Consider the following 72089-nt stretch of genomic DNA (forward strand, 5'->3'; position numbering starts at 1 on the left):
CTAGGCATGCTTTAAGTGCCCAAGTCAAATAGGATGACATGTAACAACAAAGGGAGAACATTTTTCATTCTAGATGCTACATCAACAACAAGGTATGTATCATGATCATTGATGGGGGAAGTTGTACTAATGTAGCTAGCACTACTTTAGTTGAAAATTTGAATTTACCTACCTTGAAATACCCTAGACCATATAAGTTACAGTAGTTGAATGATTATGGGAAGGTTAAAGTAAATAAGTAAGTGCTAGTTTCTTTTTCAATTGAGAAGTACAAGGATGAAGTTCTTTGTGATATTGTACCAATGCATACGGGTCACATATTATTGGGCAAGCCGTGGCAATTTGATAGGAAGGTCACTCATGACAGGTTCAAGAATAGGCATTTTTTAGTAAAAGACTATAAAACCATTACTCTTGTACCGTTGACTCCAAGACAAGTGTATGAAGATCAAATGAAATTGAAAAGAGAGAATGAGTTGAAAAAAAATTGTGAGACCGAGAGTTCAAAAAAAGATAATGAAAAAGAGAGTAAAAGGAAAAAAAAAAAAAAAGAGTGAAAGAAAAAATAAAGTGAAAAGAAAAGAGAAAGTAAACAAAATAAGAGAGAAAAAAAAAGTGAGTTTTTATGTTAAAGCGAGTTATGTCAAGAGTGATTTTTATACAAACCTACCTATATTTGTACTCCTGTAAAAGAGGCATGTTTTAATACTAATGAACTTGACGAATCTTTGCCTAGTATTGTTGTCTCTTTGTTGCAAGAATATGAGGACGTGTTTCCTAACGATGTGCCTAGTAGATTGCCACCTAATAGAGTAATAGAGCATCAAATTGATTTTGCGTCAAGTGCAAGAATTCCTAACCGACCAGCCTACAGGAGTAATCCGAATGAGACAAAGAACTTCAAATGCAAGTTGAGGAGTTGATGTACAAAGGACACGTGAGAGAGAGCATGAGTCTGTGTGCAGTATCAGTTCTACTTGTGCCTAAGAATGATGGAACTTGGAGAATATGTGTTGATTGCAAGGCTATCAATAACATTATGGTAAAGTATAGACATCTCATTCCTAGGCTAGATAACGAGTTGGATGAATTGCATGGGTCATGTATTTTCACAAAAATTGATTTGTAGAGTGGGTATTATCAAATTAGGATGAAACAGGGTGATGAATAGAAAACTGCTTTCAAAACTAAATATGGATTGTATGAGTCGTATGTAATGCCTTTTGGTCTAACTAATGCACTAAGTACATTCATGAGGTTAATGAATCATGCATTGCATGCGTTTATAGATAGATTTCTTGTGGTCTATTTTGGTGATATTTTGGTGCATAACAAGAGCTTAGATGAGCATATCGATCATTTGCATTGTGTGCTTGGTGTTTTGAGAAAATAAAAACTATATGCCAATTTAAAGAAATGTTCCTTTTGCATGGATAAAGTTGTGTTCCTTGGTTATGTTGTTAGCACGAAATGAATTGAGGTGGATAAAGAAAAGGTGACGACTATCAAGGAATGGCTCACACCTAAGTCAATCATGGAGGTAAATCCTTTTCATGGTTTGGCTAATTTTTATTGGTGATTTGTCAAAGATTTCAGTACAGTAGCCACACCACTCGCTGAAATTATAAAAAAATCCATGGGTTTTAAATGGGGTAGTAAGCAAGATCGTGCATTTAATGAGATTAAAGAAAGGTTATGTGGTACTCCTTTATTAGCAACCTGATTTTTCTAAAACTTTTGAGATTGAGTGTGTTGCCTCAAGAATAGGTATTGGAGCTATTTTGATGCAGGAGAAGCAACCAATAGCCTATTTTAGTGAAAAGCTAAATGGGGCAATTTTGAACTACCTGACGTATGACAAGGAGCTTTATGCATTGGTGAGAGTATTGGAGACTTGGCAACATTACTTTTGGCCGAAAGAATTTATCATACATACCGGCCATGAGTCCATGAAGCACTTGAAGGGATAAGTTAAATTAAATAAAAGGCATGCCAATTGGGTGGAATTCATTGAAACCTTATCTTATGTAATCAAATACAAACAAGGTAAGGGAAATATTGTAGATGATGCATTATCAAGAAGGTATGCCCTTGTCTCTAAGATCAAATTGTAGTACAATGAACACCTACTTGTATAAACAAGCTCCATACTCCGATACCAACTTGCTCAGACCTGGTTGGTAGGACTCTCCTACTTTCCAGCCCTACACAAGTTCATCCCAACACTTAACAAGACAGGACTGCATCCACAATTACACCTCTGTCACGTCACATAGCTTGAGACTAATCCCAAGTTACTGCACGACGCTCGTTATGCTTCCGCTGCGCTACTCTTACACTTTTCCACCACTTCGAACATACTCTCAGATATAAGTCAATCACAAGGTGACACCCGTCACCTCGGACTACAGGCCACATTACAGCTATTTCAGGACACTGTTACACAATTCCCGATGCTACACAACACATTCTACGCTCCTCAACTATGCCGTCCAAACCTTCGTGACATGCCGTCCCATATATCACGACACTGCATGGAGTACACTTCACGTGAACTCTCTTCCACTCACACTACGCCACACATCATTATGACACAAGCCACATGGTGCATCGCTGCACTACATTGAGTACACTCCACGTGTACTCCCTTCACACCTCATGCCACATCACAACTACAACATACACCTCATGCCCATACTCACAGCATAGTCCACAACACTACACAATTATGCCCAACACTTCGTTACACAACCTATCGACTACTATTTATCATAAATAATGAGAGATAGAGGGTTATACTATCGACAGGATAAGCCGTGCGTTACTCGCTGCCCATCATGATCAAAGTGTCAGAGGAGTCGTACGTGGCGGTTAAATTGAGTACGGTGGCTATTTGGGCTACTAGAGGTGGCTACGGGTGTGGATCTGAGCGGTTTGGTCATGGTCCTAGAGTGGTGGCCTCAAGGTGGTGCCGTGATGGTACATGGTGGAGCCACAGTGGTTCATGGAGATGTTTTGGGTCGTGTATTTCGAAGCATGGGAAATGGAGAGGGAGGCTTGGGTGGCAAAGAGGAGATCAAGGAGGAGCCATGGTGGTCAAGGGAGACTGCCGGTGGCAGTTGGAGGCCGTGGTTGCCATGTACGGCGGCGCTACCCAAAGCTTAGGTCCATGAGAGACCCATTTTGGGTAGAGAGAGAGAGGCTTGTAGGGAGGTGAGGAGGTGCTAGTAGTTTGTTGATGGCAAGGAATCATGATGGTGGTGCTTGGTGGCAGGGGAGGTGGAGTACGGCGGCGCTAAGGTCGTTGGTGGGGGGTAAAACCATATAGGATGTGATGACTCGCTTTTGAGTGTATTTTCGCTGAAATAATTGTTTTTATTTTAATTAATATTTTAGTTATTTATTTTAATTTATTTGCGTTTTAAAATTATTTTTAATTTAATTGATGTTGTGTTTTTTTTCTTTTAGTTGTTTTGTGGGTTTTAATATCTTTTTGGCGGTTTAGTTTTGTTTCCCGGAATGAGGATTGGATCTCATCTTTTCCCTACATCTCTTTTCCTTTTTCTCTTCTTTTTCCTTTTTCTTTTTTTCTTTTTCCTTCTTTCTTTTTCCTTTCTTTTCTTTTTTCTTTCTTTTCTTTTTTTTTCTTTCTTCCCGCTCGAGCCCCCCCGGTTTCTCTCTCTTCTCTCTCCCTCACGTCGAAACTTCTTACCCCCGGTGTACCACCGTCCGGCCACCGTGTGGCTCACCGCCGGCACCATCCTCTTCGTCTCCCTCCGGCGCACCACCCCACCGATTTCCACCCCCATCCGACCGGCCGTTTGGCCGGAAAAGCTCTCCAAAGGCTGCACGGATTTTGCTCCGATCCGCCGCCGTCGCTCCACCTCCGGCCACCATTTCTTCACCACTTCATCACCGGTCCCTTGCCGTCCTAACCCACCTATTTCCGGCCTCCAACGACCACCGGAACAGCTCCTACGAGCTAGCTTTCCTTTTTGGGAAATCCGGCCTATTTCCGGTGATTCCGCCGCCACCCACGGCCAACCACCACTTCCAATAGCTTCACAATCATCCCTAGACCATTCCCTGTCAATCCCAAGCCCTAGTTTGTCCCCGTTCAAAAGTGGGTTTTTCACAACCCAGGGCCACAGTGAATTTTCACTGTGACGTTGCTTTTTCGCCGCCGTTTGCAACGCCTCGTGTTTTCTAAAATTGCCATATAGCGCTGTAAGTATTTTCCAAACCCTATTTTCATATTTAAATATATATTGCTCTTTCAATTAATTAATCTGCTGGTTGGTTGATTCCGGACTGAGTCCGAGGAGTTCGGGGGTCGGATGGATGGAGGACGGAGTTGCTTGTTTATTTGTTTTATGTTGGTTGGTTATTTTATTATGCATTGTTATGGCATTACATGGTGCATGCACGTGTGTTTTTGTTTATGTGTGAAAAGCCTGTGTATTGGCGTAAGTGGTCTTACGGGTGCGTGTGTATCACGACCCCAAGCCGGGATGGGGTATTATCCCGGTGGAGCTCCTCTGGTCACTCGGGAGCGGAATAAACTGAGTGATGTCCCCTGAGTTGTCGCTAGACGACGGGAGCGGGGGCTAGGGGTTGCTTGGCTACAAACGCGTCGGGCGCGGAACCGGGCATCGCTCTACGCACCGACTCCGTGGCCCTTCGCTGGTGAGGGCTAGAGGATGCTTGGCTACGAACGTGCGGGGCACGGAACTGGGCATCGCTCGTTAGGTGTCACATGCATGGTGGTACTCTGCGGTGTGGCACTGGAGCCAGGGTGTGCGGATGATCCCTAGGGGAGGTCATGGTGCATACGGTTAATATGGATAAAGGCCAAATGTGACTTTTGGCATGTTTTTCAGAAAGGATGTGTTTTTGGGCCAAATGGGTTTTTGGCGTGTGTGGAAAATTATGTTTTATGGGCTTTGTGCATTGGGCATGTTTCATGCATATTGTTTGAGTTCTATGTGTTTTTATCTGGTAGTGTTTGGGTTTTACTTACCTGCGGTACCATTTTTGGTTCCGTAGCTTTTGGTGCAGAGTTAGAGGACGAAGAGGAGGAGGCTGAGCCTGAGGATGCGGCTCCGCCGGGTTGCTGATGCTATGCTTTATGTTTGGTTTAAAACTGTATTTGTGTTTTTGTAATATTTTATCTATGTATGTTTTAAACAGCTTGTATTACGTTAAGAAAATTTTGGTACTTAGTTATGACTTTCGTTATCCGCTGCGTGTTCTTCCGTGCACATTTGTTGCTTTTGCACACACTTGACACCGTCGATGGGATGGTGACCTGGGTTGTCACCATCCGGACGTCTCGATTTCCCCGTGTTCGGGCGTGGGGATTTGGGGGCGTCACAGGTGGTATCAGAGCGATTTGGCTCTGGGTAAAACCACATGTCCCGTAGGCAGTACCAGAATGGTTTTTAAAGTTGTGTTTTGAAAATTATGTTAAGTACAGTTGTTTTATTTGTTTTATTTGTTTGAGCTTGTTTGTTTGTTTGTATTTATTTGGTTATGTTTTTGCAAGCTGGTTTCTTTTGTTTCTTGCTGTTTTGTGTTGGTTTTGTTTTGTTGGTTTTATGATGGTTTTATTTGTTCTCTTAAAGGAGGGTCAAGAGTGGTGTTGTGGCAAGAAAATGGGGAGACCAAGGAAATCTACCCAAGAACCACGGGACAATACCTCCAGGGATGACTCCCTAGCCGAAGCAATACGGCAGATGACAGAATTTATGCAGCAGAGTGCGAGGTCTCAACAGACAGGGCCTTGGCCACAACAAGGACCTTGGCCACAACAAGGGGGTCCTTGGCCACCATCAGGAGGGCCTTGTCCACCATCAGGAGGGCTTTATCCACCGTCAGGAGAGCCTTGTCCGCAACAAGGAGGGTTTTGGCCACAACCAGGAGGTCCTTGGCCATATCAAGGAGGGCCTTGGATGTATCCAGGAGGGTCCAGTAGCATGGTGCAAGCCGGATGCACCTATGAGCGCTTTCTGGCGCATAGGACTCCACACTTCACCGGAAATGAGGATCCACTTCAGGCTGGAAAATGGATCAAAGATCTAGAGAAAACTTTTGAGGTGTGTGGATGCACTGAGGCACAGCAAGTACTCTACGCCAGCTATCTCTTGCAAGGTACCGCTTCTGATTGGTGGGATACCAAGAGGGTGCTGTTGGAATCTGAACTGGGATCTTTCGTTGCGGTGACCTGGCAGCGTTTCAAGAAGGAGTTCAATGACCGCTTCTTTCCCGCATCGGTAAGGAAGCAAAAGGCAAGAGAGTTCTCCAATCTGGTCCAAGGGGGCGCGACAGTGGAACAATACGCCCGGAGGTTCATAGAACTTGAGCGATTTGATCCTCACCTTGTCGCCACAGAGGAGATGCGAGCAGATCGGTTTCAGGAGGGGCTACGCCATGACATACGCCGTATGGTGGTCAGCCATCGGATATCCACTTTTCAGGAATTAGTGGATGTGGCCACCCTTGTGGAGCGGGAAAATAATCTGAGTGTAGGCTCCCCTCCAGGGCATAAGAGGCGGAGTTTTTCTGGTGAAGGAAGCAGCTCGGGTTCGCCCCAGAAGTTTGTTCAGCGGACTGGAACTCGACCTCAAACGTCCTCAGGTGTTTGTATGGGAGGACGGGTGCCTATTTGTGGAGCTTGTAATAGAGCTCTTGAGGGCGAGTGTCGAATGAGTAGCGGACCCCAGTGTTACCGGTGCGGCCAAGTGGGACCAACCCGAGACAAGCAGTGCAAGCCCGGGTTTATGCTGTCACACCCGGAGAGGTGGATGATGAGGCACCAGCGACCCATGATGCTGGAGTAATTACAGGTATGGTTTAATTTAATCTTAAGTTGGATTTAATTTTTGGTGTTTGTGGTTTATTCTTTGCTTTTTGGATTTCATGGGTTGATGTGTTTGGTTCAGGAAGAGTCCGTTTGTATGAGTTTTATGCTTGTACTTTGTTTGATTCCGGTGCTTCACGGTCGTTTGTATCTTCCACGTTTGCTCGGGTGTGTAATTTGGTCACGGAACCGTTGCCGAAGTCTATGGTAGTGGCTCTACCCGATGGTGAGATGGTGTGGTGTTCCAAGGTTGCTTTGGGATGCCCGTTAAATTTTGAGGGAAGGTTCTTGGATGCTGATTTGGTGGTGTTCAAGCTGTTGGGCTTTGACATCATCCTCGGGATGGATTGGCTATACCGATATTCCGCGAGTATTAATTGCAGAAGTCGGATAATTAGCTTTCAGCTTCCAGATGGTGATTGTCTGGAATTTGTGGGGAGTAGATTAAAAGAAAAATCGATAATTATATCGGCGATTCAGGCAAGACGAGAGATTGCATGGGGAGCGGATGCATTCTTGGTGCAGATGGTGTCCACGCCGTCTGAGAAGAAGTCTTTGGCAGACATTCCAGTTGTGGAAGAATTCCCCGATGTGTTTGTGGATGACTTGCCCGGACTACCCCCTGTTCGGGAGATGGAGTTTGTTATAGACTTGGAACCTGGAGCGGCTCCTGTGCATAAAGCTCCTTATCGCATGGCACCGACTGAATTGAAAGAGTTGAAGACTCAGTTGCAAGAACTGGTAGAGAAGGGATTTATTCAGCCTAGTACGTCGCCGTGGGGTGCACCAGTTTTATTTGTTAAGAAGAAAGATGGAACCCTCCGTATGTGCATTGATTATCGGGAATTGAACAAGGTGACCATCAAAAATAAATATCCTCTCCCGCGAATAGATGATTTGTTTGATCAGCTTCAAGGAGCAGCCGTGTTCTCTAAGATTGATCTGAGGTCGGGATACTACCAGCTGAGAATCAGAGACCAGGATGTGCCTAAAACTGCTTTCAGGTCGAGGTATGGGCATTATGAATTTAAGGTGATGCCGTTTGGGTTAGCTAATGCCCCTGCAGCTTTCATGGATTTGATGAATCGAGTGTTTTGATCTTATCTGGATTCCTTTGTGGTAGTATTTATTGATGATATATTGATTTATTCCCGAGATGTGGAGGAGCATGTGTATCATCTTAGTCTGGTGCTTGAGAGGTTGAGAGAACACCAGCTATACGCCAAGCTCAGTAAGTGTGAATTCTGGTTGGAAGAAGTTAAATTTCTTGGGCATGTAATTTCCCGGGGCGGAGTGGCTGTTGATCCTAGTAAGGTAGAAGCCATTTTGTCATGGCAGCACCTGACTACAGTGCGCGAGGTCAGGAGTTTCTTGGGGCTCGCCGGATACTACCGAAGATTTGTAGAGGGTTTTGCTCGCCTATCCGGACCTCTCACAGCTTTGACTCGGAAGAATACAGAATTTGTTTGGTCAGAGAAATGTGAGAGAAGCTTCCAGGAATTAAAGAACAGGTTGACGACGACACCAGTGTTAGCGCTCCCAGAACCGCATAAGCCATTCGTAGTCTTCAGTGATGTGTCTAAGTTCGGTTTGGGTTGTGTCCTTATGCAGGAAGGACGGGTTGTAGCCTATCCATCTCGTCAGCTAAAGGACCACGAGAAGAATTATCCGACGCGCGATCTAGAATTGGCTGCGATTGTTTTTGCCCTTAAGATCTGGCAGCACTTCTTGTATGGGGAAGCTTGCGAGGTATTTACTGATCACAAGAGTTTGAAGCATTTGTTTTTCCAGAAAAATCTGAATATGAGGCAGAGGCGATGGCTGGAGCTAATCAGTGACTATCAGTGTGAGATCAAGTACCATCCGGGGAAGGCTAATATAGTTGCTGATGCTTTGAGCCGGAAGTCACATTTGGAAGATGAAGCCGAGCCGTCGGAATTGGAGTCGTTGCTTTGTGGGATGAGAAGGCTCCTTATAGAGAGTTCGCAGCAAGTAGAGATTTTGTCTTCAGTTCTTGATATTCGGGTAACTGATTATGAAGAATTGAAAACTCTCCAAAAAAAGGATCCTAAGCTGCTGAACATCAGGAAAAGAGTCCGAAAATCTCGAGGGCCGTTGCATTATAGCATGGATAATGATGGGATACTTCGGTTCCGAGATCGCAGAGTGGTCCCAAAGGACTCAGATTTCAAAGAACGGATCATGGCGGAAGCTCATGCGGCCCCGTATTCAGTTCATCCCGGCAGTACAAAGATGTATCGAGACTTGAAGAAGAATTACTGGTGGGATGGAATGAAGAAGGACGTTGCCTTATATGTGGAGAAATGCCACACATGCCGTCAGGTGAAGGCCGAGCATCAGAGACCTGCAGGTATGCTCCAACCCCTCCCTATTCCTGAGTGGAAGTGGGATGACATCACGATGGACTTCGTAGTGGGTTTGCCGAGAACGCCTAGTGGGAAGAATTCTGTTTGGGTGATTGTGGACCGGTTAACGAAGAGTGCTCATTTTCTGCCTGTTAATAACACCGACTCTTTGGGTAAGTTGACCCGTTTGTATGTCAAAACGATAGTGCGGCTACACGGCATACCAAAGAGTATAGTGTCGGATCGAGATCCGAGGTTTACGTCGCAGTTCTGGAAGAGTTTGCAGGCAGCTTTGGGTACTAAGTTGAAGTTCAGTACTGCTTATCACCCGCAGACAGACGGCCAGTCAGAGCGCACCATTCAGACCCTGGAAGACATGTTGCGAGCATGTGTCATGGAATTCCAAGGAAGTTGGGAAAACCATTTGCCGCTCATCGAGTTTGCATACAATAACAGCTTCCATGCGACCATTCAGATGGCTCCCTATGAAGCTCTTTATGGGAGAAAGTGCAGGTCGCCCTTGTGTTGGGATGAAGTTGGGGAGAGTAGGATAATTGGACCCGAAATAATTCAAGAGATGCAAAGCCAAGTTCGGATCATCAGAGATAAAATGGCGGCAGCTCAGAGTCGCCAGAAGAGTTACGCTGATACCAGGAGGAGAGAGTTGTCGTTTGAAGTTGGTGACTGGATTTACCTTAAAGTCTCTCCCATGAGAGGTGCTAAGCGTTTTGGTAAGAAGAGGAAGCTAGATCCGAGGTACGTCGGCCCTTTTCAGATTCTGGAGAGAGTAGGGTCCGTCACCTATAGAGTTGCTTTGCCAGATTATTTTGGGGATGTTCATGATGTCTTCCACGTATCATCCCTGAAGAAGAGCTTTGGACAGCAAGAACCACGCTTCGTCGACCCAGCGGGTATTCAGTTGCAACCGGATCTCACTTATGAAGTTGTTCCGTCGCAGATCTTGGATTGGAAGGAGCAACAGTTGAGGTCCAAGATGATACCTTTGGTTAAAGTGGCCTGGGGAGATCCGTTAGCTCAAGACTTCTCTTGGGAGCGAGCAGCGGACATGAGGGAGCAGTACCCATACTTGTTCGAATAGAGAAGGTATGTATCTTAATCTTGATCACAGTTGGTTTATGGGCTTTCTTGTGGCTTGCTTTAAGTTGGTGGTTGATCTGCAAAATTTCGAGGACGAAATTTGTTTTTAAGGAGGGGAGGATGTGATGACCCGCTTTTGAGTGTATTTTCGCTGAAATAATTGTTTTTATTTTAATTAATATTTTAGTTATTTATTTTAATTTATTTGCGTTTTAAAATTATTTTTAATTTAATTGATGTTGTGTTTTATTTCTTTTAGTTGTTTTGTGGGTTTTAATATCTTTTTGGCGGTTTACTTTTGTTTCCCAGAATGAGGATTGGACCTCATCTTTTCCCTACATCTCTTTTCCTTTTTCTCTTCTTTTTCCTTTTTCTTTTTTTCTTTTTCCTTCTTTCTTTTTCCTTTCTTTTCTTTTTTTTTTCTTTCTTCCCGCTCGAGCCCCCCCGGTTTCTCTCTCTTCTCTCTCCCTCACGTCGGAACTTCTTACCCCCGGTGTACCGCCGTCCGGCCACCGTGTGGCTCACCGCCGGCACCATCCTCTTCGTCTCCCTCCGGCGCACCACCCCACCAAAGGCTGCACGGATTTTGCTCCGATCCACCGCCGTCGCTCCACCTCCGGCCACCATTTCTTCACCACTTCATCACCGGTCCCTTGCCGTCCTAACCCACCTATTTCCGGCCTCCAACGACCACCGGAACAGCTCCTACGAGCTAGCTTTCCTTTTTGGGAAATCCGGCCTATTTCCGGTGATTCCGCTGCCACCCACGGCCAACCACCACTTCCAATAGCTTCACAATCATCCCTAGACCATTCCCTATCAATCCCAAGCCCTAGTTTGTCCCCGTTCAAAAGTGGGTTTTTCACAACCCACGGCCACAGTGAATTTTCACTGTGACGTTGCTTTTTCGCCGCCGTTTGCAACGCCTCATGTTTTCTAAAATTGCCATATAGCGCTGTAAGTATTTTCCAAACCCTATTTTTAGATTTAAATATATATTGCTCTTTCAATTAATTAATCTGCTGGTTGGTTGATTCCGGACTGAGTCCGAGGAGTTCGGGGGTCGGATGGATGGAGGACGGAGTTGCTTGTTTATTTGTTTTATGTTGGTTGGTTATTTTGTTATGCATTGTTATGGCATTACATGGTGCATGCACGTGTGTTTTTATTTATGTGTGAAAAGCCTGTGTATTGGCGTAAGTGGTCTTACGGGTGCGTGTGTATCACGACCCCAAGCCGGGATGAGGTATTATCCCGGTGGAGCTCCTCTGGTCACTTGGGAGCGGAATAAACTGAGTGATGTCCCCTGAGTTGTCGCTAGACGACGGGAGCGGGGGCTAGGGGTTGCTTGGCTACGAACGCGCCGGGCGCAGAACCGGGCATCGCTCTACGCACCGACTCCGTGGCCCTTCGCTGGTGAGGGCTAGAGGATGCTTGGCTACGAACGTGCGGGGCACGGAACTGGGCATCGCTTGTTAGGTGTCACATGCGTGGTGGTACTCTGCGGTGTGGCACTGGAGCCAGGGTGTGCGGATGACCCCTAGGGGAGGTCATGGTGCATACGGTTAATATGGATAAAGGCCAAATGTGACTTTTGGCGTGTTTTTCGGAAAGGATGTGTTTTTGGGCCAAATGGGTTTTTGGCGTGTGTGGAAAATTATGTTTTATGGGCTTTGTGCATTGGGCATGTTTCATGCATATTGTTTGAGTTCTATGTGTTTTTATCTGGTAGTGTTTGGGTTTTACTTACCTGCGGTACCATTTTTGGTTCCGTAGCTTTTGGTGCAGAGTTAGAGGACGAAGAGGAGGAGGCTGAGCCCGAGGATGCGGCTCCGCCGGGTTGCTGATGCTATGCTTTATGTTTGGTTTAAAACTGTATTTGTGTTTTTGTAATATTTTATCTATGTATAGTTTAAACAGCTTGTATTACGTTAAGAAAATTCTGGTACTTAGTTATGACTTTCGTTATCCGCTGCGTGTTCTTCCGTGCACATTTGTTGCTTTTGCACACACTTGGCACCGTCGATGGGATGGTGACCCGGGTTGTCACCATCCGGACGTCTCGATTTCCCCGTGTTCGGGCGTGGGGATTTGGGGGCGTCACATAGGAGACCCATTTATGGTTCATGTGCGTGTGTGCCACAAGGAGGGAGAGAGGAGGTGGGTTTGGTGAAGGAGGTCCATCGGTGGCAGGGGAGCTCATGGGTGGAGGCTGGCTACCTAAGTTGCCACGTATGATGGCACATGGGTGGTAAACCCGTGCATGAAACCCATTTCGGGTTGGGTGGAGTTGCACATAAAGGGGCTGCTATAGGGCTTGGTACGGGCTGGAGATGCTTGCTGGTAAGGAGTGAAGCTGCCAGTGCATGGTGATGGTCCAAGGCTAGCTCACGGCAACACTAGGAGCTGTGCATGGTGAAGCTGTGCATGAGGAGTTGCCTGCGTGAGGTGGCCCAACGGAGAGAGAGAGAGAGAGAGAGAGAGAGAGAGAGAGAGAGAGAGAGAGAGAGAGAGAGAGAGCTGGGTGGAATGGAGACCATGGAAGGGAAGCCCATGGAGTGGTGGTGGTTGGTGGCCACTTGGCCACGTACGGTGGCGCTAGAAGAAGATAAATGGGTTTTCATACCCATTTGGTTAGAGGGAAGAGGAGAGAGAGTGGGTTTCCGATGGGACTCACCACCGGTAGAGTTGAGCTCGCATGCTTGAGGGGAAGCTGCCGGTGGAGGAGGTGAGGCTGGGCGGCGTGTGGTGGCGTCGGCTGGAGGAGAGAAGCCGCACGGTGGAGAAGAGAAGGGAGAGAGGACACGTCGGGCTGGAGAGAGGGAGAGGAAAGGAAAAAGTGAGGAGAAAAAAAGAGGGATTTGGATATTTAATCTAGGCTCTTTGTTTCGGGATCTTCAAAACGATATAACGGTGAGTTTAAATACTTATTTGAAAATGCATAAACGTTTTATTTAATTTAAAACACTGGGAGGGATTAAGATAGAATATTATTTTATAAACTAAAATTTATAAAATAATATTCATTCATCATTGATTAAAATGATGAAGGCTCGTTAGTTGTTTAAAGAGAATAAAATTATTTAAATTAATTTAGAGTTTTCAACATAAATTTAAATCTCGTAATATTTTTAAATGACTAAAATATTTAATTTAAATAATTTTTCACAATTATAATATTTTTGGAGCCCTTTAAAAATATTATAATTGTGTTATTTAAAAACAAGTTTAGTCCATTAACATAAGAATATCACATATAAATATTTACAGAATATTTAAAATATTCATAAGCTTATAAAATAATGGGCTTGCTTTAAAATCTACTTGATATCTTTTAAAACATGCCATCGAGGTACGGCACGTAGATTGAAGCTTGTAACTATAGAAGAAAGAATGAGCGGGTTATTACAAATATTTCTATGGACTTTGTTTTAGGGTTGCCTAGGTCAAGGAAAGGCAGGGATTCGATTGTTGTGGTTGTTAATAGGTTTTCTAAGATGGCACATTTCATATCTTGTCATAAAACCGATGATGCAATCCACATCGCTAATTTGTTCTTTAGAGAGATAGTATGGCTCCATGTGATGGGCACAAGATTGACATTGTCTTAAAGATCCCTTGCAAGTTCCAGATGGGCCAATTACAAAGTCAAGAGCCAAGAAGATCAAGGAGACAATGCAAAGATTGGTGCAATCCACATGAGACGAGTCTAGCAAGAGCCCAACATTCAAGATGTGCTTGAAGGATGAAGATCTAGTTTTAATCTATTTGATACAAGGTATGGAAGATGGCAACATGACTTAGGATTTAAGAATTTATTATTTGGGCCTATTATTATGCTTATGTGATTGAAGGCCTTGGACTTGTTTATTTCATTAAAATGACTTATTTTATTAGTTATAGGAATTACTCTAGAATAAATGAGCTTGAGGATGCTTGGTGACTCACTCAAAAATGAGTAGCACTAAAGCTATCCCAAGTGCAGGAGGATGTCGTGTAATAATTAGGAATAAATTCCTAGATCGTCTCCTCAGGGAAAGTTACTTAGAAATCAAACTCGTTGAAAAATGTGAAAAACTTCACAAAGAGAAAATAAAATGATGGTATGTGCAATGGATGGGAGAGGACACTAGTCTTGGACTAGATTCATATTTTTGGATTTTGATTGTCGGATCGGAATGTAAATGACTAATAGATTAAACTCAGAAATTGATAAAACTAAATTAAGAATTAAACTAAATTAGGAAGTAATTGACAAAACATGCACTGAAATTGAAAAGCCCCAAAATCAATGTTCTAGGGTTCATCATTATGTTCAAATCACAAGTTCTCAAATTAAACCACCGTAATTGTAATCACTACTAAAATGAAAGTTTAACGAAATGATAAAAAATAAATAACATGAATTGAATGAATAACAAATAAATTTCTCAAACGTCTAAATCAAAATTTTCTAAAATAATTCAGAAAATCAAAACTAAAATGAAATAGCAAGTAGGGAATTGAAAAGATCAAGCCAGTTGAATGGAGATGAAGATTCGAAGCGGTGGAGGAGGCTGAGCTGCAGTGGCAATTGGACCCCTCAAGAAGTTCTTCAATCTGCTGCAGTGTGAGTGAATGATCCAGTGGAAATTGTGTAGCTGCGTAAATGATCGATTGAATGAATCCTCCTCTTTGAATCTGAACGAAAATCAAAGGAAAAATGAATTCTAAGTGTTTCTCTACTAAAAAACTGAGTTTTCCAGCCCAAGAGTCTGGCTCTAGAGTGAAAAATTGCTTTTATATGGTCTCACGGCGGAAAACCTAAAATCTGTCAAAATACGATGTTCGCTCGAGCAGGGTGTCGAGCGCGCGTCGAGCGTTCGACTCTGCCTGATTTCGCTCGAGCGGCCAATGTCTCCGCTCGAGCGATCTTTGTTTTTCAGCAACCCGCTCGAGCGGCCTGTTGAGCGAACATCGAGCGTTCGACTCTGCCTGAATTCGCTCGAGCGGCCAAATGCCTCCGCTCGAGCGATCTCTTTTCCCGCATCTCGCTCGAGCCCACTGTCAAGCGGAAGTCGAGCGTTTGAATCTGTCTGGCTTCGCTCGAGCGGCGGCTTCATAACCCATATTAATTGGCAGTTGATAAAATTAGAGCAGAAATTCATGCTTTTAATTAATTAAAATCACAATTTTGATTTATTCATTTTTCCATATAAAACCAATGATAAAGTAATAAAAGAATTAATATATATTGGTTCCAAAAGCATTAAAAATGTAATAATTCAACTCAATCACTTGGCCCAAATATGTTTCATTTTGTTGAATTAGGGTTTCAAGAGGGTTATTGTAGCTGAGTTATTGTACCTGTGGTATTGTAGTTACGGCACTATTCACTCAATGGTATTTTTGGAAGATGGAGACTTATTTTGGCTAGGGTTTTAATTAGGTTTTGGTTTAAATATTCTTTGTAGCCTCATTTTAAGGAAATTTATGAAATTTGATGAATTTTATTCATTGTGAGTTAAGTTATCTCATCTTGTTCTTGACTAAACTTTTGAACTTATCAAAAGTAAATCACAACTTTTGTAGCGTTTCTCCTTTGTAATCTAGGTTCTTGAGACAGGTTCTTCAATGGGTCTAGATTTTCATATAATCTAAGTTCTTGAAACGAGTTCTTCAATGGGTCTAGGTTCTTCCATTGACTTAATTTTGGCTTTCTTGGGTGAGTTTTCAAATTGATTGTGGGTTTAAAGGATTCCATTCCCGTTGGTTCATGTCACCATGGTGTTCCTATGAGTATTGTGTATGATTGTAATGCTAAGTTCCTTAGCTATTTTTGGAAAGTCTTGTGGGAAAAGTTGGGAACTAAATTGTTGTTTTCGACTACTTGTCACTCCCAACCAGATGGACAAACTGAGGTAGTAAATAGAACTTTATCTACTTTGTTGCATACTATAATTCAAAAGAACTTGAGATATTGGGACGATTGTTTGCCATTCATTGAGTTTGCATATAATCATAGTGTTCATTCTACAACTAATTTTTCACCATTTGAAATTGTTTATGGTTTTAATCCACTGACTCCTTTGGATTTGCTACCTTTTCCAGTTAATTAAAGGACTAGTTTGGATAGTCAAAAGAAGGCTAAGATGGTGAAGAAACTCCATGAAAGTGTACGACAACACATAGAAAATAAAAATAAGCAATATGCCACCAAAGCCAACAAGGGTTGTAGACAAGTCATCTTTGAATTGGGCTATTGGGTTTGGGTGCATATGAGAAAGGAAAGATTTCCAGCCTGTAGGTGATCCAAGCTACATCCTAGAGGGAATGGTCTATTTCAAGTCCTTGAGAGAATAAATTATAATGCATACAAGTTGGATCTTTCAGGCAAGTATAACATTAGTGCTACATTTAATATTTTTGATCTTTCTTTTTTTGATGTAGGTGACAATTCGATAATAAATCCTTTTGAAGAGAGTGGGAATAATGAGAATCGACAAGCACTATTAAAGGATCCATTGCAAGTTCCAGAGCGATCAATCACAAGATCGATAGCTAAGAAGATCAAGGAAGCAATGCAAGGATTAGTGCAATCCACTTGGACCAAGTTTGCAAATTCATCAAGCAAAACCCCAACATTCAAGACAGGCTTGAAAGAAGAAGAACCAGCTTTAATCTATGTGATACAAGCTACAAAGGGGGGGCATAGCCTAGGGTTTTGTGTAGATTCTTCATTTCAATAAGTACAGGCATGTGGGCCTATTTTATGTTTCTATATTTCATTCATTAAGTGGACTTCTTTTATTAGCTATAGGGGATGTTTTGGGCTTGAAGATGTTCAGTCCATATCTTTTAACTAATGAAGGCCTTAGTTGACCTAGGGTTTCATATTAGTCTGCCTAGGGTTTCTTGGGAGGGTTTTAAAATAACCTTGTAGCCGCATTTTATATAAGTTTTAACATTGAATGAAATTTCAAAAAAAATTTCAGTTTTCTCTACTTATTCTTGATTGAACTACAAATTTATCAAAAGTAAAACTTTTGTGGCATTCTCACCAAATCTAGGTTCTTGAACAAGATTTCAATGGGCTAGATCTTTTTGACCTAATTCTTGGCTTTCTTAGGTCTAGATCTTCTGGACGCCTTCTTACATAACTGAGGGGGTGATGAGAGAGCTGTGAATGATCTTGAGTGATGGTTGTGTCAGCCCAAAACAATCGGCAAAACCAGTTTATGGTATTGCTGTTTAGAGCTGCCATGTGAGAGGTAGTGAGTGAGGTGGCTTTAGTCTTCACATCAAGTACAACTCAAGACTGTTTTGGACAGAGGTTGGTCTACCATGGAGAGGAGGGGGGGGGGGGGGGGGGGGGGGGGGAACTTCCTCAAGAAACTTTGCCAAGGTGGCTAAAAGTCGTGGGCCTTAACCGAGTTGGTTTCAATTTGGGGTTTAAAGAGGATTTAGAATGCTATCAAGCTCAAATTTAATTTTTCTTAACCCAATCAAATTTCATGCTTTCAAAGGCTGGATAATGATGTCATAACATGAATTTGAGAAATTAATGGTATGTGGAAGTGATTTAATCAAGTGATTAAACACAATACTTTAAATCGGATCAATTAGAGTTTAGAGGTCAACTTTAGGGAATGGGAAAACCCTTTTTTAGGGTTTCAATTGGATTCTAACTATATAGGATTTTACTAGAGTTGAAATCTTTTTGGTTTGACACAATTTGATTGGTTAAATGGAATAGGGTTTTGCTTAGGTGACATGATCTCACAACTTGGTTCCTTTACAATCCATCCAATGGTTCTACTTGATGCCACATGTCCAATACTATTTACCAAGTGTGGCTAAAATATTATCAAGTGTCCAAATAAAAATTTTCTAATATAATTTAGACATTTCACACTGTGATTTTGAAAACACTTCACTTGGTGCTACTATCGAGATTACTATTCAATGCGAAAAAGTGAACAATAAACTTTACACTGTAAAATCTTAAATATTCATACAAATCTAACTGTGCAATTCGTTTATCAAATTCAACCCTGAAGTACCTCGGAATAAACAAAACGCGATTTCGAATAAGCATTTCATCTGAAAACTGAAAATGGGATTATTGCACTATTGAATCCTAAATGATCAACTGAGTCTAATGACACAGACTATATTACATTCTGACACTTCTAACTACCTTAAATAGATAAAATCACGCTTCTGACATAATAGTGAGTGATAACGCTGACTATATTGACAAACTAAAACTGATGTGATTAGTTAATTCGTGAAAACTTATAAGGTTTTCACGAAATTTTTATAGCCTATAAAAATTTCACCACTAAATTTCTAATGAGCTGTTACAATAAGACATATTCCACATTAATCTCAAACTTCTGACCTTGTCAAGTAGGCTTAAGTCTATTTACATCCAAACAGAAATAGAATTTAAACCGTGAGGACCTAACTTAGACCGACACGTCATAGTGATTTGATAGAAAAATCTTTCAGTAATTTTTACTAAATACTTCCATTGAGACTCTTTTGAATTTTTAAAGTACGATTTATTTTTAAGAAATAGAATCTCTTGTATGTGCCACGTGATGCTTCGCTAAAGAATAAAATGTTATTTAAAAGATGAGTAGCATTCTAAATCTAGTCTATATATTTTCTAAGATTAACATTATTTAACCCTAGGGGAATGAGATATTACATTATTTAGAGCCATATACTAAAAAGTTAGAAATTGTGGAGAGTTAGATGTACAATGTGGGATTAAATTTTGAGTAGGGTGGGTAAAATGTAAAAAAATGGCATATTAGCCAAAAGATGTCATGCATTGAGAGTTCTAAGTTTGTTTGATGTCATGCATTTCTTATATAGTAAACTGGCTTGTAGGCTTTCCACAATTTATTCAACTTCAGAAAATCTCATGAAAATAGAGATATGAAGTTTAAAAGCTTCCTATTAAGCTTGTAACGTCCAAACCTAGGGCAAAACTCGAGGTTATGGTGTGCTGGCTATTAATGAGAGGGAAGTATAAGTTTAATAAGTTATGCATAGTACATCTTTTATGTTTATGTTAGTATAAGTACTAAGAATTAAGAAAGCCATATGTTCATTATGCTTATTGTATGATGTAATACTAATTAAGTACTCTAGTCATTTTGTATGTTTGATTTTATATTTTTAAAATGTCCAGGTAAAGAAAATAGTGTTGACGAGCAGCCGACCAAGCATAGCTAATGTTTCAAGAGATTTTCAAACTTAGTTAACAAGTGTCCTTTTTTTCACAAAGTGATCAGTTCTAAATTTTCTTGTTATGAGACTATTTATTTATGTTATGTTGTTGGAAATTAATTTTCAACAAATTAGATATTTTTCTTGTTAGGTCTCTTTACTAGGCACAATTACGAACCTATGTAACACTCCTAACCTGCGGGAATGGTTGTTACAAAGCTGCTCTTGGATGTTGATATACCAGGGTATTCGAAACATAGTAAAGAGGATGTTTTCAGTAAGTTCTAAGTTTGTTGCTCAAGTTCATTTTCTTGTCCTAGCACATACCCAATCATGAGATAAAACTATGCCACCCGGGATTTTAACTTCTTCTTGGAAGACATTATTTGATGAGATGGGCAGAAGATTTCCTTTAGATATGTACATTATTAGAAGCTCCTCTCTTGGCCAGAACCAAAGAGCCATGGGCAGAAGATTTCCATGGCGAAGATCAACATGCTGCCAAAGAGTTTGATTGGCTACAAGGACCAATTTAAAGAACCAGCACCACCAACCAACGGCACGATACACAATCCAACCATGTTCCATACGGTAAAGTTTAGAGTTTTGGTTTCAGAAGAAACCATTAAATGGACAATATATCAGCTGCAAAACAAACCCACAAGAGAGTACAGAAACACCGACACCTCATTCATCAGAAGGAAACCACCGACTTGGGTTGGGCTGAAGACTGCAACTGAGACAGAGCAGTATCAATTTCGTCATTCTCATCAAAAGCCACTGGTTTTCCATAGATATCCTTCCTGTAAATCAAATCAAAATGTAATCAAGATTCAACAGAGGCAATTCCATATAAAAACCAATAAGATCCAGACAAATCTGTATATGATGATGCGATACATGGTATTCATTTGGACCAAGTTTTCTTTTCTTTATAGAGAAATGAAAAGCAGGGACAAGCTTAATAACATTGCAATCATGGAACAAAACACGACAAAATCATTACATCAATAGAAGTTCATTATCTTCAAAAACACAAGACTTCAAATCTGGGTTTCCAAAAACTGTAATATTACCTACAAAAGGCATGAGTCTCTAACGACAAATATAGGTTCAAACATACACAATGCAACCACCATAATTCAAACATAATCCATCTACTTTCAGTTAACATGAGTGTTAATAAATATCCTTCTAGGGAGTACTAAAACCTAACTTATGTTACTACCCCTTTGTTGACATCTCCCTTTTGTATCTAGCAGTTCAATAACATGGAAGACATCAAGCTATCTAAATACAGGTTTCTAATAACAGCAGCTAATTAAATGGGAATGAGAATGGATATGGTTATCTTCAGCCAAGGTCTTGACCTGGCTTTGATATTTGTATTCTTCAAATATGAGGCCAGCAACATAAAAATCCTGTCACTATACACGATCTACATGTGGAGAAGGGAAAGTTTGTATTGGCTTATCCACAAAATATAATATGAAGTAAATGAGTGCAGTAATTTGGCTCCTGAGTCACTCAAATGATTAACAATTTACTTTGAAATCATATTCACACGGAAGACCACAACGGAGGAAGCAAGCATACTTTTGAGTGATAACACTCTCTTCAGAAAGAGCTTTTTCTAATCTCTCCTCAAACGGTGTAGCATGCCAACTCACTTTCTGGTCCTGCAAAAACAACCAGCATTTATTAAATGGAGCTTTCATTGTTGGTGGCAACAAGCAGAAAATAAAGCAACCAAAAGAAATACCTCCTTGTATTTATTGGTAGAATTTGGAATTCCATTCCCATCCCACCACTTCGGTGAAATATGAGAAGGCTCATCATTATTCCAGTGAGAAGCAACAAGCCCAATTATAGGCCTGTCCCCAAGAGTTCTACCAAAATGAGGCGTTTTGGCAGAAGCAGAGTCATAATTTTCACTATTCGCATCCTGAATAGATGCCTGTGGCTTCAGCCAAGCGGACGGGCTTGCTTCCACCTTCAAGTCTTTCCCAGGCAAAGTTTCTTTTACTCCTCCCTCCTCTGACCTAGGGGTTGAAGTTCCCTCAAACTCTAGAGATTCTCTAAGCTCACCAGAAATCTTAGAGTCTTCTTTCTTCAATTCCTTCCATTGGAAGTCACTCTCAACCGAGTTCGGAACGGAATACACATAGTGGGACCTGATTCGAGTCTTCCCATATGGTAGATTTTCTAATTTTGTGGGAAAAACAGTACCAGGTGTTTGCATGTCATCAGACAGCTTAAGTGGAGTTGGATAAGGTAAAGGCTCTGAAACACTCTGATCACCCAGTGCTTGATTTTTCTTTGGATTTTGGCTTACATTTTCTGATGAACTTCTACAGTTGGATGCATCAAAATCACAGTCAAAACGCACAGACTTGTTCCTGAATCGAGCGTCCAATGCAACATTTTCAGTCTGATTACCATTAACTCCGACAGCAGTATTAAAACTCCCAGTTCGATTGCCTTCAGTAGAGCTGAAAGATGTCCTGCCAGTATTCTGTATGCTGGATATACAGCTACAAGAAATAAATGATGTTTGACAAATATCAGGAAGCTATAAATCTTGTTTTAAGTGTATCAATCTAAGTGGGGGAAAAAAAACACTTTTAACCGTGGAACTAATTGTTCTCTTTAAAACCCTATCAAAAACAAAATAAAGAGGGCCACAACAAGTCTCTTAGACTAATGGGGTAGCAGTCAGGTAGGACTTATGACATGTGAAACTCCCTTCTCATGTCTGGTGTTTCAGTTGGTTAGCAACGACTTTCAGTATAAATAGAAGTACAACCTGCTAGGCGTCCGCTCTTGCGAACCTGATCCTTTTCCCCACTCTTCACAATGTTTATCGGGAGTGGGGGGAAGATCAGGTTGTTTGTCTAACTGTAGCTTCTTGATAGTTGTGTTGGGAAGCCATGAATGGAATTTTTGACCCTCTAAATCTCTTTCATAGGGAGGTGAACCTTTCAACTTTTCAGTTGCTTTCCGAATTTCAGCAGGGGTCTCCACTAATGTGCCACAGTATTTAAGAAACTTGGCCTGCACAATAATTTTTGTATAACCAAGTATACAATGTCAGCAGGCAAAAATAATTTTGAATAAAGAAGGGTATTCCTCAAAGTAGCCAACGCAATCCTATATAAAGGAATGAGAATGATTCCAGTATTTGTGGTTGACTCAGGTACTAGAAGGATGAAATAGGCCTGCAATCAAATTCAAATTCTTGACTCTAGCACCATAATGAAAGTGACCAGTGTATGAAATTCAATTATCAAATCAAAAAGATTATGGCATCACTTTCAGTGCCGAACTTTCCATCACCCTTGGATCATCTCTTTTTTAAAAAGAACAAAAATACAAGGTTGATGAACAATGACACTCCATCATAGTGGGATATGAGTAGGATAATGATGTAAGACATAGAATTTTCCTACTAGACCACACAACTAAAAGGAAATAACCACTTTAAGGTCGAAGAGACAAACACCATAAAACAACCCATCTATATCGGATAATCAGGCTTCATTTGGGAAGCAGTTCTTGAAATTATCAGTCCACATTAGATTAATATAGTATTTTTACTTCGAAACAAAATATAAACTGCTCACATCTTCAGAAGGGAATAAAATAAAAATGTATTGTGATGTAAGGACGTGAACAAAGCATATGCTTAAGAAATTTAGCAAAAATGATGAGCAGAAACATAATTTTTTGCTTCTATTTATAACTCGAATTCTGCCTATTCAACGTTTCACTTAATATACAGTAAGAAGGATAAATTAAAGAATACAGCATTTTATAAAAACTCTACTCCTGGTAATCATAACGCCTAAGTACGAATTAGATAGAAGATAGAAACATAAATATCACCACGTCATATAAACATTTCTTAAGACCTCAAAAGGTTAATGTTGTGAAAAAGACAAATCAATCTTAAGGAAGTTCCACGTAATATCAATTCCATTATACCTCATTCTTGAGATCCTTGTGATTTACGGGAGATCCAAAACCAGGAGTTTCCCTATCATTGCAGCCAGAATCTACTTTATCTGCAGAAGCAATTTGAAAAGATCACTAGAAATTCACGGCATCCGATTATATGTGATTAAGAAAATTTCAACAAGAGCTTATAACTTTAACAGGATGATTTATACCTTCAGATATAAAAAGTGATGATAAACGATTTTGAGATATCAGAATTTCCTGATCATTATGCACAAAGCAAAAAGTGAGCTCACGGTTCACAAGTGAGAAAATGCTCTTTGCTCATAAATAGTTTTAGCTTCAAGTTTTCAGGAAACGAAGACAACATAGAAGTACGAGACACAAAAACTTATTTGGTCTACTTTCCTTTATTTTTCCCGGCATCTTAACAGATTAATTTAAATAAACAAAAAAGAAACGTATACAATCTCCCAAATCCAAAATTCTGCTCGATTATCGAAAATGATCCAGAAATTAAACGATTAAAACTCACTCACAGTTTTAATTAATTTGTTCCTAAAAGGCAAACGAGGATAAAAAAATACCGAAATGTTTTGAAATGTCTATTTGGATGCTTAGACACCTCGAGAAACTTGAACAAATTCAAATCTTGAGTTTTTACTTGAAAAAAAGCAGCAATATTTGAAGTACTAGAACATAAAATTTCGATAAATCTTTTGATTTTCATTTTCACGACTCGGGAATGAAACAGAGAGAGAAGGGGGCGAGAAGTGGAATCGCACGGTGGGCTTGGATGCAGTGGCCGAAGTGGAGACGAGATGGGGCGGAGCACGGTGGCGACCTTCGTTGGTCCGAAAGCAAGCAAAGAAGCAACCCATGGCTCTGGAAATCGATATTTCGAGGTAGCGCGCCACCGATATGCAAGTAAACCCTAATTTACGCCTGAAGGACAATTTCATAGATTATTGGCCTTAGCTTCTCGAGAATGCTTGTACGATTTATCAGGTGGTCTGAGAGAGAGATAGAGAGAGAGAGTTGTTGGGTCGTTTTTGAAATTTGAACAGAGAAATCGAGGGAAAGGTACCGCTACAAAATAAGTTTGGGAGTAATGATAGGTAAATTTATAGAGTAGCCTTGCTTAAAAGTCATGATTGGTGAATTTGTAAATGATATTATCTAAAATTAAGTGAAGATTTGATGATTTATTTTAAAAAGAAATTCTTTGAATCCGAATTTGGTTCTTAATTTGTATATTGAATGTATTTTTTTTAATTTAATGATTAAGAAAGTATTATAAATTTTTTTTAAATATAAAAAATGAATGAAAAAAATCAAGAGAAATAAATGTAGCAGTGCTCTATTTTCAAAGATAAGATAAAAAAATCATTAAGAGTGCTCTATTCATTATTTATGCTCTACAATTATGAATGTAAACACATTAAAAAAATAAATCCGGTCTGGCCTGATATTTGTTTTTAAGAATTAAAACTGGTCCTAAATTGATTCATTGTTAGTTTTTATATTTTAAAAATCGATTTGAATCGAACCGAACTGATATATATTTTAATTTTTTATATTATATATTTTTATTATATTATATACTAAATTGCTAATTAATATAATATAAAATTTTAATTTTATTATTCAAATCTATTAATCTCATAACATAAAATTAATATAAATTTTATATGAGTTAGACACTATATATACTATACTAGTATTATTATACATTAATTATACTATTTTAATATTATTATTCAAGTCTATTAATCTCAATAATAAATTAGACACTACTTATATTATACTAGTATAACCAAACACTAGTGAATTAGTAATTATTAATAATAAATACTAAATTTTAACAATTAAGTTTAGAGTTGAAAAAATTATAATACTAAATTTATGTAGTGGCATACCTATAAATGATAAATTGAAAACTGGACCTAGTAATAATATACACAACACATTTTACAACATATTTCTCAGCATATATGTAAAATAAATATATTTTTATAAAATGATGTTAGTTTTATAAAATAGTTTATAAAAATACCCCATCTTTTAAAATATTGTGAAAAATGATGTGTATTTATTATTTTTCATCTACACTTATACAAATCATTTTCCAAAGTTTGGAATTCCACGTGGAAAATGTTTACACTCGCTATGTTTGTTTGACGCGTGGAAAGAGTTGGCATATGAAATGATTGATACAAAAGATTCATATAGAAAATGGATAATTTATAATAAGCGAGTAAAATATAGTACATTTTGATCGTGTAGAGCAATATTACATATAGTCATAAAATTATAAATGTCGCGTAATCGCTTTGAAAAAAAAGTAGAGTTTATGATTAAAAAGTTAGTTTTTTTTTTTTTTTATGTAGGTCTCATGTTAATTCATTTTTTTCAAAGCGACTGCATGCCGTTTACACAACCACGACTGCAAATATTATTTCTCGATCGTGTATTGTTTTTCACTCGGCATATGTGTTGTATAATAGAGAATTAATATTTGCACTTTTAAGATATGAATCGAGCTCATTTATCTCAACATTTAAATTAGGATTAAGTAAAAATCTGAAAATCTAGTTCCGAATCTAGCTTCGCTCTGACTCCGTAAAAATTGAGTGGATTTTTTTATTTTTCAATTGAAGTTGGAAGTGTCGCTGGATTGACCTCGACTTCGACTCTAACTTTGTCCTTCAACTCTGAATCTGACTCCGACTTTGATATTGTACATATATTATAAAAATATTTATTTATTTATATATTTATCATATATACTAATATAGTTATTTAGTTCTATAACTAGAACTTATAAAGTTAAATTAGCTAATTATTATAAAATAATATACTTATACTAGAATATAAAAAGACTAATAGTTTAGTATATGTAAACATCATAATATTACTACTATACATAATCAAGTATAGAAATAAATTAGACACTAGTATTTAAATGACACTAGTATTTAAATAAGTCTAGTATAATAAATTAATCGCATATATTAATTCACTAAAGTATAATAACATGTAATTAGATACTTCAAAGTCTTGTATATAATTAAGTTAGAAATAAGTTAGACATTAGTATAATAACAAGTAATACTAATATATAATAACATATAATTAGACACTAAAAATAATATGTAATACTATAATATGATAACATGTAATTAGACACTAAAGTATAAGTCTAGTATAAAAATAAGTTAGATATTAGTATAGAAGTAAATTAGCAATGAATGATATAGTTTTAGTTTTTAATTTTTTGAAAAAATTGAAATTTGAAAGGCCACAAAAAATATTTTTTTAAAATAGACTAAATATGAAACTTAAAAAAAGCACAAAACTAAAATCTCAAGTCTGACTCGACTCCAACTCCAACAAGTTAGAGTAGGAGTTGGAGTTCGAATTTAAACTCCAACAAAGTCAGACTCAGAGTCAGATTTAAGAAAATCCAACTCTGACTAAGTCGGTGTCCACCCCTAATCTAAATACCATTCAAATACAAATATTTTTTAGTTTTAACTTTTTCATTTAATCTTTGAAATTTTTCCAAACTTCCAAACGAAACATAATAAATAATTCAATTTTTTTAAATTTCATAATAAAAATAATATCAAAAAATTATATTCTAACACTCTTTTAACTTTATAATTTTTTTATTCAACTTTCTCTATCTCATTTCCCAAAATCCCGTAAAAATATTAATTCAAACTATTTCACTACTATCCACAAATTATCTCATTACTATTCACATATTTATCATATCATTTCATATCATCTGTGTAACCAAATGAGGCCTTAAAATTAAAAAGTGTTTTATGTTTGATAGATGTTTATGAAGGAAATGAGATAAAATCATCTCTATTCCCAAACAAATCTATGTAATATTATAAGTGTCACACACTCATTTTGACAAAAGTGAAGTATATTATTAAAAAATTAATTTTTTCATATGTCTCTCAACCTTTCATGGGTTCCCTCTACTCCTATTTTTGGCTAGTGGGGTTCGAATTCCCTTAGAAGAAAAACCCTAGTTTCCCTTGCTTTGGCAAAGCTCATCATGATGGAACCCAAACACTCCTATTTTCTTCATGACTTGAGATAAAGTGGTGTCCTTCCTTACTTAAACTGAACCCTCTCTTCCCAAGAAAACCCTTGTGAGCGTGTGTGATTTGAATAAGTGAGTGTAATAGAAGTCTTGGTGGTTCTTACCATGCGGTCCTCTCCAGCATGGGGTTCCTTGATCTCCTTCCCAAACCGTGAGTGGAATGTGTTTAGATGGATGGAAGGTTGGGTACGTGTGGGCGTGTTTGGTTGGTGAGAAAGTGAGGGGAAAAAGATGGCTTGCTCTTGCCTAAGGTAGGCATATTTGAGAGAGAGTAGAGAAGATGAAACAAAATCTGAAAATCACACAATGACTGTTGGGCATCCCCTTTGGGCAGCGGCCCCATAAATCTCCCATTATATATCTCCTCATTTTCCAACACAATCCTCATAAAAGAATCCAAAAGTATGTATGCATGGGTGCCATGTGGCACCATGCTTCCTCATTCTATTCTTCATCATTTTCTTACGTTGGGAATTCCAAAAGTCCCTCTGCATGTGGCATGATCCAGGCTCATTGAACCTCCAAGGGTGTGTAGGTCTGTTGTGACTGAAATCCTAAGTGTGTTTCACCAACTCTTAGATTTTCAAGCTTGTGCTTGGTTGCCATGCGGCAATGGCACGTGTGTGTACTTTCCCCCTAGCCGAATCCTCTTTCATTCATCTTACAAAGATTCTTCTAGAAATCTCTAAGGTAGCGTGTGGTTCCTTCCCAACATCTCCTTTCACCTTTCTCACCATTGTCTCCTTCTAGAAATTCCAACACCTAGTGCATGCGTGACAAATGACAAGGAAATTGGTTGGATCTCATGGGTGGGCATGTAGATCTTTTAGTCGAATCTTAAGAGCCTCCTAGATACTTGAGTCTTCTATATATATATATTTTTTATTCCATGCCCCTCTTTCCTAGGTGTCTCTCCCTCTTCTTCATGATTTCCTTCTCTAGAAACTCCCACACTTCATGCATGTGTGACACATGGCAAGAATGATGGTTGGCCTTTATGGTGAGGCATGTAGGCTCTTAGGGTTCCAAAACCTGCTTTTCTCTCTCTCCCTTCTTCCACTTTTTCGTCTAGGTTCAATGTATCCTAGAGGTAGGTTTGCATATGAGCCATGAGGCATGTGGGTAAGTGAGATGGCATGTGCCAAGCCCTACATCATCCTCCTTCTCCTTAGCTTCTTCTAGAAGTCTTCACGCATATTTGACAAGTGTCAACTAGATGCTAACCAAGAATGCTTCTTCCTTAGGTTCCAATGATGGGATTTTCCTAAAGAAAAGCCAAAGACCTTTCCCTTTCCAAGTGGGTGCCTCCCATGCCCAAACCCTAATTAGGGTTTTTCCTATCCCTTGGGCCCTTAGTGGCTGACCCTTACTTGCCCATGAGGGGCCTCCTATTGGACTTGGGTGCCCTTTCTCTTACGATGGATAAGGCCCTTGAGAAATGCTATATATAGTCAATTTTGCATACTCTCTACGCACTCCACTAATATGATTGGCTGGATTAATTTTTTTTAATACAAAATCAATCATATCACTGGAATGCATAAAAGAGTATGCAAAATTGATTGCACATAGAATTTTTGAAGGCCTTTACTACAACTCAAGGTTGCTTTCATGCTATAACTTGGACAATATCTAAGTGGGTTAAGATTAAGATAATAAAATGGCAAGTAAGGACTTAGCTAAAGTTTAGGTCGTCGCAACTTCATACTGCAAAAATATACTAACATAAGTTTTCATTTATGCATTTATCATTTTTCTACATACTTTTACATAAAATATTTATTTCCTTTGAAATCATTTCAAGGTGATGTTTTTCTTTAGAAAAAAGTTTTAATTCTTCATAAAAATATTTCTCACATCTTACACATTCATTCGTAAAGAAACTAAACTATTTCATATATCCAATTAATTGTTGTCACTTTCCTTCGGCCAATACACACTGTTACGCTCCACGTGTTGGTTAGTAATTTTTTGGACCTGGATTTCGCTCGTGGCCATAGGTTACTTTCCATTCGAATGAAAACCACTAGATGCACTACCAATGGAACCGATCCGGCATTGCAATCCGCCCCTTTCCTCTTGGTACCATCATTCATTTCCTCATGGCCATTATGTAGCTTTATACATTACTATTACTCACTTCTCGTCTAACCATAGTGGAACTACCATGAGGAGATTTCTAAAAATTGTAGTAAGTAAAAACCATGACAATGCTTATACCATATGAAATGGTAGTGAAAATGCAAAGGAGAAACTTCAAGAAATACGACAATTATGCATATTTATTGAGGCCAGAGGAATGAGCCAATAATATTTCAACCCGAGCAACAAGAATAAAATAATCATATGCATGCGTTTAAATTCAAGAACAACAAAGAAGGTGAGCATCGCTTCTAGAATGCATTATTTGGGCTAGTAAGCAAATGTATTATTCGTTCGGAAGTTCCCTGCTATCCAAGTGTACACTGGATTAAGGGAGGTGATAGTGACCATAATGATGCATCTTGTTGTGCCCCGGAAGCTTTACCAAGAATAGACGAGCTTATCAAGCGGGATTGGTCCTTTAGTTTGCCGCTTGTGAATGTAGCACATGTGGCGATAAAGTCTCTTCGTATGGTTGGAAGGAAGTGAATCCATGATCTTGCTTGCAATGATGTTGTATTTGCATAATTAAGGAGTGTGTGAGGGTGTTTGATCAGGAGGTCACTTTTGAAAACTCTCACATTATATTCGAGTACTCCAAATTTCAAGGTGCTTGTTTAAATTCATATCTCAACATAGGAAATGTGTCCAAGCACTAGTTCGGTCTCTCAGTAAGGCGAGGAAATCATTCTTGAACATTTGCTTTGACTTGTACCATTTTGTTTGTTGCTCGCCCATCATCCCATTTAATTAGTCCTTTGCTCGTCCCTTTTGTGTTCATATTGTGCATTACTAGCCTGTCGCATATTGTTTGCCCATACCGCACCATGCACGTCTGTTCTTTGCTCGCCCAAAATGCCTTATTACTTAGTTTACCTACCCAAACATTGTTTATTTATCTATCCTTGCTTAAGTCTTTACTTGCCCAAATGATGGTTTCGTTTACTCTAGCTTGTCTAAGTCTTTCCTTGCCCAGGGCTTTGCCCCCTTGCTTACCTTGTAAGACTTTTCTTTATGCCTAAGGTTATAAGGGTAGATGCAGTTACATGGCTATTGCATAAGGGGTTCCTTCTAACGTTCGGATGGGCTCATACAGAGAGAGAAATACATATATGTAAAATGTAACATATGATATATATAAATATATATATATTTAAATATTTATATATAAACGGATCATATGGGTTGACCCTTAAACCCCTAAAGTCAATCCAAACTTGACTCGATTAATGTTGTGTCATATTCGGATTGGTCCAGATTAATCATAGTCCTGTTATACACAATGCTAACATATTTTGTTTCTATTAGTGGTGTGTTCACTAATCATACCAAGTATTGTTAACCCTAAGTATTTTGTAGGGCTGCAACCCAGTCAATCTGATTTGGGTTTAGATCAAACTCAACCGACAACAAGAGACCACCAACTCGATGTGAACATTTTGGGTCGGGTCAACTCGAGTTCTTCTTTAAAATTTAATATATTCAAGATTTTTTCATTAAATGAGCCCTTAAATGCCATCCGTAAATCAACATAAAAGCGATTGTTACTTTCCAACCATGCATGTGATGTATTGATGATGGATTATCTAAAAGGGATCTACACCATGCAACAAAAGCATACTGACATGCCAGTTCTTTTTTTCCTTACAATTTAAAACTAACCCTAAAAATTTTCTAAAAACAAGAAATACAATGCCTCAGAAAATTCCTTACAACTAAATTTGTAGATCAACATAAATCTTGGACGTCTTTGTCTAAGTGTCTGTCTATAATTCCTTACAACTAAAACAAACCAATGGACCAATGATATTGGCTTGTATAATGACCTTTGCTCAAGGGGAATCACAACCAAACCCAAGCTTAAAGGCAAATACAAAATACAATCCTAGATTCTTCTTCTCCTTACCTCCACTTGGCTCCATGCAAAATACAATCTCTAATCTTTTCATCTAATGCCTACAAACAAAAGACCAATACTCCATTTAAAAACAGATAAAGGTAAAAAAAAGATAGACAAATTGTGCCATGTTAGCAACACTAACAGCATTTTCAGCTTAAAAAGTTTTCATGTAATGGCTACATAAAAAGAGAAAACAATACACATCTATTTAAAACAGACAAAATGTGGAAAAAATTGTTCCATGTTAGTAACACTTGTAGCTCTTTCAGTTTCGAAAGTTTTCCAAACACATGAAATCCAATATGTGGATATACAGAGATTAAGAAGCCAATAAATCTCCGATTAGAGAAACTTCATTAATTTCGCCATTCATAAAGATTTCATTTGTCCAGTAGAAGAGTTTTTGATGCAGGGCCACATAAAAATGGATCATGTCAATCCAAATTCTTGTTTACTGTCTCTTCAAATTATTTTTAGTTTGAAAATTTGCCAAACCAATTGTTCTATAAAAGACTATTAAAAGCAATCATGTATAAATTTCCAGAAAATAAATATAGCCATTAAAAAACAGAATGTTGGATTATTTGATGCTCACAAATTTATGACAAGTGCAAATAAAATGAAACAGCTTTGCAAGTTTGGATCTGTTTTATTGAAAACTGCTTAATTATATACATAAACCCACTTACAGAAGAAATTAAAATAAAACATCCTTGCCAACGAACCTCAAATTTGGAAAAAAAAAAGAAACCCTTTTCAAGTAAAAAGGATTTTTAAACCTTGGGGGTAGAAAGTAGATCTGTAAATAATAATGTTGAAGCAACATGATTCGGTGGGTTAATTGATTGTCCATCTGATATCAGCCATGTCCACTCTATCTTGATTTTACTACTTATGAGTCGAATCATGATCTCTTGGCATAATAGAGATAAAGAAATTAAAGAAAGATGATTTTTTAAGGATTGGAGAAATATCGAAAATTACAAAAACTAAAAAAGGGTGTAAGATTTTCTGAGAGAGAGAGGACATGCCTGGAGCTCAGTGGTGACGGGGTACTCATCCTTGTCGACGTGACTCTTGTTAACGAAATACATGATGAGCTTGTCGCACTCCAGCTCCATCCACGTGGTCATGAATGACGCTAAGTTCAGCCTTGGATTCCCATCCAGCATGAGCTTGTCATTGATGATATGGTATGCCACTTCCTTTGGGATCGAGTTCTCCTGCATTTTGAATCTTTAAAACCCAAAAAACAAAAAAATTGTGATGTAGGAGGAGAGATTCGAACGCGATGCATATAATCTACGGTGATATTTTTTAAGAGAATGAGGATGTGAGGCGATGATGATGACAAAGAGAATAGAGATGACTAGGCGGCTAGGATTTGATCTGCAAGCTGAAGAGTTTATAAATGTGTTAGTCGGGTTGATTGGGTTAAAAGCGGTTTTTAGCAGGTTCGACCCAAAATGTAATCCACATCAATTTCATTAGACATGTCTATTCAGGTCTTTCGTGTGAGCCGGGTCTTCTGGCCTTTTGCACATACCACTATCTTGGGTACACATACGAATAAAACTTTATATTAACGGATTTGGGAAGCTACGAACATAAAGATTCTACTGTTTCAATAGTAAATCTGTTTTCTATTATAGTCACAGCATTTACATTTGCCTCCTCATAATTACTCCTTAGCCAAATTTTAGTAAAGAAACATGAAAAGTTATAAAAAGTAGGCTACATCCGGTTATCAGAATAATTTTCAATTTTAGTCTTGCTACTTTTAATTTTAATTTTTACTAATTTATCCCAAAAATTAATGATCTCAAGTCTTGCTGCCTAGTTTGCCATATATTTTCTTACGTACGGGTAGAAAAGTAAAATTAGGATTACAAAGGCTAGTTAATTGGTGACCACCCCTTTGTTCAAAAAGCTTTACCGCATTACGTCCACACATTTCCAAGTGTCAGCTAAGGGGGATAGTAAAGCATATTCCTCACAAGTGTAGGTTTGCAATTTTTAGTTCAAACGAGGCGGAGTTTTGCAAAACGTGGAGCCCTCCAACTCGTAAGAATTGTTGGTCACCCATTTGCAGAGCCAATTTAGCACCTGTCCAAAGACCTCATTCACCACATCTCCAAACTGGTCCATAAACAAGGCCTCAAAGCTACACGAAAACCTAAGTATTCAGGAGATTCTTGCGGTTGAGATGTCGGCTATTCTTTGGGTGGTTTCTCCGAAGGAGAACGCTCAGTCTCTGCTCAGTCTTATTCCAAGAAACGGCAGAAGGAGAAGGTGTAAATTCAACTCAAGACTTAGCTTATCTGCTTATTCAAATGCTGTTGCGAACCCATCGAGATCCTCGGAGGAGAGGGTGTATGAATTGGTGCTAAAGCAAGCAGCTCTGGTTAGAGAGCTAAGGAAAGAGAGTGCTCTTGATTTGGGGAAAACCATCGAGACTGATGGGACGACTGATTGGAATCTGTTGAATAAGGCTTACGAGAGGTGTGGCGAGGTCTGTGCCGAATATGCCAAGACTTTTTACTTGGGTACTTTGCGCGCGCTCTCTATCTCTGATTCTAAGCAATTGTGTCTAACATTCAAAAGGATAATGTTGTTATTATTATTGAATATTTTTAACCAAGAAGTTTTTTGGATCTGCGGAAGAATGTATTTGAATATTTCATTTTAATCTTGTCCACACATTATATATCTTTTTCTATAAAAAAGTTTCCTTTTATTTTTAACTTTTCTTTTCCAAATTGTTTCATGAGTTTAAGATTAATTTAACTGGTTGACGGGGGGATCAAGATTCTTTCGAATAAAAAAAAAACTCCATTTTATTTTTATTTTTCTTGCTATGCGTGAATCTTTTTCGATATGATTAAATATTAAACAAATGTTGGATATTCCTACATAAGGAATGTTCGCATGATGTATCAACTTCAACATATAATGTAATTGTAGACCGTTTTACCAGGTAAGTCTTGCCTGGAATTCTAAATTTCTTGGGCCTTTTGTCAGGTACATTACTTATGACGCCAGAACGCAGAAGAGCTATTTGGGCAATTTATGGTATGCGGGGTTATTCTTTATAGTTTGCAAACTCATTTTCTTTGGTCATATATTGAATGAATCCTTACTGATTTTGATGATTTCTTGTAACAAATGCTTAATTTACTGATTTTGTGATATTATCTTTAGGCTATTAGAGTTGTCACTTAAAATCATTTTGAAACAGACGTTACAATATGCCTATCTGTCAAGTTCCACACCAACTATTTTTTTTCCTTTTTGATTGACACAACAACTATTTTTCGTTTATCTTGACGGATGAATTTTAACAATTTAATAAATAATAACTTATGTTTGAAATTGGTGGATGGAGTGACAATTTGACAGTTTGGAGTAATATTAAAAAATGAGTGGCAATTGCGATTAAAGTGTAATTCTTCGTTCTTTTTTACAAGTTGCAAGAAATGCCGTTAACACTATATATGAACAAATATAAAACTTCATCTTCTGCAAATAGTACACATTCTACGCACAATTTTGTGCCTTGGTTGCCAAGGGAAAGGCAAAATAAACACGACTCTTTGCAATCTATTTCTCGAAGCAACATCCCATCGCTCTCTTTGTTTGAAGACTCTCGTTTGGTTACAAGTTCAGAGGAGATGAGATGAGATATTTTGTTAAAAGTTGAATAAAATATTGTTATAATATAATTTTTTAATATTAGTTTTGTGTTGGGATTTGAAAAAGTTAAATTATTTATTATATTTTATATAGAAACTTGAAAAAATTGTAATGATTATATAAAATAAGATGAGATAGTTTGGTTTTTGTTAACCAAACTAGCCAGAAGAATTGTTGGCGACAATGTTATGTTATCTTAGGTTAAAGGCCTTCTGGGCCTAATAATACCATTCCCCTCTTATGAGTGGATATTCAGGAATCGAGTCTCAATGTGTAAATCTCACTTCTTGTAACAAAAAATAAAAAAAAAGAAAAAAACAAGAAAGAAAAATAAAAGAAACATGCTAATAAATAGTCCTGATTGAAATATGTCAATTTGTGTGTAGTGTGGTGCAGGAGGACTGACGAGCTTGTGGATGGGCCTAATGCTTCACACATTACACCCAAGGCTATGGAAAGATGGGAAAAAAGACTCACCGACCTCTTTGAAGGTCGCCCGTATGACATGTACGATGCTGCCCTCTCTGATACAGTCTCAAAGTTCCCTGTGGATGTACAGGTAATTCCTAAAAAAATGGCTATTTAATTCCCAAAATTTATCTTGGCTATATAGAATATCTGTATCTACTAACATTAGGCCAACTCAACATCGATTACTTGCTTCCTTGGACAGCCCTTCAAAGACATGATAGAAGGAATGAGGTTAGACTTGAGAAAATCAAGATACGACAACTTCGACGAGCTCTACCTTTACTGCTACTATGTTGCCGGGACTGTCGGACTCATGAGTGTTCCGGTTATGGGGATAGCACCAAAATCAAAGGTTTCAACCGAGAGAATTTATAATGCGGCATTAGCCCTTGGAATTGCTAATCAACTCACCAACATACTCAGAGACGTTGGAGAAGAGTAAGGTTCTTATAATGTAGAAATACCTTACGAAGAGTCCGTTGGCTTTTGTTTTTGGTCACTAACATTTATAATTCTGTTTGGATTTGATTGATGAAAGGGTTTTAGAATACACTACTCCTTTGGAGTTAAATAATATAGTTTGGATAAGAATGTTTATGTTTTCTTTCGGGATACAGAAGCGCTAACACCTTTTATGTGGTTTTCCTAGTGCTAGGAGAGGAAGAATCTATCTACCTCAAGATGAACTAGCATGTTCTGGACTTTCAGATGAGGATATATTTCGAGGCAAAGTGACAGATAAATGGCGGAGTTTCATGAAGGGGCAGATAAAGCGAGCGAGGATGTTCTTTGATGAAGCAGAGAAGGGTGTTGCAGAGCTCAGCTCAGCCAGTAGATGGCCCGTCTGGGCATCTTTGTTGCTATATCGACAGATCTTAGATGCCATCGAAGCTAATGATTACAACAACTTCACAAAACGTGCTTACGTAGGAAAAGCAAAGAAACTTGTCTCGCTTCCTGCAGCCTATGGTAGGGCACTTCTTGGCCCCTCAAAATTGGTCGAGTTGGTAAAGAGATGAATCCGTTAATTTGCCATGTTTTTACCATTCCTAGTTTTTTATAAGTATTTTTTGGCTTGGTATCGGAGAACGTAAAATTCTTTAGACCTTTGCTTAAAATATGTAAATTTCTTCGTTCGAAATTGTTGTAAAAAATTAAAATACCCGAAATCCCAATAAAATCTCAAAACTGAAAGAATGGAGAACGTGTATAATCGGGTTGTTTTCGAAAAATCATTGCACTCTTCTCTCCCAAACCCTCCTTCCTCCGATGGCTTGGAACTTCAAAATTCCCGACCTTTCTCAAATGGAGATCAGTTGAATCTCTTTCGAGTAGACCCAGCTCGTTCTTATTTTTGAGCTTCAATAGGCTTGTTAAAAAAAACCGCAAACATAAACCAACCCAACGAACCGAACCGAACTAATTGGTCGGGTTTTTGGCCTAGTTCTGTTATTTCGGTTTTGCATTTCATATTTTTTCATCATTTCTGTGGGGTTTGTGGTTTTCACCTGGACCTAGGGGGTGTAAAAGATTTGGTTTTAGGCAAATCTTGGAACCGAACTTATATACACAAGTTTTGAAAATTTAAGAACCAATACAAGTCGATTCTTCACTAAAATTGAAACTTTTGATTTTTCTAGTTTCGGTCCAATTTGGTTTGGCTTTTTTATAATTTATCGGTTACACATATGGTACTAAATAAGTTGATACTTAAGAGTCGGTTCCTCTAATGCTTATTCTCCTCGAAGGAACTTTTTTTTTTTTTTTTTTTTATAAGTATCCTCAAAGGAACTTCTTATTCCCCAAGAAACATTCATGAGCAGATTGTCAAATAGAAGAAATTGATAACAAAATACTCTTAAGTTATCTGGAATAAAAATATCTTACATTGAGTTATAAAAATAATTTGGAGTTGTCGACGTGTACAGGAAAACATATTTGTACATCTTGGTAGTGGGTAACTCCCCATGATCCATGTTGTGAGAAGTTATTAATTAACTCCCCACCACTGCCTGCAACTTTAGAGAAATTAATTAATTTCCCATGTGAAAACTCTTGAAATAAGGGTTTACCTACATTAAATTAAGAGTGTGGAAAAATCTACGTACAAAAGAGAAAAACTCTCCTCTCTCTCTACATTTCCTAGAAAACCATCTAAATCTCTTGATCTTGAAGCGTTGAATTTTTTAGGAGACTCTAAGCGACATAGAAGTGCAAACAAGAAAGTGATATGGGTTGTAAAACTAGCAAAGATTCGGCCTTGTGAGAATTTCACTCATTGAGGTAATTCAAATTAATCTTATTTAACATTGGTATCACGACCAAATCTGATTACGTGTTATTATTTGATGCTTTGAAATGAGTGTAAAAGCATGTAATTAATGATATACTATGATTGTTTATGTTTCAAATTTTTCATTAGAGTATACGGTATGACATGTTTAATGTTGAATTATTTACATAAAAAAATTCCTTATAATGTCATAAACATGTTTATTAAATTTGGTGAAATTTTGTTGCATATAGAAGAAGAAATTTGAAACCCTAGTTTTAAAACTTCATGTTTGGACCGTGGCTTTGAGCCAAGTTTTAAATAATTTAAATCTTATTTTTTGGAAATAGATTTTATATGGTTAGAAAGCTCGGTTCATAAGCTTTAATTTAACATATCATATGCTTAATTTGGACTTAGTATGAGTAAGTTATGAACGATTGAAAATATGTGGTCAAAATAAGAAAAAATTAGAAATTTAGGTTGAGGAAGAAGACGATGAATAATGCTTTTTAACCCAATACTGCTCTTGGTCATGGAGAGTGTAATCCACCCTTCCACTTGTGGTCCCATTTTACTCATTTTATTGACAAAAATACATATAACTAAAATTTGTGTTTAGAAATCTGAAAACACTGTGAGAGGCAGAGGTGATGTGCACTCTCCGCCATGACAAATGAAGCAGAGTCAAGATAGTCTCTAGAGCCAAAACAAAGCCCACACGTGTAGGAGGCATGTGGGGCTGTGTGCAGAGGCTTCTGTTGTTCATTTTCTGACATGTGTGGCACGTGTACTCATGTGTTTGTGATGGGAACCAAGGCAGGCCTACTCTTAAAGATCCTTTGCAAGTTCCAGATGGGCCAATTACAAGATCGAGAGCCAAGAAGATCAAGGAAGCAATGCAAGGATTAGTACAAACCACTTGGGAAGAAGCTAGCAAGAGCCCAACACTCAAGATGGGCTTGAAAGAAGAAAAACCAGCTTTGATCCACTTGATCCAAGCTGTGGAAGACTTGACTTAGAAATATGGCCTTTAGATATTAAGGCTTTCAATTTGTTTAAAGGATTTTTATTATTAGTTTTGAATAAGTGGGCTAGAGGATGCTTAACCCACATATGTCTTACTTATTTGAACTAGGGTTTAGAAGTACTGTAGCATGAAACTGTTTACGCTACAGTACACGCGGCTACTGTTCACCAAAGGGCATTTTTGAGAGAAAGGGTCTCAAATTTTAGTCTAGGGTTTTATCATGTTTTGGGGAGGGTATTTAAAGGATGTAATCAGCCATTTCAAGGAGACATTATTTTATTTCGAATTTTAATTGTGAGTGAGTTTTCTCCTCTTGTTCTTAATTGAACTCTTGAACTTATCAAAGGTAAATCACAACCTTTGTGGCGTTCCTCCTCGTAATTTGGGTTCTTGAGACGGGATTTCAACGGGTCTAGATTTTGATATAATCTAGGTTCTTGAAACGAGTTCTCAACGGGTCTAAATTCTCCATCCATAGACTTGAGTTTGGCGTTCTTGGGTTTGTTTTTCCAATATTGTTGTTGGGTCTCAAAGCGAGTCGATTGGGGTTCACATCATTTGGTATTCAGAGCAAGGTTTCCAATCAGGTCTGATTCTATCTTTTATTTATTGCATCGTAAATTCTAGGGCTTCAATGTTCTAAGGTTCCAAAAAAAAAAAAGGGTGCAGAAATTCGTTTTTCCTTAGGCTGCCAAAATTTGCACCAGCTAGGGTTTGAAATTTGTAGGGTTTCATTGATTCCCTTCTATTTCCTTGTCATTTTTTATATGTTTGAATTCAATTGTTTGATTATCCCAATTGAATATTTCTGTTTGTGGATGAATTGTTGAGAAAAGAAAAGAAAAGAAAGGAAAGGAAAAGAAAAGAAAAGAAAAGAAAAGAAAGGAAAGGAAAAGAAAAGAAAAGAAAAGAAAAGAAAAAAAAAAAAGAAAAAAAAATCGTCCAAAAAAAAAAAAAAAAAAAAAAAAAAGAGGGGTAGAAAAATCCAAAATTTTTTTCTTGAGCCTTTCATCATAGGGGTTGTGCATCCTTCATTATAGTTGGTATCTTGTGTTACAGTCACTCTTCCATTCGTATAATTTCCGTGATTCTCGTGTCGTTTCTTTCCTTCCGTGTTTCTCTTGTTCTTGTTTCTTGGATCTAATTGCTAGTTGGGATTAAACAAGGTTGCTTTGTCTTGATTGAGTTCAATTAGTTCTGAAAGAACTTGAGTGGGAAAACTAGAGGTAAAAGGCAAGAGAGTGTGAGATTATTATCGAAAAAAAAAAAAGCCAATTCAGAGTGAAAAACACGAGTGGAGTGCCATCATTTGAGTGTAAACACGTAAGGGAGCGTGTGAGGTCCTTTTTTTCTGCTAACATTTTCTTTTAGCTGCACATTACAATGTCTCACCGCAGTGGCTCATCACCCAAGGGGATAGCAGATAACTCATTTGTGTTGCAAGCCATGCAACAACAGTTTGAGCGGATGAACATGCTATTGGGACAAATGGAGGATAGGATGAATCAACAACAAGCAGAGATTAGAAATTTGCAAGGTGGGAGACATCGGAGGCGACGTGAGCCTAGGGTTGAAAATGCATATGAGAATGAAGGAGATGATGAGGATGAGGAAGACCTAACATCTGAAATTGGGTTGGGTAGACATAGAGGAGTTAGGCGTGAAAGAGGATTTGAGGGGAACCTAGGGGGTCGGGATGGTGTCGATAGAGACTTGGGGAGCATCAAAATGACAATACCATCTTTCCAAGGTAGAACTGACCCAGAGGTTTATCTAGAGTGGGAGAAAAAAATAGATTTGGTATTTGATTGTCATAATTACTCTGAGGAGAAGAAAGTAAAGTTGGCAGTAATTGAATTCACTGATTATGCTATTATTTGGTGGGATCAATTAGTGACCACTAGGAGAAGGAATCATGAGAGGCCTATAGAGACATGGGGAGAGTTGAAAGCTCTCATGAGGCGGAGATTTGTACCTAGTCACTACTATAGGGACCTTTATCAAAAGCTCCAAAATCTTACACAGGGGTCTAGGAGTGTGGAGGATTACCATAAGGAGATGGAAGTGGCTATGATTCGGGCTAATGTAGAGGAGGACCGGGAGGCCACCATGGCTAGATTTTTGAGTGGTTTGAATAGAGATATAGCCAATGTAGTTGAATTGCAACATTATGTGGAGATAGAGGACATGGTGCACATGGCTATGAAGGTGGAGAGGCAATTAAAGAGAAAAGGGACAGCAAGGTACACTTCGGTTCCTAGCACTACTTGGAAATCAAAGTGGGATAGGAATGATCCTACTGAAGCAAAGAGAAAGATCGAACCACCTAAGGGCAAAGATGAGGGACCTAGCAGCAAAGCCAAGGTAGAATCTCAACCTTCAAGGAATAGAGATATTAAATGTTTTAAGTGTTTGGGTTCAGGGCACATTGCTTCTCAATGTCCAAATAGGCGAGTGATGATTATGCGTGACAATGGGGAGGTGATGACTGAGAGTGAGGATGATCGTGATGGAGTGCCCGAGTTAGTTGATGCTAGTGATGACGAAGGAGTGATATATGCTGTGAGTGAGTCTCTTGTTGCTAGGCGTGCTCTCAACACACACATTAAGGTGGATGATGCCGAGCAACAGAGAGAGAACATTTTCCATACTAGATGTCACGTCAACAGCAAAGTATGTAGTATGATTATTGATGGAGGGAGTTGTACTAATGTGGCTAGCACTACTTTGGTTGAGAAATTGAATTTACCAACCTTAAAACACTCTAGACCATACAAATTGCAGTGGTTGAATGATTGTGGGGAAGTTAGGGTGGATAGACAAGTGTTAGTTCCTTTTTCAATTGGAAGGTATCAGGATGAGGTGCTTTGTGATGTTGTGCCTATGCATGCTGGCCATATTTTGTTGGGGAGGCCGTGGCAATATGATAGGAGGGTGACACATGATGGGTTCAAAAACATGTACAGCTTTGTAAAGGAGGGTAAAACAATCAAGCTTGCTCCTTTAACTCCAAGCCAGGTCTATGAAGACCAATTGAAACTGAAAAGTGAGGTTGCTCAGAAAAGAAAGAGTGAAAATGCGAGTGATCAAAAAAGAAAGAGTGAAAATGAGAGTGATCAAAAAAGAATGAGTGAAAAAGAGATTGAGCAGAAAAGAAAGAGTGATAGTGAAAATGAGCACAACAAAAAGAGTGAAAAAGAAAGTAGAGATGTGGCTGAGAGTAGAGAAAAAAGAGTAGAGCCACGAGAGAAAAAAGAAAGAGAGTCTGCAGAGAGAAAAGGAAAGACAAAAGTGAGTTTCTATGCCAGAGAGAGTGAGGTTAAGAGGGCTTTCTTCGCAGATCGCCCTATGATTTTTCTTGTCTATAAAGAGTCTTATCTTACTCTTGATGACACTCACCAGTCTCTTCCTAGTTTGGCTATCTCCTTGTTGCAGGAGTTTGATGATGTATTCCCAGAGGAGATGCCTAATGAGTTGCCACCCATTAGAGGCATTGAGCATCAGATTGATTTTGTACCTGGAGCTGCTATTCCAAACCGACCAGCCTATAGGAGTAATCCAGAGGGAGACAAAGGAACTTCAGAGGCAAGTTGAGGACTTGATGAGCAAGGGGTACGTGAGGGAGAGCATGAGCCCATGTGCAGTACCAGTGCTATTAGTGCCAAAGAAGGATGGGACGTGGAGAATGTGTGTTGATTGCAGGGCGGTCAACAATATTACGGTAAAGTATCGGCATCCCATTCCTAGATTAGATGATATGCTTGATGAATTGCATGGCTCTTGTATTTTTAGTAAAATTGATCTTAAAAGTGGGTACCATCAAATTAGAATGAAAGAGGGTGATGAATGGAAAACTGCTTTTAAGACAAAGTATGGCCTTTATGAATGGTTGGTTATGCCATTTGGACTTACAAATGCGCCCAGTACTTTCATGAGATTGATGAACCATGTCCTACGTGCATTCATTGGCAAGTTTGTGGTTGTGTATTTTGATGATATCCTAGTGTATAGCAAGGACTTAAATGAGCATATTGAGCATTTGAGATATGTGTTTGATGTGTTGAGATGTGAAAAGTTGTATGCTAATTTCAAGAAATGTACCTTTTGCATGGAAAGAGTTGTTTTTCTTGGATATGTTGTTAGTACAAAGGGTATTGAGGTGGATGAAGAGAAAGTCAAGGCCATCAAGGAGTGGCCAACGCCAAAGAGTATCACTGAGGTAAGAAGCTTTCATGGTTTAGCTAGCTTTTATCGGCGTTTTGTTAAAGATTTTAGCACCATTGCTGCACCACTCACTGAAGTCATTAAAAAGAATGTTGGGTTTCATTGGGGGGCTACTCAAGAGAATGCTTTTGCCACCATTAAAGAAAGGTTGTGCTCTGCACCTGTGCTAGCATTACCTGATTTTAACAAAGCTTTTGAGATTGAATGTGATGCCTCAGGTATAGGGATTGGAGCTGTTTTGATGCAGGATAGGCGGCCCATAGCTTTCTTCAGTGAAAAGTTAAGTGGGGCCTCACTCAAGTACCCTACTTATGACAAAGAGCTTTATGCTCTTATTCGTGCATTGGAGACTTGGCAACACTACTTATGGCCTAGGGAATTTGTGATCCACACCGATCATGAATCATTAAAGCATCTCAAGGGTCAAGGTAAGTTGAATAAAAGGCATGCTCGTTGGATGGAATACATTGAGACATTTCCATATGTCATCTGTTACAAGCAAGGTAAGGAGAACATTGTTGCTGATGCTTTATCTCGAAGGTATGTACTTCTTACTTCTATGAGTGCTAAGATGCTTGGGTTTGAATACGTAAAAGACCTATATGCCGATGACGCTGACTTCTCTAATGTGTACGTGGCATGTGATAAGGTGGCATTTGGTAAGTTTTACAAGCATGAGGGTTACTTGTTTAAAGAAAACAAACTTTGTGTGCCAGGTTGTTCCATGCGTGAATTACTAGTGCGTGAGGCACATGGTGGTGGATTAATGGGACACTTTGGTGTCAAGAAGACTTTGGATATTTTGCATGAACATTTCTTTTGGCCTAAGATGAAGAGAGATGTCACTCGCATTTGTGGCAGGTGCATTACATGTAGGAAGGCCAAATCTAAAGTGTTGCCACATGGGTTGTATACACCCTTACCCGTTCCTAGTGAACCATGGGTCGACATATCTATGGACTTTGTTTTGGGGCTACCTAGGACCAAAAGGGGTAGAGATTCTATTTTTGTGGTTGTGGATAGATTTAGTAAAATGGCACATTTCATTCCATGCCATAAAACAGATGATGCCACAAACATAGCTGACTTGTTTTTCAGGGAGATAGTGCGACTCCATGGTGTTCCCAGGAGTATTGTTTCTGATAGGGATGTTAAATTCCTTAGCTACTTTTGGAAGGTGTTGTGGGGGAAATTGGGTACCAAGCTCTTATTTTCCACTACTTGTCATCCGCAGACTGATGGTCAAACTGAAGTAGTTAATAGGACCTTAACTCAGCTTTTACGCACTGTTGTTCATAAGAATTTAAAAACTTGGGAGGATTGTTTGCCATTCATAGAGTTTGCATATAATAGGACCATGCATACTACTACTTCATATTCTCCTTTTGCAATTGTTTATGGATTCAATCCGCTTACCCCTTTAGATTTGATGCCTTTACCGGTTGATGGCAGGAGTAGCTTGGATGGACAAAAGAAGGCGGAGTTGGTGAAGTCACTCCATGAGAGGGTGCGGCTTCAAATTGCGCAAAAGAATGAAAGAGTTGCTTCCCAAGCCAATAAAGGGCGAAGGCGTGTCATCTTTGAACCTGGAGATTGGGTTTGGGTTCACATGCGCAAAGAAAGATTCCCAGCTCATCGGAGGACTAAGTTGCATCCTCGAGGAGATGGACCTTTCCAAATCCTTGAGAAAATTAATGACAATGCCTATAAAGTGGATCTCCCAGGTGAGTATAATGTGTCTGCTACTTTCAATGTTTCTGATCTTTCTCCTTTTGACGTAGGTGAAGATTCAAGGTCGAATCCTTTTGAGGAGAGGGGGAATGATGGGAACCAAGGCAGGCCTACTCTTAAAGATCCTTTGCAAGTTCCAGATGGGCCAATTACAAGATCGAGAGCCAAGAAGATCAAGGAAGCAATGCAAGGATTAGTACAAACCACTTGGGAAGAAGCTAGCAAGAGCCCAACACTCAAGATGGGCTTGAAAGAAGAAAAACCAGCTTTGATCCACTTGATCCAAGCTGTGGAAGACTTGACTTAGAAATATGGCCTTTAGATATTAAGGCTTTCAATTTGTTTAAAGGATTTTTATTATTAGTTTTGAATAAGTGGGCTAGAGGATGCTTAACCCACATATGTCTTACTTATTTGAACTAGGGTTTAGAAGTACTGTAGCATGAAACTGTTCACGCTATACAGTACACGCGGCTACTGTTCACCAAAGGGCATTTTTGAGAGAAAGGGTCTCAAATTTTAGTCTAGGGTTTTATCATGTTTTGGGGAGGGTATTTAAAGGATGTAATCAGCCATTTCAAGGAGACATTATTTTATTTCGAATTTTAATTGTGAGTGAGTTTTCTCCTCTTGTTCTTAATTGAACTCTTGAACTTATCAAAGGTAAATCACAACCTTTGTGGCGTTCCTCCTCGTAATTTGGGTTCTTGAGACGGGATTTCAACGGGTCTAGATTTTGATATAATCTAGGTTCTTGAAACGAGTTCTCAACGGGTCTAAATTCTCCATCCATAGACTTGAGTTTGGCGTTCTTGGGTTTGTTTTTCCAATATTGTTGTTGGGTCTCAAAGCGAGTCGATTGGGGTTCACATCAGTTTGTGTCTAAAGTTGTTGAAATATAAAGCAGAAAAAATAATAATTTTTTTTTAAATTATTTTTCGGACACTAGTCATAATTTCTCAAGTCTAATTTTTTTATGTTATGTGAATATTTACATAGATTAGTTATAAATGCATCTATTGAATCATTATTAAATGCATGTCTCTAGATTTGATAACCTATTAAACCCTTCTCTTTAGTTGAGAATGTGGGCTCTCTATCCATTAAACCATCATGTATACCGCTGTAATTGAATGTTTGAGTTCTTAGTAATGTTGCATGTGTCAGGGCTTCTGGTTAGATGGATATAGTTTGGAACACACACTCTGTGGATTGCTTGTAATAGGGTTATTGAATTCCTAAGATTGCTTTAATATGTGAATCTGGAAAATGTGACTTGGTGGCCTTTGTGTGTGATTTTCTTTGGTCTCTTTTATTGTTTTGACATGAAAATTGCTAGAGACTAGTAATGAGTAAGTTGGAGGGTGTGATGAGTGCACAAAAGTGTAATCTGAACATTGCTTTTACGAGTTTAATTGCTAGATTATATGTGTTATTTAGGCATTTTGATTATGTTTTTCCAAATTAAACTTCAATTTCATAATGCCCAAGTTTTGATTCAGTGTCTAATGATTTTATTTTAAGAATAAATTTAAAAATGATTAAGGTGAAGTCTGGCTAAGAAGGAAGAAGAGAACAATCAAAGGAGAATTCATACGTCCAAAGTCAAAGAAATTTGAGTCATAAACAATGAAGGAAAGAGTAATTAATGAAAAATATTCGGAATCCGCAGCCTCTTTGAGTATCTGTTAGTATTATGGTCATATCTTCCTCTCCTGATATCCGACTGAGGCAATTAATTCAAGTAGCGTTAGAAAGCTAACTCAATGGGATACATTTTTTCTAGAAATAGAAATTTTCTAATTCAGCCGCTTATTAAGCAAGAAAGGGCCCGTAATACGCACATGGAAATCTAGAGTATTACCTACCGAGTTTGCACGCGATTTTCTTTCCATATTAGGGATAGCTCATGAAAAGGGACAAAAATAGATAGCCAAGGGGCAGAAAAGAAAAGTTATTTCTGGTTTTTGGGAGAGAGGATGTTAAGGTTTGGAGAAACTCATCTTCTAGAAAAAGAATTATTCTTCTTTCGAATAGGGAGCTAATTCCTTGGTGAGGCTAGGGATGAACTTGTTTGAATGATGATGATTTGAATTCTATCGGATTCATGTAATAAACTTTCTTGTTGATACAATTCTTGTTTATCATCTCTTATTAATCTTTCTTGTATTTGGATAATTTTACAACTAATACTTTTCATAGATTCAGTCATGTTTTCTCTATGAGATTGTTGAGGTGTTTATGATCTGGTTGTTGTTGTGAAATTTTGCAAGTATATGAAATCGTACCAAGTAATATGATGATAAGAAAGATGTCGAACCCACGAGGACTATTTATCTATTAACTATTGAAATTTTTCTAATTCTAAGTTATTTGAAAATAAAAAAAGTGACGGATTTTGAATTAGAAAATCAGCAACAAACTAAATTAAATCAACAACTGAAAAATTGATCAAACACTTGAAAAGAATAAGATTTTATCCAAGAAGAAAACACTAAGGCATCCAACTCACCTAACCAATCAAATCCCAAATCCTAACCATACAATCATCAATTATCATCCTATTTGATGGCAAAATATTCTAACTTATCTAAGACCCTCTCTCGAGTACAATTAGAATTACTCCACATACGATAACCTACGATATATCTATGAAAATTTAAAAGCATTTGAGCATATTAAGATTAATAATATTTCACATAAAAGCCGCACAAATCACGTTGGCACATTCGTGTATTTCGTTCAATTCATGGTATACATCATACGAAGCTAAACTACATGCATCATCTCTCAAATTAACATGCAAAATAAATCATTCAACTATTGGCCAAATAGTTGAAGGCATTAAACTCAATGATGTATACTAAAAAAGAATGATAAAATTGTGATCACAACAAAATAAGATTCGAGATTGTCATAAAAAGGCTACATCATAGCCTTAGCAATAGAAACTAGTTCATAATCTAATCAAAATAAACCATAATAATTCAGAAATTCATAATGAGAATTATACAAAGAGAAGATTAAAGAATTAAGAAGGAAACTCTATGTAGATCGAGAATCTCTATTGTTGATGAACTTCAATTCTGCAGATTTTTGACCTCCTACTTGAAGCACCGTTTTCTCTTTGAAGATGTTTATTTTCGGCTCTAGCTTAGACATGAAAGTTGTAGAATTTTTTTTTTTTTAACTTTCTGTAGACATCAAAATTACTCTTATTGGAGTTGTCTACGAAAAGTTATTCTCCAAATACCGAAGGGTACTTCAAAAATTTCAAGAAATGAACGTTTCTTGTTCTCTTGATGACTCCTTCAATTTCCATGACTCCTTCAATTTATTTATTAAAAAAAAAAGAACTAAATCAATAAAAACTCTAATAAATAAGAAAATCAAACACAAACTAGTATAAAATTAAGAATAAAAGTATGACAAAACTTATATAGAAATTAAGCACATTAGCTGTTGATCTTATTGGCGTGATTCTTGCTACAGTATTGCTATTAAGTATATTGTCATATTTGAATCTAAGTCTACTAGGATAACAGTCTGTGCTTTCAAAAGAATAATGGTTTTCAAGAATTACATTTGAACAAATTAGTTATAAAGATATATTTTGATATTAGAGAGTTTGGTGTTACGATCTCTAATTGAGCATCCAAATGAATATGATATTAATAGAATTATCAAGTTCAAGTAAGGGATTTTCAATGCTTCATTGCTTTTAATTTTGGTCAAACCTTTTTATTATTACGTTTCGGCTTTTCAATTTATTTCTTTTCAGAAAGAATTTGTCTTACATTGCTACTTTGATTTTTGTTTTCTTAAATTTTTAGTTTCTTTATTCTTTTTGCTATTTTTTTTTTTTAATTTGGATCTCTATGGAATCGACACCCCAAAACTATGCTAAAATTACCGCGTTATTCTTTGAGCATAATCAAGCCCTTCACCATGAGTCGGGCCTTATACTTGTCAATTGATCCATCTACCTGACGCTTAATTTTTAAAACCTATTTGTTTCCAATAGATTTACACCCAAGTAGAAGATCAACTAACTCTCAAACTTTATTGTTTGCCTTAAAACTCATCTCATCTCTCATAGCAGCCAACCCTTTATTTAAAGCAGGTGAACATAGTGAAGAAGGTTTATCAAAGTCACACAAAGCACACATGAAAGATTCCCCTTCAATTTCAAAGCGATGACGAGGAATGGTTCCACATTCGATTCTACGTAATTGAGACTCTTGTGAGTTACTTTCTACTGGTATACTCCCACTAAGAGGCAAGTCACTCCCACTGTCTTTTAAGATTCTAGGATATGATAATTCTCCACCCTCACCAAAAGATGGTGAAACTTACTCAAGCTCTTGCAACTTAAAAAGTTCAAGATCATTTTTTGCTTCACCAATATTGGAAAAATTATTCTCGATAAATGTAACATCATGTGACTATTTCTATCATCCCTATGTTAGGATGTTCACCAAACACTATGTAGACCTTTGAGGTCTCTGAACATCTTATGAAGATATGCTTATTTGCTCCAGGACCAAGTTTCCCATATTATGATTACTTGCTGAACCCCAAGGCCACTAATGTTCCAAATTTGAGATATTGGCAAGTTAGTTTGCACCATCATTGATCGAACTATTTCCAATAAGGTACGATTTCTCCTTTCTGCAACACAATTTTGTTGTGGTGTGCCAGAAATCGTTAATTGACTGCGTATCCCTTTTTGCTCACATAGTCCTTGAAACTTTTTAAACAAGTAGTCTTGACCCCAATCAGTTCATGGAATTTTTAAATTCCTTTCTTTTTGATTCTCAACCATAGCCACAAAGCGCTTAAAGCAGTCTAATACTTCAAAGCGATGGGAGATTAGATAGACATGGCTGAAACGTGAGTAGTCGTTTATAAAGGTGAGAAAATAAGAGGCGATGGCATGCCTTCACATTCATAGGTCCACAAATAATATAATGGACTAGCTATAAAGGATAAGATGCCTTAGGAGCCTTTCCAAAAAGTTTCCTACAAGCACTACTAGCTAAACAAGACTCACATACAAATAGACTTACATTAGCAAGAGACACCACTAAGCCTTCTCTAGCTAGTCTAGCCATTCTCTCTTTTCCTATGTGGTCTAGTTTAGTATGTCATTTCAATGAATTATAAATAACATCATCATCATTTGAAGCCATAAAAGAAAATGAGAAATTATCTAAATCCAACATAAAGAAACCATGTCCATACAAAGCTCTATCCATATAAAAGTCCAGCTGAGGGCCATCAAAGTGAAAAAGTAAAACAAAGTTCCAACATAAAAATAAATGAAAATAGATTACATGGAACATTAGGTGCATATAGCACATCATGAAGAAATAACAAGCTCCCTAGATGTATCTTGAGTTGGTAGGTGCCAACTCCAAGCACTTTCTCCCAAGTTCCGTTATCCAATATAACGTACTGTCTACCAACTGGTATTCTTCTATAATCTATGAACCCAACTCAATCTCAAGTTATATGTTTGGTTGCTCCTGTTTCTACAATCAATTCATGGATTGAGTGAACAACAAAAACATGTGAACAAAAATAAGTAATGAGAGAGTTGTGTTTAAGGGATACTTTCTTTGCCTCAGTGCACTCACGAGCGAAGTGTCCCACTTTTCTAAAGTTATAGTACTTCAATTTAGACTTGTACATGCCAGCACACTTGCCTCTGCTATGCTTTGCTACTTTTCCATTCCTTGGCCCAAGACTATTTATCACTCTAGCAGATCTCACATGTTGCTTGCGCTTAAGCCTGAATGCCTTGCATTTCTCAGCTTGGACAACAAGTAGAATATTATGGTACGCATCTATTGTGATGACCCGCTTTTACGTGTATTTTTACTGAAGGAGTGTTTTTAATTTAATTAATATATTAGTTTATTTATTTTAAATTAATGTATTTTAATTAGTTTTTAATTTATTTGATGTTGTGTTTAATTTATTTTAATCATTTTACGGTTTTAAAATCGTTTTCGGCAGATCTGTTTTTGGTTTCCAGAGTGAGGATTGGACCTCATTTTTTTTTTCTCTTTTTCTTTTCCCCTTTTTCCTTTTCTTTTTCTTCTTTTCTTTCTTTTCTTTCTTTTTCTTCTTCTTTCTTCCCCGTTTCCTCTCTCCCGTGCGCTGCCCCTTCTTTTTCCCCTTACTGTCGTTGCCACTTCGGTTGCCCATTGCGTCGCCGTCCGGCGGCTGTGTTGTACACAACCCCCACCATTCTCTTCCCCTTCCACCAGAGATCATCCCCACCAATTTTCAGAGCTATCGGAGCAGCCGTTAGCTACCACGAGCCCCTGGAAGTCACGGCACCTGCTCTGTTTTTCCCCTGTCGCCGGTTGCTTTCGCAGCCCAGAACCGCCACTCTCCGGTGGCGTGGCCTACACCACCCACCCAGTTTTCTTCCCCTCTCACCGGTGAACATCCCCACCAAGTTTCACCTCCATCCGAGCCACCGTTAGCCACCACGAGCTCCTCCAAGCCACACGGTTTTTCACCGATTCCGGCGCCGTCGCACCACCTCTACCCACCATCTCTTCACAGCTTCTTCCCCTACCTCTTGCCGACCTAAACCACCCATTTCCGGCTTTGATCCATTGCCGGAGCAGCTCCCACGAGCTCAACTCCAATTTGAGCTTTTTCCGCTTCCTCTGCCATTTCCACCGCCACTCACGGCCGAAACTCGTTTCCCTTAACTTCATAAATATCTCAAGACCATTCCCTATCAATTTCGTGCCTTGGTTTTTCACCGTTCGAAAGTGGGTAATTTATTACCCACGGCCGTAGTGTAAATTACACTGTTACGTTACTTTTCCTCCGCCGTTTGCAATGCTGCGAGCTTTCAAAAAATACCATATAGCGCAGTAAGTATTTTCTAAACTTCATTTTAGATTTAAATATATTATTACTTTTACAATAATTATTCATGACTGGTTGGTTATTCTGGACTGAGTCCGAGGAGTCGGGGGTTGGATGGAATTGAGGACGGAGTTGCTTGTTTGGTTGTCATGGATGTTTGGAAATTGTTGGTTAATTGGTGTCGTATCATTTGCATTGCATTGTGCACGCATATGCATGTGTTAAATGTTGAAAACTGGGTTTTCAAGCGAGAAATGTTTTATTGGTATATATGAATGTACAAATTGATTGGTTTGATTCAGAGGCATGTGTAGGGATGATGGTAAGTAGGGATGGTGGTAGAGTCTCACCTGCGATTCCCGCTTACGGTGCACGCGGCGTAGGGATGGTGGTAACTAGGGATGGTGGTAGAGTCCCACCTGTGATTCCCGCCTATGGTGCACGCGTAGGGATGGTGGTGAGCAGGAATGGTGGTAGAGTCCCGCTTGCGATTCCCGCCTACAGTGCTCTAATGGTTTGGTTAATGGGTCATTTTCTGGAAAAATGGCAAGACTGATTTTTGGGCCATTATCTGGGATAATGGCGAGGATATGATTAAAGGATATATTTTGGGCCAAATGGGATTTTTGGCGTGCGTGGTAAAAATATGATTTTATGGGTTGTGTGCATTGGCATCCTTTCATGCATATTGTTTGAGTTTTATATGTTTTTATCTGGTGGTGTTTGGATTTTACTTACCTGTGGCACTATTTTTAGTACCGTAAATTTTGGTGCAGAGTTCGAGGAAGAGGAGGAGGTTGAGCCCGAGGATGTGGCTCCGCCGGAGTTCTGAGTTGAAGTTATATCTTGTTATTGCTTTGAATAATATTTGTAATTCGTAATATTTTATTATTTACATTTTGAACAGTTTTGTATTATATTAAGAAAAATTCTGGTACTTAGTTATATGACTTTACTATCTGTTGCATGTGTTTTTTTAGTACATTTGTTGCTTTTACACACACTTGGCACTCGTCAATAGGGTGGTGACCCGCGATGTGACCATCCAGACTTCTCGATTTCCCCGTGTCCGGGCGTGGGGATTTGGGGGCGTCACAGGTGGTATCAGAGCGGTCCGGCTCCGGGTAAAACCACATGTCCCGTAGGTAGTACCAGAATATTTTTAAGGTTGTGTTTTGAAATTTATTTTAAGTAAAGTTGCTTTTTGACATGTTTTATATGTTTGAATTTATTTGAGCTAGTTTGCTTGTGTTTATTTATTTAGTTATGTTATTGCATGTTGGTTTCTTTTTGTTTTCTTGTTATGTGGTTTCGGCTTTGATTTTGGTTTTATGTTGTTGGTTTTAATCGTTTTTCTTAGAGGGGGTCAAGGGTTATGTTGTGGCAGGAAGACGGTATAATCGAGGATGCTATTATTAGGCATGAACATTTAATGTAGTAGGCTTGAATTTTTAGCGATGTGGTTTGCTTGTATGATGTTGAGGTCTAAAAAAAATGTCATGGTTTAGGCAATCTTTGTAAGGTGGGAACTCACGTAGCAATGAGGAGAGGAATTAGCTTTAAGTTGCTTAAGATGATTGAGGTCAAGTTTTTGTAGAATTTATGGAACGAGGCTATAGTATAGGAGAGCGTAGGTTCAACGAACTTTAAGGATATGTTTAAGGGAATTTTATTTAAGGTTTGGGGTCTTTTGCCGCTGTGACCTGGCAGCGCATTAAGAAAGAATTTAATGATCACTTCTTTCCCGCTTCCGTGAGGCGGCAAAAAGTAAGAGAGTTCTCAAGCTTGGTCCAAGGGAGCATGACCGTGGAACAGTATGCCCGAAAATTTATAGAACTTGAGCGATTTGCTCCCCACCTCATCGCCACGGAGGAAATATGAGCCGAGCGTTTCCAGGACGGTCTACATCCTGATATACGTCGTATGGTGGTCAGCCACCGGATATCCACTTTTCAGGATTTAGTGGATGTGGTCACTCTTGTGGAGCGAGAGAATAATTTGAGAATGGGCTCCCCTCCAGGACATAAGAGGCGGAGTTTTTATGGTGAAGTAAGTAGTTCAAGTTTGCTTCAGGAGTTTGTTCAACGGACCTGGACTCGACCATTAGCAGCCTCGGGAGTACGTATGGGAGGACGAGTGCCAGTTTGTGGAAGATGTAATAGAGCTCACGGAGGTGAGTGTCGTCTGGGTAGTAACCAATGTTTTGAATGCGGCCAGACGGAGCATCTTGCTCGTGAGTGCCCTGGTCGAGTTCAAGAAAGCCGTGGAGCTCGTCGCAGTGGTAGAACTAACCAGAGGCAATTAGCTCGGGCTCATGTACACAGTGACTCTTGGTACCGTTGGAGGTGAGGTTACGGAGACTCAGAATGCTGGAGTCATGGCAGGGATGGGTCTAATCTAATCTTTCATGATGAATGCCTTGTGTGGTTTGTTTTTTTTTATATTATCGAGGCTTGGAGAGAATGGCATGATCTGGATGATCTTTTAGGGAAGTAGAATAATTGAGTTCTTTGGTTTCGTAGAGTTTATGAAATGGTCTGTAACGTAGTAGGTTGTAGGTTCAATAGATTTCAATGATAGATTTTATGAAGTTTCAGCAAAGTTTTAAAGTTTGGGGCCTTATAGATTTTAGAAAATAAGTTTATGGTAATTAAGGTGTTAGGTTTGACAAGCTTTGGGGGGGAAATAATTAAGTTTCAAGTTTTAAATTTCGCTGATTTGGATGAGCAATTTGGTGGCAATTGGGGTTTTAAAATTTACAAGTTTTTAAGGTGAATGTTTTGGATTAAAGCCATCAATCTTAAGGATTTCAGAAAACGATTTATTATCTGTTAATGTTTTAGATTTTTAAAAGATTTGGGAGTCGATTGTTCTATTATGGGGTGTAAGCTCATTGATCTTAGAAATTCTAGAAATTATTCTTATTTGATTTAAGGTTTTAGAATTGTAGAGTTGAAGGACCAATTTATAATAAGAGTTGAGTTCTTAGTTTTACAGACTTGGTGTGGTAGCTTGATTTACTCTAGAGAATGATTAGTTTGCAACCATTAAAATGGGGTTTATCAGAGTTGAGTTATTGATATGAAATTTTTTCTGGGGTACATTTCTTTGAGGATGGAAGGTAATGATCTAGCTCATATACTTCTTTGAGGATTGTAGATATTGACTTAGTTCAGAAAATGACTATTGTTAACTCGAGGTTGTAGTAAAAGATTTTAGGAAATGATTTTTATCGGTTCGGAAGAAATAGATCCATCGAGGTTTTGGAAACAATAGTTTAATTGTTGGTATTGAATTCGATTGAAGTTGAGACCTTATGTTCCGGAGACTTTTGGGAACGGATTATTAGCAGGTTTAAGGTCATTTTCAGTACAAAGCTTTAAGCGATAACTATTTACTGATGTTAAGGGTATAAGTTAAGTAGATATAGGAATGATTCATGTTGATTTGCGGATATAAGTCGAGATGATGGAAATAGTAGTAATGAATTTTTGTTTATTTTGAGGATAAGGTACGGATGTTGGAAATGGAAGTGATGGATCACTTATACGTTAAAATGATTATTGATCTTAGCTAAGGGTACATGAGATCCATTTATAGTGGTGGTGAGGGTGTATGGATTTCAGAGAGTGCAAATCCTAGTCTCATTTTGGCTTGAGATAAGGGGCTTTGGTGAGAACTGAAGTGGATTAGATGTGATAGTATTAAACTCAATAGATCTTAACTTCGAGTTCTTGGGGAGTTGATCGGAGTATACAGTTGAAGTGGGTTACCAATTGGAGTGATAGTTGGTATTAATTGTTGAGACTATCTTCAAGAATTAATTGTGACTTGAGGTCACATAGGAATTTAAATTTTGAGGCTATACTTTTCTTTGGAGTTTGAGTGTCCAATTGGGAGAATTATAGACATTTTTATTTAACTTGAAGAGAGATTGTTGGGTCGTAATGTGTAGTGGATAATAAAATCTTGAAAGTGGAAGCTTGGGAATCAACGGTGATTAGCCTAAACAGGTACGTGAGGTAATAAGCAGTAGGAGTTAGGAGGGTAGTGCAATAGTTTTGATGGATTGGAGATTTGAACAGCATGGCCTATCTTGAGATTTAATTTTATATAGAATTGAAGGAAATAGTCGTGCTACTACTAGGGTTATGGGAATGGAAGTAGGTAAGTGAGTTTTCAAGAAGGGTTCATTAAGGTTATGGTGAATTTAATCGTGGTTCGTAGTGAATTTAGTTATTCCTAAATTAGACGATATTCGGAATTTAGGTGATGATCTTGAAAGTGTAAGTTGTTGGGTAGGAGTTATAGGTGCTTTATTAGTTGGTCGGGACGGATTCGAGCCTTATGTTCTTTATCTTAGATGAGATTGGCGTATTCTGAGATAATGTTACTTGTTTTTAATTTGGAAGGTTGCAATTGATTGATATTGTCTTTTTGTTTAGGATCATGGGTGTCATTGAGGAATTTTGATTTGATTAAGATAGCTAGAGATAATTGAGGGATAGGAGTGATAATTCATGATTTTGGGAGATTTTATTTTCTATCGAAGTGGGGTAAATAATTTTCTTATTTTCAGGTGTTGAGTTAGCTTGTACTCAATGGTGTCGATTTATGAGGATATAATCTTTTTGCATTTTGGCGAGTTATCAGAGTGCGCACGGAAGCGTGAATTTTGGAGATAATTAGGTATTCAAATGTTTTGCTGATTTTGAGGAATTAGTAGTGATTTGAACTTTTAATAGAAAATTAATAATTTAGTTGCGCAAATTATGATTATTGATGGTTTATTTTGGAAGTGACTATTAGATTACCAAGATATGGTATACAATGAAAGTTTTGATAATATAGCATAAGAGTTGATTGAGGTTAATACAATTCATTTTAAGAAGTAATAATTATTGGAGTTTTCTTGGGTGCGGTTTTGAGAGTCTTGTGGATATGGTGATTCCGTTTTATGTGGCCGCTTTAGGAGTTCTAGACATGATGTATGCTGGGAGACTAGTACAAATATGATGGAATTGCTTATAGGAGTATATTTGGAGAGAACTTTATTCATACTTGTGTGGAAATGGTTGATGGTATGATTTTCTCAAGTATAATCTGAGTTGTATGTTGTATCCTATATCTTTTGGCGCTAGTGTTGATCTTGCAAATTTCTAAGACGAAATTTGTTTTTAAGGGGGGAGGATGTGATGACCCGCTTTTACGCGTATTTTCACTGAAGGAGTGTTTTTAATTTAATTAATATATTAGTTTATTTATTTTAAATTAATGTATTTTAATTAGTTTTAATTTATTTGATATTGTGTTTAATTTATTTTAATCATTTTACGGTTTTAAAATCGTTTTCAGCGGATCTGTTTTTGGTTTCTGGAGTGAGGATTGGACCTCATTTCTTTTCTTTTCTATTTTTCTTTTTCCCTTTTTCCTTTTATTTTTCTTCTTTTCTTTCTTTTCTTTCTTTTTCTTCTTCTTTCTTCCCCGTTTCCTCTCTCCCGCGCGCTGCCCCTTCTTTTTCCCCTTACCGTGACTGCCACTTTGGCCGCCCATTGCGCCGTCGTCCGGCGGCTGTGTTGTAACCACCCCACCATTCTTTTCCCCTTCCACCAGATATCATCCCCACTAATTTTCAGAGCCATCGGACCAGCCGTTAGCCGCCACAGACCAGCACATGCTCTGTTTTTCCCCTGTCGCCGGTTGCTTTCGCAGCCCAGAACCACCGCTCGCCGGCGGCGTGGCCTACAACACCCACCCAGTTTTCTTCCCCTCTCACCGGTGAACATCCCCACCAAGTTTCACCTCCATCCGAACCACCGTTAGCCACCACGAGCTCCTCCAAGCCACACGAGTTTTCACCGATTCCGGCTCCGTCGCACCACCTCCGGCCACCATCTCTTCACAGCTTCTTCCCCTACCTCTTGCCGACCTAAACCACCCATTTCCGGCTTCGATCTGTTGCCGGGGCAGCTCCCATGAGCTCAACTCCGATTTTCCGCTTCCTCTGCCATTTTCACCGCCACCCACGGCCGAAACTCGTTTCCCTTAACTTCATAAATATCTCAAGACCATTCCCTATCAATTTCGTGCCTTGATTTATCACCATTCGAAAGTGGGTAATTTATTACCCACGGCCACAGTGTAAATTACACTGTTACGTTGATTTTCCTCTGCCATTTGCAACACTGTGAGCTTTCAAAAAATACCATATAGCGCTGTAAATATTTTCCAAACTTCATTTTAGATTTAAATATATTATTACTTTTACAGTAATTATTCATGACTGGTTGGTTATTCCAAACTGAGTCTGAGGAGTTGGGGTTCGGATGGAATTGAGAACGGAGTTACTTGTTTGGTTGTTATGGATGTTTGGAAATTGTTGGTTAATTGGTGTCGTATCATTTGCATTGCATTGTGCACGCATATGCATGTGTTAAATATTGAAAACTGGGTTTTCAAGCGAGAAATGTTTTATTGGTATATATGAACGTACGGATTGATTGGTTTGATTCAGAGGCACGCATAGGGATGGTGGTAAGCAGGGATGGTGGTAGAGTCCCGCCTACAGTGCTTTAATGGTTTGGTTGGTGGGCCATTTTCTGGAAAAATGACGAAACTGATTTTTGGGCCATTATCTGGGATAATGACGAGGATATGATTAAAGGATATATTTTGGGCCAAATGGAATTTTTGGCGTGCATGGTAAAAATATGATTTTATGGGTTGTGTGCATTGGCATCCTTTCATGCATATTGTTTGAGTTTTATATGTTTTTATTTGGTTGTGTTTAGATTTTACTTACCTGCGGCACCATTTTTGGTACCGTAGATTTTGGTGCAGAGTTTGAGGAAGAGGAGGAGGCTAAGCCCGAGGATGCGACTCCGCCGGAATTCTGAGTTGAAGTTATATCTTGTTGTTACTTTGAATAATATTTGTAATTCGTAATATTTTATTATATATGTTTTGAACAATTTTGTATTATATTAAGAAAAATTCTGGTACTTATTTATATGACTTTACTATCTGCTGCGTGTTTCTTCAAGCACATTTGTTGCTTTTACACACACTTGGCACTCGTCGATAGGGTGGTGACCCGCAATGTCAGCATCCGGACGTCTCGATTTCTCCACATCCGGGCATGGGGATTTGGGGCGTCACATCTATGTTCTTTGCCTTTAGCTCCAAATGGCGAGATATATCAGCAAAAGTCTTAATATTTTCATTGTGTGTCAAAACAAGGTTCATTTGTCCCCAAGTTGACTCGGGGAAAGATCGTGTCAAAGCGGTAACTTGCTATTCATCAGTGAGATTATTGCCAGTAGCCTTTAGATCACGAATCAAGACAGACATCGACTTGAAATGCTTGGTCATGGTATGTTTAGGGTCCATAACATATTGCTCAAACCCCGAAGTGAGAGCACTGAGCGTAGTAGCTGATGTCCCCCCATTATGCGATTTTCAGCTGGTTCCACATATTTTAAGCAATTGGGCAGTTCTCGAACTCCCTAATAAGATCATTGTGCATGTTGCTAAGTATGATAAAGCGCACACACCGATCTTTCTTTACCCAAGCCTGATAGGCTTCCAAATCATGACGATGTTGGGAAGTATTCCCTTCCTCAGGTTGTATCATAAAATGAGACAGATTTTCAAGGACCTCTTGTTCATTAAGCAGATATTTTCATATGCCATGCGTCATAGTTGGTCCCATCCAATTTCTCTCCTTTAATAAGGTCAGCAACTACGTTCTTAGTGACCATTATCACTACATTCATTGAGCAAGATTAATATTAACATACATTTAATTTTATTCTAAAATCTAACTAGACCATGGAATTCCTTCCTACATAGTGAGATTGAAAATTTTGCGAAAAACTAATAATCATCTCCCACTAAATAAGTCAAAATACCATATCTAATTAATTTTGAATAAAATTTATATATGAGTTTTTAAAAAAACTCAAAAATCATGCACATATACTCCATTCATCAAATATGAAAAATCCATAATCATTGCACTAAACACATTGCACATAGGCTCCACCCTAAGCCTCACTAATAATTTGGTACATTATGTGCCTAAACTTTGACTCAAACTAATGAACTAAAAATTTAGTGCAGTTTTACCTGTAAGTATACATGTGTTGTAGTACTTCACAGGGTCGAATCTACAGGGATTGACTTTTGTGATAAAGAAAATAAATTCAAACAATGAAAAGAAAGTACTAAAAGAAACGTGTAATCAAATATAAAATAAAATTACTGAGATGAAGATTTGTAAAATAACTGAATAAAACTAAAATGATAACATGAATTGATATGGAGAAAGACTAAGGTTTCAAGGATTTGTCTAATAATTTATAATATTGTTTCCGATTGATTTATTTCAATTAAACTAGAATAATGATTCCGTTTAATTGTAAGATTTAGCATTTAAGGTCGAGAAAAATAATCGCTAATGATTGAGCATGAACGATTGATAATTAAAACATTCACAAATCTATTTGAATATCACAGGGATTCTTCAAGCATTCACTGTATTCAGAAATCACAATGAATCAAGATAAATATATAGATAATCAAAATATCCAATAATAAAATCCTTCAATCGATCAAGCTCACAAAATAAATTTTACGTTGATCCAAAAATAATATTTAAATCATTAAACTTCACCTCTAACCTTAGTATGAAAATTTAGCCAACCATGTTCATCACAAGTGCTATAGAAATCACATAAATATTCTTCATTAGAAAACTAAATTAAAGCACAAGAAATACTATAAAACAACTTAGAAGCAATAAAATCTGAAAACCCAGCCGAAAACCAAATCCCGTCAAACGAAAACGTAAGTAAGTATCACAAAAGCAAAACAAATAACTAGCCGCCGAATGAAAACTGAAACAAAATAAAACAAATTGCAAAAATGAAAAATAAAATGAACATCTGAGAGAGCTTCACGCTGACTGTCCAGCCAGTACACAAAAACTAGAGAAATTAATCAATTCCAACCGACCCCCTTAAAAATATAAAACTGAACTGTAGAAAAGAATAAACGCAGCGGCTCCCATTTTTGTCTGAGAATCCAATAAACCTTCGTGCCAACTCACGTTCACTCTCCCTCTCATGTAAAAGAGTAGAGCCTGAAAAATAATTTGGAATCTCCCACCGACTCCCTCAACTCCCAACGTCAATACTCTCAGCAAAATAAATTCATTCCAACTGACACTCCCTTTCTTCAACGTCCCTCCACGTCCGACTTCCTCTGAGAATAGAGCAAGGAATATCCAATTGAATAGCTGCCTCAAGCCAGATGTGAACCACCAAAAATATCATCTTGATAAGTGTGCGAAAGTGCACTCTAAATACCCTATTATTGAACTAAAATGCTAAAATGTGAATAGAAATCATAGGAATTAATGTGTATTCTTTAATTGAATTTCTATTTACGTTGGGATACTCCTGAACAGTTTTTTTTTTTTTTTTTTTTTTTTTTTTTTTTTTTTTTATGTTTAATTTCAGAGTTTATAAAAGACCAAGTCAAGCCCAGTCAAACTCAAAAGAGGAAATTCATGGGGTTTGAGAGCAATTTGCAAGAAAAGAAAAAGAAAAAAAATCACAAAATGAAACCACAAGAAGTCCAAGTTTGAAATTCGCTAGGAGATAGTCTGGACATATTTTAATCTTTTGATAGTCTGGACATATTTTAATCTTTTGACTGTATCTTTTTATTCACATATCTGATTGATACGATTCTTGATACATTGGAAAGCTATCTTAAAGGGCTATACCTTTGTTTCTAATAAGGATTTCCAAATTCAAACTCTTAAAGGTTGTACGTGGCTACCAAGATAAGTCCTAAAATTTAGGCGATTTTTTTATGCGGAAATTAAGAGGACATTAGGGTTTCTTTCCTACCCTATATAAGTATATCATTAGCACGAAATGAAGGAGAGGAGGCACAAGAGGCAGATCTGAAGAGAGGAGAAAATCACTTCAATGGCCATTGTTCGCTTCAGTTTTCTCTGGAGATTTTTGTTGTCCAGTATATTTATGGGTAACTAAATTCTCAAGTAGGGTTAGGGATGAACTTGCACATTAGCTGGTATTTCTAATTTATTTTTAATTCATGTATTTGATTTTCAATTGCTAAAACTCTTTTGTTTTATCATTTTCAATTCATCGTTGATATTTTCTTCTCCGAATAATCATAAAATTTATTCTATTTATGGATTCAGTCATACTTTTTCTATTGAATAGATTAGTTCTTTGATTATGTTTGGATCAATTATTTATCTATATTGATTTAGTTTTTTACTGCAATATCGCTCCTTGATTATATTGTCGTCTTTGGATTTTCTCAATATGAGTAGTAATTTACGTATTTTAAAAGTGGTGAATGATTTTTCAAAGGGTTAAATTTGATTTAATTTTGGTTTATAAATCTATACCTTCCGATTAAAAATTTCGTAAATTGAGTTCCTAATTGAGTTATCCAATGAATTAAGAATAATTAAAATATCGAATTTGTGCAAGGGATTCTCGACGCTCTACTTTTCGTCAAATTTGATTACTTTTTCCATTAATCACATTGCTTCACTTAAATTTATATTTAAAATTAATTTTTGTTCTCCATTACTTATTTAATATTTTTCTTTAGTTTCTTTGTTCCTCTTGCTTTTCTTTTAATTTGTCTCCCTGTGGAATCGACACCCCAAAGCTGTGCTACAACTACCGCATTATTCTTTGGGCGTAATCACATCCAATCTTTCCCTCCAATGAAACCGACCGACAACACTCCCTTTCTTTCCCTCTATTAATGTAAAAGTCAAGCCAAACAATCAGCAAGCTGCCGCCTCCAAACTTTACGTTCACACTCCCACGTCCAAGAGCAAGCAAAAATAAAATAAATAGTTGCTTCATGGGACCTCCAAGACGCTAGACATGATCCAAAAAAATATCATCCAATCAAACCCACTTTAGCTGCACCAACCGACATCTTATTTGATTCTGCTTGACTATAACATTTGCAACACCGGAGGAAGATTAAGACACTTAGCTACGAGTCTAGGCAACGACCTTAGCTCATCAAGACGTGTCAGCCCTATTCCCTTTAAAGCACTTTTAGAGTTCCGTAACTCCCCTTTTCTTCCCCTACCCTACTGAATTCATTTTCCCCCCCAAAAATATAATATCTCTTGCCTTTTTCTCCATAAAATCCACCGAACAACCTCTTTTTCTTTTCCTTTCCGTATACGTCCAGACCTCCTCCATTTTTTTTTAAAGACTTTTACGTTGCATGTGTTTGTCTATCGCAAACCATTTTTTTCACCGCATGCATCTATGAACAACCAAGTTAAGAAAGTCACCACCGAAAGTCTTCGTCTTTTTTTTTTTTCCCAGTTGCCCAAGTACACCGCTTCCTTCCTTCTCTTCATTCCTCTCAATTTGTATGTGCTTTTGGTCAAAAGTTCCAACTGGATCCCATATGAATTTTATTTAAGCTGAAAATAAGTAGATAAAAATAGCATTCAAAAATAAATTAAAATGAAAAATAGATTATCAAAAATATATTATATTTGTGAGGAAATATTTTCCAATTAAATCATAGTTATAAAATTAAGCATAAACATGATATCAATCGATTAAAAATCACAACTCGTATTTATGCTTATTAACCATTTTTCCATTTAAAACCAATAATAGTGTCATGAAGAATTTAAAATACATTGGTTTTAAATAACTAAAATATGTAATATTTCAGCTTGATCAGTGACATTAAAGTATATCAATAGATGTGAAACATATCCATTTACATGGTGTCAATAATAAAATTACATTCTAAATATTATATTTTCAAAGAAAATTCTACTACAATTTTTCTAGGAAAACAATAAATAAATAGGAATATCATGTCATCGATATACTTATAAGCTACACCTTATCCATTCACATAAAAAATAAATACATACATCACACATTTAGCTATTTCTCAATATGGAAAATGTTGACCTCCATAGTCATGTTTCCAAAAGATAGTTTCATCAACCCATTCTTGCAATTTATAAGTGTATTAGTTGTAGTAAGAAAAGTTCTACCTAATATGGGAGGAACCTTAGAGTTAAACTCAACAACCGACTGAGTGTCCAAAATTAAGAAATTAACAAGATAATAAAACTTGTCAATTTGGATAAAAAATCCTCAACTATCTCTCTCGGTTTCTTAGCTGAATGATCAGCCAATTCAAACACAATAAAAGTAGGCTTAATTTCACCCAAACCAAGCTGATTGATTTTATTATTATTATTATTATTATTATTATTATTATTATTATTATTATTTCTAGTTAGAGTATGAAAATTTTGAGAAACTGGGGTCTGGATGGAATAGAATTAAATAGGAATGAAAATTTTTTAGAATTAAATAGAGTTTGGTCGAAAGTGTTTCTTTTAGGTCGGTAGGGTTGGTGGAAATTTTGGAGAAGCCTACGTGTTAACTCCTTTTATAGTATATTTGCAGGTCTGATGGCAATTATTTAAAACTAAGAGATTCAAATTAAGAAAACTTCAGAACTTTTTTATGAAGTAGAATATATACAAAACAACAAAAAACTTTTTTAGGATCATTTTTTGGGACCAAATAAAAATAGTCACAAATAGTGAAATTTAAATTTCATCCCTAAATATTGATAATAGTCTTTTATCGTTTGAACAATCAATATTATGTGTGAGCCTGATATTTAGGGATGAATAATCTTGTCCTCGATAAAATTATTGTTCAAACGTATACTAAATCATTCGGTCATAAAAGAAATTTTGAGTTGAACAAATGTTAGTTATGATCGAACGGAAAATTGGCGAGATAAGTAATAATTTAGTAAAAAAGTGATTTACCAATTGAACGATTCATTTTTGTGTTCGAATGAAATGAAGTTTTTGTTCAAACGATTTATATTTCATTTGGTCGACTAGTTTCTTGATATGGAGGAAGTTGTTCCAAATAATATAGACGTTTGAACATGGATAGTAACCGTACAATCTGTACTAATACTTGTTCAAACGACCAATATATAGCTCAAATGGAAAATAGGGCGAGATCAATGAACAAATCTTTAGCGGGAGTGAAAAATCCATTCGAGGACTTCTACAGCACATTCGAACTTGACTAGAATTTTTATTTATTTGAATGTCAAAACATTACCTTAACTAATTATGACTAAATATTTAATTTATATTAAAAAAATATATTGAATAATGATCAATAATTAGTTTAGAAAATGAAAAAAAACAATTCATAATTAAATTAATTTTACAAAACATTGAGTGTCTTTACAAAAAACTAAAAAAAATGCAAAAGATATACACTATTGCCCTAATTCTTTTACCATATCCTTGACTTCAGCTAGGCGTGTCTCTATCTGTGTCAGGTCAGTAATAATCTTCAACTAAGTCGTAGTGATACCAGCCATCTTTGTACGTAAGTTAGAGATGGTGTGATGCCCTAGACCCCGCTTGGGATATGACAATGACTGAAGTATTGGGACATGCAACATAAAACTACATATTCCTCGTTAATGACAATTAACATGCAATGCACCTAACATAATACAAGCAGTATGCAATAATTGCAGCGGAATAATATCTGTAACAGCCCGCTAGATATTTAATTGTGGAATTTTTATTGGCTTTAGGAACCTCGTGAAGACCCTATAAGTTTTCATGAATCTATTAATCATATCGGTTTTAGTCTAACCACATAGTTAGTGTTATCACTCACTATGGTATCAAAAGTGTGTTTTTAATTATTGGAGATAGTTAGAAGTGTCAGAATGTGTTATGGTTTGTGCCATTAAACTCGGTGGATTATTTAAGGTCTTATGGAGCAATAAATATTTTTCATATTTTCGGACGAAACGCCTGTTCGAAACTGTGATTTTATTTTTAGGGTCACTTTGGGGCTAATTATTAATAAACGATTGTCACTGTAGTTTCAAAATCACAGTGTGGAATGTCCAAATTAAGTTAGAAAAGTTTTAATTGGACACATGGAAAGATCTTAGCCACCTCACTCTTCCAAGTCTACACTCCACCTTTAGAAAATATCTTGAACTGATTTTTGCGGATATTATTGGATAAAAATATCTTGAACTGATTTTTGTGGATATTATTGGGTAAGAAAGGCCAACACTCAACCTTCACTTCAGCCTCATCCTCTTCTATATCTTGTGCATAAATATCTCCAGTCCACTCCCCACGAAATCATCTTCCTTTATACTTTTCATTGAAAGAACACCAAACACTCTCTCGGACAGCTTTTAAGTGTTCTTTTGTAAGCCCATTTTGAATCTTTTTTAAGTGTTTTTATCATAAAGTTTCCTTCATACAAGTTGTTCTTTTTTTTAGTCTAGTTTACGTGGATATCTTATTTTGCCCATTTAAAAATTATTTGGTCAGTCAAATATTGTTTAAACTTTAGAAAGGTCATTCTAGAAGATAAACTAGAAAATATGTTGTATTTTAGAATTTTTGACCAAGCTAATGGATAGATCTTGGTCTGGAAGTTTTATGAAGTGTTGTTAACCTGTGTATATGATTCTTTTATGAGGATTTTTTGCATGATTAAAGGTTTTAATGAAAGATTTTCTTAGATATATAAACTTAGAAACTGGAAGAGGAAAAACAGTTTTTGTTTTAAGAAAGTTTAAATCTTTAGTGGTTTAAACCTATTTCAATGGATTTGATAATTTTATTGGAGGATCCTAAGCCTCTTATATACATGTTAGAATATTATTTTGAAAATATTTGATGTTAGTTTCAAAAATATGAAATATTATGCAAAGAGATGTTCGGATAGGCCAAAGAGTGGATGTTCTTAGCTCAATTTATGTTTTGGTTAATGTTTAACCATGTGATCTTGAATTAGAAGCTTATATATGTTTTAGGATATCTTTTTAAATCATGTGATGGTTTGGTTTGAAGATCACATCTTTATAAGTCATAGATTAAAAGATTGATCAAAACAAGTTAGAAACAAAAATCAATGGAAATAGCATATGAGAATTTCGGCCCTACGGAGTTTTAACAGTTGTGATTAGTTTTAAATTTTTCTAAATTGATATTTGAGTTTAGGATAAAATTTACATGAGACATGTAAAATTTGGTGACTTTTGGAGTTAGCATGCAAAACCCTTAAGTTAGGGGTAAAATGGTCATTTTCTCACATGTAGAGGGTAAAATGGAAATTTTACTCTTAAGTTAGTATTTTTCCATATTTTAAATTATTAGTGATTTAGTTCTAACTTTTAGAATTACTAATTACATTTTCTCGAGATCGCACTTGAACTTTCATAAGAAACGTGGAGATCGATGTAAGTTAGCTTTTAACATACTAGCAGTTTATTGTGTATGTGTGCTAAGTAAAGAAACATGATGTACTTGCAATGTATAGTAATAAGTGACAGAATATCTTGTATGAAATGGCATATTTAATGTTAGATCATGTTAGGAACATTGCATCTTATATGTCATGAACGGGGGTAGGTAACCTTGTGTTGCATGTCTCAACGCTTCAAATATCCGTCCGATCCCAAACGGAATTTGGAGGTGTCACTGTGATGACCCGTTTTTACGTGTATTTTCATTGAAGGAGTTTTTTAATTTAATTAATATATTAATTCTTTTATTTTAAATTATTGTATTTTAATTGGTTTTATTTTATTTGATATGGTGTTTAATTTATTTTAGTCGTTTTACAGTTTTTAAAATCGTTTTCGACGGATCAGTTTTTGGACTCCGGAAGTGAGGACTGGACCTCATTTCATTTCTTTTCTCTTTTTCTTTTTCTCTTTTTCCTTTTTTTTTTTCCTTTTCTTCTTTTCTTTTTCTTTTCTTCTTCTTCTTTCCTTCTCCCCGCGCGCTACCCCTCTCCCCTTGCCTTCCCGTGGCCGTTAGCCTTCTTCACCCAGACCAACCGTCGTCGGCCAACGTGGCTAACACCACCCCCACCGTTCGGTCCCCCTCCAGCCGATGAACACCCCCACCAAAAATCTCCTCCATCCGAGCCACCGTTAGCCTCCTACAGCCCCTCCTTTCGGCATGATTTTAAGCCATTTCCGACGCCGTCGCTTCACCTTTGGCCACCACCTCTTCACAGCTTCTTCCCCTACCTCTTGCCGACCTAACCCACCCATTTCCGGCCTCGATCCGTTGCTGGAGCAGCTCCCACAAGCTCGCTTCCTTTAGCTTCATAAACATCTCAAGGCTATTCCCTATCAATTTCGTGTCTTGGTTTGTCCTCGTTCAAAAGTGGATAATTTATTACCCACGGCCACAGTGTAAAATACACTGTTACGTTGCTTTTTCTCCGCCGTTTGCAACGCCGCGAGCTTTTGAAAAATACTGTATAGCGCTGTAAGTATTTTTCAAAATCTACTTTTAGATTGAAATATATTTTACTCTTACAATAAATTATCTGGTTGGTTGGTTGATTCCGGATCGAGTCCGAGGAGTTCGGGGGTCGGATGGATTGAGGACGGAGTTGTTGGGTTGATGTTGATGTTTGTTTGAGATATTTGTGCCTTGATGTTTGCATTGTATAGTGCACGCATGTTCATGTTTAAAAGGGAAAAATTGAGTTTTTTTGTGTAGTTGCATGCATGTACATGTGTTTGTAAAATGGAAACTAGGCTTGTAAGCGAGAAATGATTTATGGTATATGTGAACGGTTGAACTGACTGGTTCGAGTCAGAGGCACGTGTAGGGATGGTGGTAAACAGGGACGGTGGTAGAATCCCGCCTATGATTCCCGCCTACGGTGCACGCGTAGGGATGGTAGTAAGCAGGGACGGTGGTAGAATCCCGCCTATGATTCCCGCCTACGGTGCACGCGTAGGGATGGTGGTAAGCAGGGACGGTAGTAGAATCCCGCCTATGATTCTTGCCTACGGTGCACGTGTAGGGATGGTGGTAGAGTCTCGCCTACAGTGCTCTGATGGTCTGGTTTTTGGGTCATTATCGGGGATAATGGCGAGGTTATGTTTAAAGGATATGTTTTGGGCCAAAATGGGATTTTGGCGTGCGTGGAAAAATGTGGTTTTATGGGATATGCGCATTTGCATTCTTTCATACATATTGTTTGAGTTTTAATGTATTTTTATCTTGTGGCATTTGGATCTTTACTTACCTGCGGCACCATTTTGGTTCCGTAGATTTTGGTGCAGAGATTGAGGAGGAGGAGGAGGCTGAGCCCGAGGAGGCGGCTCCACCAGAGTTTTGATTTGGAAATTATGCTTTGTAGTTTGTAATATTTTATTATGTATGATTTGAACGGCTTTGTGTTAAACTATAAAAATTCTGGTACTTAGTTTATAACTTTGCTATCCGCTGCGTGTTTCTTCGTGCACATTTGTTGCTTATACACACACTTGGCACTCGTCGATAGGATGATGACCCGTAATGTCACCATCTAGACGTCTCAATTTTCCCGTGTCCGTACGTGAGGATTTGGGGGCGTCACAGTCACAAAGTCATTTCATAAATGTGTACCAAAATAAAACTAATATCTCAATTTCATTCATAGCTTTAAATCAAACTTTATAGTGATAGAGTATCATATTCCTTGTTACACTTTAACATAACAAGTATTGTCTTTAAATGCCTTTTACTAATAAAGAAATCATTAAAGCATCTTTCTAATCTCTGCTATGACGCACCCAAATCCCCATGCACGGACACGGGAAAATCGAGACATCCGGATGATGATATCACGGGTCATCAGCCTATTGACGTGTGCCAAGTGTGTGTATAAGCGACGAATGTGCACGAGAAATACGCAGCGAAAATCAAGTCAATAACTAAGTACCAGAATTTTTCTTGTTTAATACAAAGCTATTCAAAACATATATAAATAAATATTACAAGACACGAATATAATTTAATATCAACTACAAAACATAACATCAGCATCCCGGCAGAGCCGCATCCTCGGGCTCAGCCTCCTCCTCCTCATCCTCGATCTCTGCACCAAAATCTACGGTACAAAAAATGGTGCCGCAGGTAAGTAAACTCCAAACACCACTAGATAAAAACATATAAAACTCAAACAACATGGATGCAAGAAAAGCCAATGCACATGTCCTGCAAAACCACATTTTTACCACGCACGCCAAAAACCCATTTGGCCCATAAAAACATATCCTTAAAACCAAGCCTCGCCATTATCCCAGATAATGGCCCAAACCACCATTTTCCCAGAAAATGGATCAATGCCTCGAAAACCAACATTGCCATTTTCCCAGAAAATGGCCCACATTCGAAAACCATAAAAACAATCCGGTTATGCATGCACCATGATCTCCCCTAGGGTTCACCCGCACACCCTGGCTCTGTGCCACACCGCAGGTAACGACTACGCATGTGACACCTAAACAAGCGATGCCCAGACTCGCACCGAGCGCGTACCTGGCCAGGCCATCCTCTAGCCCTCGCCAGCGAAGGGCCACAGAGTCGGTGAGTAGAGCGATGCCCAAACTCGCTCCCAGCGCGTACCTGGCCAGGCCATCCTCTAGCCCCACTCCCGTCGTCGCCCAGCGATGACTCAGGGGATGTCACTCAGTATTATCCACTCCCGAGTGACCAGAGGAGCTCCACCGAGATATTAACCCATCCCGGCTTGGGCTCGTGAGACACTTGCACCCGAAAATCCATTCACGCCAGCAAAATAGGATTTCTCAAATAAAATAAAATGCACGTGCATGCACCATGTAAATGCAATTTCAATGCACAAAATAATCAAACCACCACAAATCAATAAATCAAGCAACTCCGTCCTCCATCCATCCAACCCCTGAACTCCTCGGACTCAGTCCGGAATCAACCAACCAGCAGCAATAATTTATTGTAAGAGCAAAATATATTTAAATCTAAAAGTAGGGTTTGGAAAATACTTACAGCGCTACACGATATTTTTAGAAAGCTTACGGCGTTGCAAACGGCGGAGAAAAAGCAATGTAACAGTGAAAATTCACTGTGGCCGTGGGTTGTAAAATATCCACTTTTGAACGGGGACAAACCAAGGCTTGGGATTGATAGGGAATGGTCTAAGGATGATTATGAAGCTAGTGGAAGTGAAGTTTGGCCGTGGGTGGCGGCGAAAACGATGGTTGATGGCCGGATTTCCCAAAATGGAAAGCTAGCTCGTGGGAGCTGTTTCGGTGGCTATTAGAGGCCAGAAATGAGTGGGTTAGGACGGCAAGGAACCGGTGATGAAGTGGTGAGGTGGTGGCCGGAGGTGGAGCGACGGCGACGGATCGAGGCAAAAACCGTGGGGCTTTGTTGGGCCTTTTCCGGCCAAACGGCTGGCCGGATGGGGCTGAAATTTGGTGGGGTGGTGCGCCGGAGGGAGGGGGTTCGACTGGTGGGGGTGGTGTCACCTACGGTGGCCGGACGGCGGTGGGTCGGGGCTGGGATGGCTTCTGGCGTGGGAGAGGAGAGAGAGAGTCGACACATGGGAGAGAGGAAGAAAGAAGAAAAAGAAAAGAAAGAAAAAAAAGAAAAAGAAAAAGAAAGAAGAAAAAGAAAAGAGAAAAAGGGAAAAAGGAAAAAAAAAAAGAGATGTAGGAAGAAATGAGGTCCAATCCTCACTCCGGACAACAAAACAAATCTGCCAAGAATGAGATTAAAAACCGTAAAACAAATAAATAAATAAAAAAAAGAAACACAACATCCAACAAATAAAAAATAAATTTAAAACGCAATAATTTAAAATAAATAAAGCAATATATTAATTAAATTAAAAACAACCATTAAGTGAAAAAACACGTGAAAGCGGGTCATCACATCTACTATCTATAAGTAAGTCATGACTAATTCCAGTCTCATTTTCAGGTCGAGCTCATCGTCGACCTTGATCATCATCTTGATTGGCTACTACCAGTCTTGCTAAAGGTTCTATTCCAGGGGCAATCGTAATGGAAACTACCACAGTGAGATTTCAAAAAATCTCAGCAAGTCAATGCATGAACATGTACTTTGATCGAAAATGCATTTTTGTCCCATTTGTATTTTTTCTTTTTCAAAAATATTGAACTTGTAACCATGTAACCAAGTAAC

General features: G+C 37.9%; 3 protein-coding genes and 1 pseudogene across 5 annotated transcripts; 2 read left to right on the forward strand and 2 right to left on the reverse strand.

The window, feature by feature from the left end:
- Positions 1-20031: 20031 nt before the first annotated feature.
- LOC122304132 (protein JASON) lies at positions 20032-24609 on the reverse strand. 2 transcript variants are annotated; one of them, XM_043116216.1, is made up of 7 exons: positions 24288-24609; positions 23715-23763; positions 23530-23609; positions 22352-22599; positions 21308-22079; positions 21093-21224; positions 20032-20348 (listed from the first exon to the last, which is right to left on the reverse strand). In XM_043116216.1, exons 1-7 carry the CDS (start codon positions 24462-24464, stop codon positions 20316-20318), a joined length of 1491 nt encoding a protein of 496 aa, XP_042972150.1. In that variant the 5' UTR covers positions 24465-24609; the 3' UTR covers positions 20032-20315. The 2 variants fall into 2 exon arrangements, with proteins under 2 accessions (XP_042972150.1, XP_042972149.1); XM_043116215.1 differs by having other exon boundaries at positions 21142-21224; positions 24288-24608.
- A 6763-nt stretch (positions 24610-31372) lies between these two features.
- On the reverse strand, positions 31373-33192 carry LOC122304134 (glutamate decarboxylase 1-like). Its single transcript, XM_043116219.1, has 2 exons — positions 32699-33192; positions 31373-31723 (listed from the first exon to the last, which is right to left on the reverse strand). Exons 1-2 carry the CDS (start codon positions 32894-32896, stop codon positions 31670-31672), a joined length of 252 nt encoding a protein of 83 aa, XP_042972153.1. The 5' UTR covers positions 32897-33192; the 3' UTR covers positions 31373-31669.
- Positions 33193-33643: 451 nt separating this feature from the next.
- On the forward strand, positions 33644-36972 carry LOC122304133 (phytoene synthase 2, chloroplastic-like). Of its 2 annotated transcripts, none has more exons than XM_043116217.1 (5): positions 33644-34213; positions 34689-34739; positions 35747-35919; positions 35998-36269; positions 36481-36972. In XM_043116217.1, the coding sequence occupies exons 1-5, from the start codon at positions 33874-33876 to the stop codon at positions 36848-36850; spliced, it is 1206 nt and encodes a 401-aa protein (XP_042972151.1). In that variant the 5' UTR covers positions 33644-33873; the 3' UTR covers positions 36851-36972. The 2 variants fall into 2 exon arrangements, with proteins under 2 accessions (XP_042972151.1, XP_042972152.1); XM_043116218.1 differs by having other exon boundaries at positions 33651-34213; positions 36034-36269.
- Positions 36973-40957: 3985 nt separating this feature from the next.
- LOC122304737 lies at positions 40958-46330 on the forward strand (annotated as a pseudogene).
- Positions 46331-72089: the final 25759 nt, after the last annotated feature.

Source organism: Carya illinoinensis, chromosome 3 (genome assembly GCF_018687715.1).
Source record: "Carya illinoinensis cultivar Pawnee chromosome 3, C.illinoinensisPawnee_v1, whole genome shotgun sequence".
Classification (NCBI taxonomy): domain Eukaryota; kingdom Viridiplantae; phylum Streptophyta; class Magnoliopsida; order Fagales; family Juglandaceae; genus Carya; species Carya illinoinensis.

Excerpts from the sequence above, each read along its gene's own strand:
- LOC122304132 (XM_043116215.1), bottom strand. The coding sequence starts at position 24,464 with ATGAAATTGTCCTTCAGGCGTAAATTAGGGTTTACTTGCATATCGGTG. Across the intron at positions 23,610-23,714 it reads ATCACTTTTTATATCTGAAG|ATAAAGTAGATTCTGGCTGC; the intron begins GTATAAATCATC and ends TTGCTTCTGCAG. Across the intron at positions 20,349-21,141 it reads GAGAGTGTTATCACTCAAAA|GAAGGATATCTATGGAAAAC; the intron begins GTATGCTTGCTT and ends TTTGATTTACAG.
- LOC122304134 (XM_043116219.1), bottom strand. The coding sequence starts at position 32,896 with ATGCAGGAGAACTCGATCCCAAAGGAAGTGGCATACCATATCATCAAT. Across the intron at positions 31,724-32,698 it reads CCGTCACCACTGAGCTCCAG|GCATTAGATGAAAAGATTAG; the intron begins GCATGTCCTCTC and ends TTTTGTTTGTAG.
- LOC122304133 (XM_043116217.1), top strand. The coding sequence starts at position 33,874 with ATGTCGGCTATTCTTTGGGTGGTTTCTCCGAAGGAGAACGCTCAGTCT. Across the intron at positions 34,214-34,688 it reads TGCCAAGACTTTTTACTTGG|GTACATTACTTATGACGCCA; the intron begins GTACTTTGCGCG and ends GCCTTTTGTCAG. Across the intron at positions 35,920-35,997 it reads AGTTCCCTGTGGATGTACAG|GCCAACTCAACATCGATTAC; the intron begins GTAATTCCTAAA and ends TACTAACATTAG.